The sequence below is a fragment of the Bubalus kerabau genome, chromosome 3, assembly GCF_029407905.1.
Source record: "Bubalus kerabau isolate K-KA32 ecotype Philippines breed swamp buffalo chromosome 3, PCC_UOA_SB_1v2, whole genome shotgun sequence".
NCBI classification, from domain to species: domain Eukaryota; kingdom Metazoa; phylum Chordata; class Mammalia; order Artiodactyla; family Bovidae; genus Bubalus; species Bubalus kerabau.
In genome coordinates, this window is record NC_073626.1 from 158014759 (window position 1) to 158068465 (window position 53707).

General features: G+C 42.5%; 1 long non-coding RNA gene and 1 pseudogene across 1 annotated transcript; one reads left to right on the forward strand and one right to left on the reverse strand.

Annotated features, from left to right (window-relative positions):
- Window positions 1-14196: 14196 nt before the first annotated feature.
- Window positions 14197-40082, reverse strand: LOC129647830 (40S ribosomal protein S20-like; annotated as a pseudogene).
- On the forward strand, window positions 39365-43122 carry LOC129647832 (uncharacterized). The gene is made up of 3 exons (XR_008712530.1): window positions 39365-39887; window positions 39978-40133; window positions 42447-43122. It is a non-coding gene; the product is annotated as an uncharacterized LOC129647832 (long non-coding RNA).
- Window positions 43123-53707: the final 10585 nt, after the last annotated feature.

Here is a 53707-nt window from a genome sequence, read left to right on the forward strand (position 1 = left end):
CACTTCTCAAGAAAATAAAACCACACAGAAGTACAAAGAGGCATCAGCCAAAACCATCCCCATTTGCTTCTGGTGTGAAATAACCTTTCCCAGTTCAGACAGACAGCAAATATTTAACAAGGAAAGAAGAGGAGCAGGTGCAGAATTTGGGCCATCACTAAGGATTCCTTGCACCATTTTTAGTCATTTAGTGCGACATTTAGGTCAATGACCTTCAGACACAGATAGTGCTTTTGATGATTATAAAAAGTAGAAGGTATTTGGAGAAGAGATCCATCCCTGGCCCCTGGCCCCTGGCCCCAGAGTTCCAACCAAATACAAAATCCACATGCCATGGTAAGTCAGTGGTGAGAAACCTCGGCCATCAGCCAAGGTAAGCAATTCAAGTAAACCTTCAAAGTGACCTGAGGCAGACTTAGGTGAGAATCCACAAGGTGTTGACTTTTGGAGCTCCCGACTGGTGTTCTGAAAGCTTCAAGTCACGAAAGGAGCAGTTTTCTGAGTGACTCCAAGCCAGTGTCCCTGCAGATATGTTTAGTGGGCATCAGAATCACCTTGAAGTGATGCTGAATACACACCCCCTAAATCAGAATGGCAAGCATGACTAAGGAAACTCCACTTTTAACAAGCCCTCTGTGTGGCTTTTCATGACCATTAAAATTTGAGAGCCATTACATTAGACCAGGTTTGATCAGTGAATGTTATTCCAGAGAGCAAAATGCCCAAGAGCAGAAGCAAAGTCTCATCACTTTTTCTTTATGAAAAGTATGTGTGATGCCATTTTTAATAACGTATCTCAAAGCCATAAAATTTGGTGAGAGGATGGGAGTAAGGTTTGGGGGTTATTCAGGGACGGAGATTCTCCCTGATTCCCTGACTAGAAGAATGACTTCTTGTCATTCTACTCTTTGAGTCATCCAGGTTAAGAGTTCGTTTTCATTGCAGCACATCCTGACCAATCAGTTGTATTAATTATCTATGGTAGAGAGTATATTCAAACAAGGATTCAAACATCCAAGAGGGCTTTCATGTTGCCTAGTATGGACAGACTTGAACCCTAGCTCAGATTAGTGAGACCTAGCAAGAATCTAGAGCAGGACACAAGTTCCACTCCTCAGATGTGTGGCTTTAGATGGGTCACCTAACCTTACTGATTATGTTCTTTATGTTTAAATTGAGAACAAGGAAAATGTTTACCAAGATGTTATGAGGATTAAGTGAGCACTGTGTGGAAAGCCTTTTGAAATCTCCTGAACATCAATTGGGGTTTCCCAGGTGGCGCTGGTGATAAATAACCTGCCTTCCAGTGCAGGAAGCATAAAAGACACAAGTTCGATCTCTAGGTTGGGAAGATCCCCTGCAGGAGGGCATGGCAACCCCCTCCAGTATTCTTTCCTGGAGAATCCCTTGGACAGAGGAGCCTGATGGGCTATGATCCATAGGGTTGCACAGAGTCAGACACGACTGAAGCAACTTAACATGCACACACAAGTATCAACTGAGCATAAACTGTTATAATTATGCATTCATCTGACAGGATTCATCCATGTAACTAATACAAACCATCTCCTACCTGCAGACTCTGCTGGTAGACAATGGGCTAGTGTCATTCAAATAAATCAAACGTAGTACTTATGTGACTGTGATAGGCAGGGAGGGATCCTCCCTCCAAAGGGGGTTTTTGAAAAGGACAATAGAAAGAATTATTGAGCTGGGAGAGGGACAAATTGAATGTTACATTTGCTCAGTACATCCCATGGGGAGGACAGTCAATACAGAATAATCAGCCCCCCAAAATTACTTATCCTCAGGATGCAGAATCCTGTGGAAAACTCTGGGTTAAGATCTCTACTTGTAGAGACTGTAGGGATCCAACTTTTAACTCAGCAAGTAACCAGAAGAAGAGAGGGTATTTTTCTCCTTAGCTCAGGTATTGAAAAGAAGCCACTCTCTCCTCATCAGTTCTCAATCAGCAGGCTTTTCTTGACTTTTCAAAAACTGCCTTATACAGTTGACCCTTAAACAGTGCAGGAGTTGGTGTGCTGCTCCTTCGCAAAGTCAAAAGTCTGAACTTACGGTCATCTCTACACTTGCTTCCTCTATATCCCCTGTCTGCATCAGTGGCTTCAAACAACCTGAGAATTGTCCATACTGTGGTACATATTTGTGGGAAAAAATCCATGTATAAGTGGACCAAGCAATCCAAACCCTTGTTCTTCAAATGTCAACTCTATTTCAATCAGGGACCCATCTGTGTCGGTGAAGCGACTTCCCTCCATTGGGAAGTGGATATAACTGAGCAGGGTAGACTCAGACAGGTCTGCTTGGTTCGCTGCAGTGCCTGGACCTCCCCTTTCCCCAAATCCTTTCCCACCTCTCCTTCTCCCTTTTCTCAAAGTCCTATATTCCTAGTTTCTTTGTGCAGAGAGCAAAAACTGATAAATCGCTAATATGATGTTGATTTAGTTTAGTGTGTTACTCCTCTTGGCTCTGTGTATGATTTAAAAGAGGAAACCAAAATAATGTACAGATCTTCTTTGACTTACAATGGGTTCGTGTGAGATAAACCCTTCATAAATGGAAAAGATTATAAGTTGAAAACACCTTCAATACACCTAACCTACCAAACCTCCTAGTTTAGCCTGCTGCTGCTGCTAAGTCGCTTCAGTCATGTCTGACTCTGTGCGACCTCATAGACGGCAGCCCACCAGGCTCCGCCGTCCCTGGGATTCTCCAGGCAAGAACACTGGAGTGGGTTGCCATTTCCTTCTCCAGTGCATGAAAGTGAAAAGTGAAAGTGAAGTCACTCAGTCGTGTCCGACTCTGTGCGACCCCATGGACTGTAGCCCACCAGGCTCCTCCATCCGTGGGATTTTCCAGGCAAGAGTACTGGAGTGGGGTGCCATTGCCTTCTCCGAGCTTAGCCTAGCCTAGCTTAAACATGCTCAGAACAATTACACTTGCCTACAGTTGGACAGGATCATTGAACAAAAAGCCAACTTTATAATAAAGTGCTGAATATCTCTTGTAATTTATTGAATACTGTACTTAAAGTGAAAACCAGAATGCCTGAGCAGATGCAGGATGGTTGTAAGTGTATTGGTTGTTTACCCTGATGATCACAGGGCTGATTGGGAGCTGACTGGTAGCTGCAGCAGCCCTGCTCAGCATCACAAGGTGGTACCACATAGCCAAGGTGGCTAACCCTGGAAAATGTCAAAACTCAAAATTTGAAGTCTGGTCTTTACAGAATGAGAAGTGCTTTTACACCACTGTAAAATAGAAAACGTCAAACTATCATAAGTCGAGGACCATCTGTATTCCCCATAATGGGATTTAAGGAGGGAATGTCCAGGGATGGGGGAAGGGGAGAGATGGTCCCCAATCACATCAGTGAGTTAGTATTCTCAGACCCCAGAACTCAGAACCATGCTGTTCCAGTCTCACTCCATGGCCGTGCATGGCACTCAGCATCCCCACCATTCTATCCAGCCAGGCAGGGCTCTGTCATTGTTGACCTCTGGTCATTTCTTCTTTCAGAAAGAGCCCACTCTCACCATCTACTCTGGAGCCTTCCCATCTCTGCCCCGCCCCTCAACTGTTTCCTGTTGAAGAATTCACTTTTGGCTTCCTAAAATTATTAAGAGTGACATAAATATATTTGGCTTGGTGCAGGGAAGGGAAGCACTGAGAACGTAAGTCCTTATTCAGGGACTATGGCCAAATTTTCTTACTCCCTAAGAAGGAATGATGCTAAAGCTGAAGCTCCTGTACTTTGGCCACCTCATGCGAAGAGTTGACTCATTGGAAAAGACTCTGATGCTGGGAGGGATTGGGGGCAGGAGGAGAAGGGGACGACAGAGGATGAGGTGGCTGGATGGCATCACCAACTCGATGGACATGAGTTTGAGTGAACTCCGGGAGTTGGTGATGGACAGGGAGGCCTGGCTTGCTGTGGTTCATGGGGTCATAAAGAGTTGGACATGACTGAGCAACTGAACTGAACTGAAGAATTTCTCTAATTCCCATATCTTTTTTAAGACTGACTCAAATCTTATCTTGACTCAAATCTTATCTTCTCATGGGGTCTACCCAGAGCAATCTTAATGAAAACCACACCTGTTTTTCACCCCTTGCCCACACTCCCAATTTCTCTTTCCTTTCTGCCATAACATTTACCAGTATTCAAAACACAGCAAAATCTACTTGCACATTCTGTATATTGTTCACATCTTTCTTTTCCCAACGGTTGTAAGCTTTATGTGGTTTAGTCACTAAGTTGTGTTCAATTCTTGTAGACCCAATGGAAAGTAGCCTACCAGGCCCATGGGATTTCCTGGGAAAGAATATTGGGGTGGGTTGCCATTTCCTTCTGCAGGAAATCTTCCCAACCAAGGGATCGAACCCAGGTCTCCTACATTGCAGTCAGTCTCCTGTATTTTCAGCTGGACTCTTTACTGACTGAGCCACCAGGGAAGCCCATAAGCTTTATGAAGGCAGGAATATTTCTTTTGTCCATCAGTGTATGCCAAGTGTGCCTAACACACAGGAGGTATGCTTGCAGTTAATACTAATAATCTAATAATATGCATGTGTGCTCAATTGTGTCCAACTCTTTGCAGCTCCACAGACTATAGCCAACCAGGCTGTCTGCTGATAGGGTTTTTCAGGCAAGAATGCTGGAGCGGGTTGCCATTTCCTCTTCCAGGGAATCTTCCAAACTCAGGGATCAAACCCCTATCTCCTGCATCTCTTGCATCGTCAGGACGATTCTTTATCACTGAATTACAGTTGACCCATGAAAAGCACAGGTTTGAAATGTGTGGGTTTACATATACACAGATTTTACTTAATAGTAAATACTATAGTACCACACCATCTGTGGTGTATGGATGTGAGAGTTGGACTGTGAAGAAGGCTGAGTGCCGAAGAGTTGATGCTTTTGAACTGTGGTGTTGGAGAAGGCTCTTAAGAGTCCCTTGGACTGCAAGGAGATCCAACCAGTCCATTCTGAAGGAGATCAGCCCTGGGTGTTCTTTGGAAGGACTTATGCTGAAGCTGAAACTCCAATACTTTGGCCATCTGATACGAAGAGCTGAGTCATTTGAAAAGACCCTGATGCTGGGAAAGATTGAGGGCAAGAGGAGAGGGGGGTGACAGAGGATGAGATGGCTGGATGGTATCACCGAATCAATGGACATGGGTTTGGGTAGACTTTGGGAGTCGGTGATGCCCAGGGAGGCCTGGCATGCTGCAGTTCATGGGGTCGCAAAGAGTCAGACACGACTGAGCGACTGAATTGAACTGAACACCATCTATGGTTGGATGAATCTATAGATATGGAACCTAGGACATGAAGGGGTGACTACAAGTTATACATGGATCTTTGACTATGTGTAGTGTTGGTGACCCAAACTTGGTGTTGTTTAAGTGTCAACTGTAATGATATAATTTAGGTTGCTAATAATAATAATGGTTGTATGTTATTGATGGGGCTTCCCCGGTGGCTCAGATTGTAAAGAATCTGCCTGCAATGCAGGAGTCCTGGGTTTGATCCTTGAGTTGGGAAGATCCTCTGAAGAATGGATTGGCTCCCCACTAGACTATTCTTTCCTGGAGAATTCCATGGAGAGAGAAGCCTAGCACAGTCCATGGGGTCCCAATGGATAATAAGTAATCTTAAAAGCACAGGTGTAAACTGGAGAGCCGAAGGGGCAGGGACGACCACCCTGTGCTGGGCACTGCACAAATTTTCTTGTTACTGCTCAGTCACTATATTGTGTCTGACTCTTTGTGGCTTCCTTGTCTTTCACTATCTTCCGGGGTTCGCTCAAACTCATGTCCATTCAGTCAGTGATGCCATCCAAGCATCTCATCCTTAGTCACCCCTCTCACCTTCTGCCATCAGTCTTTCCCAGCATCAGGGTCTTTTCCAGTGAGTTGGTTCTTGCATCAGGTGGCCAAAGTATTGGAGCTTTAGCTTCAGCATCAGTGTTTTCAATAAATATTGAGGGTTGATTTCTTTTAGGACTGCATGGATACCCATGTTTACTAATACAGAGCTCCCCATCCCCACAGAACTTCTAGAACAAAGACCTTTAACTGACAAGACATAACCTAACAGTTAGTCTTAAAGTTTGGTCTGAGTGGTAGCAAACTAACACACCTCCTCCCTAAGACCCCTGGAAATCTCTACAGGAATAAAGACATACTTCTCCAGTGGACTTACACCCCATAGGCTCTCCTCCACCACTGCACTCCGTTCACTAAGAAAACCTTCAAGGTGTTCAGAAACTCAAGCAGCTCTTGGTCGGGAAGCCTTGGGGAGCTGCTGTCTCCTCACCGAGGGCCCTGCAGCAGTCCTGGACGCCACTAACAAGTCCATCACCACCTGCCATAAAGTAAATAAATCCACTGTGGTCTGGACAGTTAAAACTGCATTAAAAACAATATATATGGGCAAATGGAGCCCATGAGACAAGAGCAGGGTTGCTGGAAAAGTCATTGACTCAGAACAAGGGACTGGGTTTGGCCGGTGCATCTTACCAGGCCTTCGTCAGCCCCAATCATTCAAATCCTACTTGTCTCCTAAAATCTAAAATGGTAGCCTCAGCACTTAGGATCCTCCCTTCTTCTGAGATAGAAGGCAGCCTCTCCTGGAAAAAACTCTGGAAGAGCATACACTCAATCATTAACAACAGTTGCCCCTGAGACAAGAGCTCCCAGGAGAAGCTTAGGGGCTGACTTTTTTATTTTTAACTTTTTATTTTGTACTGGGGAAGGGAAAGGCTACCCACTCCAGCATTCTGACCTGGAGAATTCCATGAACTGTATAATCCATGGGGACGCAAAGAGTTGGACACGGCTGAGCAACTTTCCCTTTCACTTTCTTTTCATAGCTGATTAACAAACAATGTTGTCACAGTTTCCAGTGAACAGCTAAGAGACTCAGCCATACATACACATGGATCCATTCTCCCCCAAAACCCGTTCCCATCCAGGCTGCCACATAACACTAAACAGAGTTCCCTGTGCTGTAGAGTAGGTCCATATGGGTTATCCATTTTAAATACAGCAGTGTGTACCTGTCCATCCCAAACCCCCTAACTATCCCTCCCCCCTCACCCAACCATAAGCTTGTTCTCAAGTCTGTGAGTCTATTTCTGTTTTTTAAGTTCATTTGTATCATTTCTTTTTAGGTTCCACATATAAGGGATGTCATATAATATTCCACAGAAGGACTGCTTTTAAACTCATGCATTTCTGAATTTTACAAAGGTGTCAAAATAAGTAAATATTAGGGTGGAGGTAGTGAGTATGAGGATTAATGGAGCAAGTCTGTATTACTTCTGTAATTTAAAAAAATCCATCACAAGTCTCTTTTTTTAGGGGTTCTATATGGGAGGATAAAAGTAGACAGAAGTGCCATGACCGTATGGAAATTCTCAGTGAGAGGCGGCTCCAGCCTGCTCCGGTGGGTAGCATGGAAAATACAAATCTCATCCACTGGGGGACCCCGGAGCCACATCATCCCAGGAACCAGTGTCTCACCTCTCAGATGGAGCTGCACACCTGGGATTCTTCTGTGTGTCTTAAGCCTCAACGAACCCTTTCCCTATCCACTCCTCAAACAATTCTACCCCAGAAGGCAGCCTACTGTGTCCTCTGCCAGTCGGCCTGCCCAGGAGCGGGGCTACTCCCAGTCTATCTCAAATGATCCCTTGTTTGCAGGACACCCAGATCTGCTGAACAAACTGGTTTAAGCCCTCAAGTCTCATTCCAATGGGATATAGCAAAGCAATTTATGAGAAGTCGTGTCTGGAGGCAACAGGAAAATGTGGGTCATAGAAGCAGCCTCCTCCAGGGGCTGGCTGTGGCGTGGAACTAGACGTCTGCCCCGGGGCCAGGCGGGGGACGGGGCTGGGCTACCTGGGCTCCACAGAACCACAGCGGGCCCCATTCACAAAGCCACACCCCACGGCCCAAAGCCTCCGTGCTGAGGGCACCTTTTCCAAAGTGTGGCAACTCAGACATGTAACCAGAAGGAGTCTGCATTTCCCTGTGGTCAGTGTCTGTGACTGAGAAGGAGGCAAGACTGGCATTGCACAATGACTTCCAGAACTGGAGGCGACTATGAGGTGGAGTCAAAGGGGGATTTCAAACTGGGCTCCACAGAGGCCCAGGGGTCAGAGCAGGTATCTCAGGGGACAAGGGTGAAGCCAAGGGGTGCTCTGGGCTGCCTGTTTTGGCTTCATCGAAGGCCGATCACTATTTTACCTGTTTTCTATCTGACTTCTCCCCTGTAAATGCCAGCCTGCCTTGCAGTCCAGCCTCACATGGAGTCGTGTTCAAAGAAACAACTGTCCATCAAAAAAATACATATAATCCAAAGCAATCCAAAATCTCTACTCAGCCTCTAAAGAAAAAGCCAAAGGGGCAAAGTGCATTCTTAACAAACACCAAGTGAAGTCGCTCAGTCGTGTCCGACTCTTTGCGACCCCAAGGACTGTAGCCTATCAGGCTTCTCCGTCCATGGGATTTTCCAGGCAAGAGTGCTGGAGTGGGTTGCCATTTCCTTCTCCAACGAACACCAGGATGCCTTTAAAATCCATTATTCCTTATCTCTGCCATGTTCAATATCCTCAACATCCTCAACACAGATAGCAGCTGCTTTCTGAAATCTTACTGTCCTTCCTAGTCCTAAAGCCAGGCCAAAAACTTTCCACGACACGCAGCCTGCATGGTTCACCCCCCTCTCCCCTCGCTCTTGCAGCTCAGTTCACCACTCCGCATCTCAGCTTAGTCTCCAGCTCCACTGGCTGGCACTTGGGGTTTTTCCCCTTGCACTATACAGGAAAGCCCAGACACTAGTGCAATAAGTATGAATCCTTCTTCCTTAAAAGGCAGGGGAAATGGACACAGACTACGAATTACAATACAGTGTGTTTTTTTGTTTTTGTTTTCTTTTTTGTTTCAAGGCCCCACAGAAAAATTCATTTTTAAAAGGATGCCACTGATCTTGTCCATTCTAAATGGAGCCTCTGGGACAAAACTCTAACAGGTAAGCACTCCCCTCTATACATTCAGTGACAAGGAGTTTATTACTTCACAAAGCAATATGCATAATTTGGGGCCAGTTTTTATTTATGGAAGGCTTTCCTTAGCCAGATTTTTGGCAGGGTTTGAGGTCTGGCCAAAGCTCTTTCTGCTTCAAAATATTTCTCCCCATCAACCAGCAGAAATGTCACCAGTCTAATGTTCCCGCACTGACTTCCCAAAGACTGGGTAAATATAAATATATTCCCTAAAACAGGTAAAACCTTCAGTCGCTGACACCAACCTCATTCTCTGAACTCAGTTCTTAATTTAGCTAACCAGGCAAGCAGCCATGCCCCGAGGCATTATGTGAAGCGTGAAGAAGGCAAAGATTCCAAAGTGTGAGGTGACCAGGAGGCAAAGCCCAGAGAGAACGCACAGCAAAGTGGAGGGCCTGGAGCAGTGGGAAAGGAGTGATCCAGAGATGGGCCACGTGAGAGACCCCAGCCTGAGCCCCAGCCCCCAGAGCAAAGGCCTGACCCACCAGACACGACCACCCGAGAAGCCTTGAGCTCTCATTATTAGGCGACACTACAGATCCAGGTGTGCTTTTTTTTCTTTAATTTTTTATACAATTTTGAGAGGTTATTTTCTAGCTATAGCTATTATATTGGGTATATTCCTCATGTTGTACAACATATCTTTGAGCCTATTTTACATGCAATAGTTTTTACCTCCCCCAACCCTTTATTGCCCGCCCCCACCACTGGTAACTACCAGTTGGTTCTCCATATCTGAGTCTACTTCATTTCTGTTATATTCACTAGTTTGTTGTATTTTCTTAGACTCCATATGTAAATGGTATCATATCATATTTGCCTTTCTCTGTCTGACTTATTTCACTAAGGTTAATACCCTCCATTTTGCTGCAAGAGGGAATGTTTCATTCCTCTCTTGGACTGAGTATTACATTGTGTAATAATGTACCACATCTTCCTTATTAATTTATCTGTTGACTGATACTTAGGATGCTCCCATATCTTGGTAATTGTAAATCATACTGCTATGAACACTGGGGTGTGTAGATCTTTAGGAATTAATGTTTTGGATTTTTTTTTTGGCGGAGGGTATATACCCAGGAGTGGAATTACTGGGTCATATGGTCGCTCTGGACTTCCCAGGGGGCACTAGTGGTAAAGAACACACTTGCTAATGCAGGAGATGTAAGAGATGCAGGTTCGATCCCTGGGTCAGGAAGGTCCCCTGGAGGAGGGCGTGGCAATCCTCTCCAGTATACTAACCTGGATAATCCCGTGGACAGAGGAGCCTGGCGGGCTACAGTGCATGGGGTCACGAAGAGTCAGACATGACTGAAGCGACTTAGTACACACATACACGCATGGTAGTTTTAGCTTTACTTTTTTGAGAAACCTCCATCATGGTCTCCACAATGGCTGCACCAGGTATACTTTAGAGTGAAGAACTTCCTGTGGGCATGTCCTCAGCAAATGCTTCAGCGAACACACCAACTCTTCTCTCTTCTCCTCTAACAACCCCGCCTGCCCCCTCCTCACCTGCTTCCAAACACCGCCCCACCCTGTTATCCCTGGTCTGTCTCCCGCTCCCACCTGCTGCACCCCCTGGTGGGCTTCAGGGCCTTGTCCTGACCCAGGCAGACTACATCCATGCCCAGTACTCTGGCTCTCCTGAGACTTTCCCCTCGACCAGCCTTCATCCTCTCCCACCGGTCTCTAATTGTCCCTCATCACTAGACCTCTTGTCCTCAGCCTCCGACGAACTTTAGCTACTGAGTAGTTTGCCCAGGGATACCTTCTCTGCCGAACATCACCAAACCCCATTGCTGCATCCTTTCATCCCCAGGGTTCTCTAAATGTGTTCACTGAGTGAGTGAGTAAATGAATTATGAATAAATGAGAAAAAATATGAGAATAAATGAGTGCATGAATAAATGAATGAATCATTGAATGCTTTACAAAATCGGGCAGGGGATGTTGTAAAAACTACCAAATAGAGGTTCCCTTGAGTGACACAAGTGTTCAACAGTAGCAACAACAACAACAGAAAATATCTAATGAGGTTAATGCCTATTATGTAGCCATCCTTGGAGCCCTATCTGACTCAAGAACTATGGACATTCATTATTTTTGTCCAGTTGGCATCCATTCTCTTTCTTCTGATTTTCCTCAGGGATGGGCAATCAAGGCAAGGGCTTCTCTGTGGCACCATGACCAAGAGATGAGCTGATGGTCCAGTTTGGCTGTCCAGGTTCTCCCCACTTGCACTGACCCAAGACTGGAAATAATTGGAGCAAATTCCTCCAGAAGTCTGTACCCTGTAGAGACTGGCCAGTTGTTTAAGAGACCAGGTGGCATCACGTGCCCTGGATCAAACAAGGATCTACCACTTATTATCCATGTGTCTTTGGTTTAGAGTTACTTAACTCCTCACTGCCTCAGTTTCCTCTTCTGTATAAAAGCAATATGCAATGCCCATAGTGAAAATATAGATTCAAACTCACAAGACAGCCATAGGCTCTATAGTTTGCATCGGTTTACTCAGAACCATATCAGATGTTTTTCTTCAGCCCAGAAGCCCGACAATAATCCACACAGAGAGTTTCAAATACAAGGAGCCAACAACTACTCCAGGCAGGAATTTCTCTGGCTTGAAAATATCATGACCTCCCCTTTGGAAGCTAGTAGTTTCTGTAACAATTCCTTAGGCATAGCTTACAAGTCTCCACAGAGAGACATGCCAGTTGTGAGAATTCAGAGAAACCCAAAACGAGAGCTTCCTAACAGGTACACACAGTTCTCCCAGTCTGGGGGCCATTTACCAATCAGGGGTCATTTTTACCTGAAGTGATGCTGCCTGGCATTAGGCTTGACACAAATCATTGTATCTGGTCTTCAGAGTGGCAGTTAAGCAAAGGTCAGATTGTCACATTGTGTGGGAATTTGGTTTTCTGAAAACTTTCACCCAAACAATAATAACAGTACCCACCTTACAGCATTGTAGGGAGGGTCAGATGAATTAGTACATGCCTGGGGCTTAATAAGGGCTGGAACATAATAAGCTCTCAAAACAAACAAAAAAAGCTTCTATTACTGTAGATTTGGGTATCTGCTTGAGTTTCTCTCTTTTCCAAAACATGATTATTCCATTTTTTTGTTCTTTTAGACAGCAGTAATCCTTCCAGTAAGCTAACATTTTGCCTCAGTTGATCAGCATAACTTTCTACTGTAATCAACTCTGGTTACCCCAGAGGAACCAGACAAAAATGAGCCTGTCTGAACCAGGTGGTCTAGTGTGACCTGACTCTCAGGCCCTCTCCTAAGTGCCAGATTTCTAAAATGACCTCATGAGGGACTTCCCTGGTCATCCCGTGGCTACGACTCCACGCTCCCAATGCAGGGGGCCCAGTTTCTATTTCTGATCAGGGAAGTAGATCCCACATCCTGCAACTAAGAGTTTACACGGCGCAGCTAAAGATCCTGCATGTGACAACAAAGATCGAAGATCCTGCATGTCACAACCAAGAGCCGGTGCAGCCGTGTGTGTGCGTGTGTGTGTGTATATGTATGTATATATACATGCAGTTTGAAAAAATAAAAAACACCGCATGAGAGCCTGAAACATCCAATGTCGTGCTGGTCCAAAGAGACAGAACCAGAGCATAAGGCGCCTTTGTCATCGAGGATGAGAAAGGTAGAAGCGCCTTACTGGGCTTCCCTCCCTCTGAGGTTTCAGGCCATTGTGTTTCTTAGTGACTTGGAGGCAGGATGTTATCAGAGAGCACAAGTCTCAGGAGAGAGTCACTCTGGGTGGGTGAGTTGTTGGAGCAGCTCACTAAGGAGCAGAAAGTGAAAACTCAGGCAAAGGAGCCCAAGATGCTCCCCCTGGTGTCCTTTAGGCAGAGCAAAAACCGCAGTCCAGGGAGAGGTCCGTTACAGTAAACCTGTCCCTAGAGGAGACACAACACACAGGCCAGGTCCATTTCTTTCTCCTGCCACTCAGAGGACAGGAATGAACGAATCAACAGACCTGTGACCCCTCCATTTCAATGAAGTAACCGAAGCAGCATGACTCACTTGAAAGCATTTCTCCTCTGTCTCCTTTTCACAGTCATGGTGTCTGGGTTTGGAACTGATAATTCCTCCCCTGGCCCCAGCATCCCCATGTCCCTTACCTGACACCCGGCGTCAGGTCTGGCTTCCATCTTCCTGCCTCTGCCCCTCAGACTCAAACAAACAGGGCGAGAAACCACTGCAGCTTTCCTCTCCTGTCAGGTTGGGTGACAGAAGGGTATTTCTTATTAAAGCAAGTTTTCATGCCTGCTCTCTGAGTCTAAGGAACATTGCCTGACGACCTATTTAGAAAAGGTGAGAGGACAAAACGATGTAGAAAACTAGCATGTGTTTTAATACAGGCTGAGTCTCCATCACCACCTTTCCCTTCAGAAAGTCAACCAGAGGCAGCCCACCTGTGCAGCCCACCTATTGGGCTCAGACTTCTTCATTGTCACACTGTCCTTCCTGGTAGACACTGGTGCTTCATAAGTGCCACACATTTTCTTCACACAGATCTCTTTCAGTATCCACAGGGGATTGGTTTCTGGACCCCCGGGCACGTACCAAAATCCATGGATGCTCAAGTTTCTTATATAAAATGACATAGAATTCGCATATAATCTCCACTCTACTTTAAATCAGCTCTAGATTACTTATAATACCTAACACAATATAAATGTTATTTAAATAGTTCTGGTAAATACAATGTAAATGCTATGTAAACAGTTGCAAGTACACAGCAAATTCAAGTTTTGCTTTTGGCAACTTTCTGGAATTTTTTCCCAGATATGTATATATATGGATCACTTTGGCCCAGATGGTAAAGAATTTGCCTGCAACACTGGAGACCCAGGCTCCATCCCTGGGTCAAGAAAATCCCCTGGAAAAGGGAATGGCAACCAACTTCAGTATTCTTGTCTGAAGAACCCAATGGACAGAGGAGCCTGATGGGCTACAGTCAGTCCACGGGGTCGAAAAGAGTCAGACATGACTGAGTGACTAGCACTTTCACGTTCACATTTAATAAACACAATGTATTTATTGTATTTGTATTTATTTCACATGTAATAATACAATGCAAATGCTAAGTAAACAGTTGCAAGTACACAACAAATTTGAGTTTTACTTTGGGGAACTTTCTGGAATGTTTTCCCAGAGAGAGAGAGAGATATAACAGCTGGTTCTCAACTTATTAAAAAGGTTGATTTAGGCATCAGCAATGGTGACTTCAACCTCCTCCTGGCTCAGTACTGATGGAAGTGATCTGCTTGACAATCTCAGAAGGACTGTGCAGGCCCATGGGTCACTTGTGGATCCTCACCTGACCAAGTCTTAGAACCTTCATCACACGGAGTTTTCCTTGTAGTTATTCTCAGTCTTGGTAGGCATCAGAACAGGTCCTTTCACTTGGAGATCCCTTTCTTTTGCGCCTCTGATCAGGTCAGCACATACCTTCTCCAGAGATTTCACGTTGCAGCTGGTGATGGTGATCTAATCTGGTGAATGGCCACCTCTGGCTCCATGGGAGTCTTGCTCTTGTCTTTAATGGCCATGGATGCTCTGGTTTCCTGACCAACTCGTTCTTCTGCAAGAGTGAACAGCGGTGAGTCAGGAGCAGGAGTGGGTGGCCCAGCGTTCCACTGCAGCGGAAACCGTGTTTTCCTCAAAGAGCTCCCAGATACTTTTGATCTGAGGTTGGTTGAATCTGTGGATACAGAACCCCCAGATACAGATTGCTATCTGTTCTATTAGTTACCTATTAATATTGTATTAATATTGTATTATAATATTGTATTATAATATTAATATTAATTAATAATATTAATTGTGTTAATATTGTAATATAATACTAATATTGTATTCCAAAATTATCATCTATCCTTTTAAAACATATATTCTTCCTTACTGTCTCCAAATTCAAAAGATTCATGCAGTCATGAGTTTAATGTACTATTTTTATTATTTCCCTAACTAACACTTGAAGATTTCTCACTGTATATCAGGTCCCTCTCTAAATACTTTATCAATATTAGCTTATTGAATTTTCACAACAACCCTCTGAGGTAGAAGCTACTATTACTCCCATTTTACAGATGAGGAAATTGAGGCTTAGACTGATGAGCAGGAAATCACAGTAGTTAGTAGGACTGGGATTGGACTCCAGGTAGAAGGGCTCTAGAACTTGAGTTTCACCTGAGTTTAAGTTAATTCCTATGCTATTCTGCTATATCCTTTTTTAATACAAAGATTTTAAGCTATTAGAAAGTTTTCATTTTAATTCATATACTGTCTCAAATCATCTCATAGACCACTCAATTTTACATCAACACTTGGAGAAATACCAGCTGAGTGTAAAAGAATTCTGGATTCAGAGAAGACTTGATTTCAATTCCCTTTTCACTCCTTACTTGCTTTGTAGCCCTGAGCAAACTTCCTGACCAGTGTAAGCCTCAGTATCCCCCCATGGGGACCTTAGATAGGAATTCCTACTTCTCTCACTGGTGGTTGTAGAGACTGAAGAAATCATGCCACTGCAAATGCTTTGGGAAACATTATGGCTGCAAGTCAACATCATCCCCTCTAATGATGAAGAAATGTTTAAAATTAAGGAAATGGTGCCCCTACTTTTTCACTACAAGCAGCCCCTGCTGGTTGAAAAATCTTTCAAATAAAAAAGTAGATCCTTACGTTTCCTTTGTGCTGTAGAGGCTGTTGCTGCTGCTGCAGATCCAAAATAAATTACTTCATGAAGTAAGGTCTGTTTATATTATCCCACTACCTGATGACTTCCTGTGTATAACATTCAAATACGAGCATCTCAGCCAAAGGTCCATAAAGCCACTTCCCCCACACTTTACACTTCACCGTGCTAAACATCTGCTTTTCTTGGCCACCTGAGTTGATGAGTTTCACTTTGCACCATGGTGAGGTCCAGGTGTCAGGCGAGGACCCAGACATTTTCTTCCCTCGTTGCCTCAAGCGGGGTATGGTTTATAGTCCCATTTCCCCCACAAGAGCTGGTGATGAGGGAGACACTGCAGCTGGGCGTCATTACCCTCAATCAACGGCCGTGACATTTTTTTGAAGGTAGCAGGCAGGGCTGAAGAAGGTTGCATTCTCACATTTTCAGCCAGGTTGGAGCTGTGGCCATCTGGAAAGATGGATATGAGTATAAACTTCAGTGAGGGAACTTCAGTTTTTCCTTCTTTGGGAGCTCCTACAACTTAAAAATTCCTGGTGTCCTCATCCTGGGTGGAATGTGTTTCCTAGATGCAACCTGCAAGAGTAGACGGGGTCTCATCTCTGTTCCTTCTGCTCCTCCTCATGATCCATACGAAGTGAGATAAGGAAGGTGATGCTCATGGGGTGTTTTGATATCTTGGCAGGAACAGTTATATGCGATGAATCAACGAAACCTGACATTATGGATGTCTTTGGGGTGTCCACGGGGGTCTCCTACCTGATTGCAACAACCCTTCAGTATCAAAGGATTTGAGTCCTGTGTCCATTCTCACTATGGGGAGCACGTCTCTGTATAACAGAGAGCTTCACCTGATAACTGATCACCGTGAATGAGAGGCAAGATACACACAGAGGAAACATCTCCTAAATTCCACCTGGCTTGTCCCTGTGCGTCCATCTGTCAAACCGGAGCCTCCCAACATGCAAAGACAGCGATTCTCTTACTGAAACAATCTGGATCGTACTAGAGCTTATTTAAAAAATGATTCAAAATGTGTTGCAGCTATACCAACACACTGATACCCCAGGCACAGCCCTTCACAGCATTTTATTTAATAACACAGGGACCTTCATGGTTTGATAACATCTCAAAGGATGGTGGTACAAATGGAAAATGGACCAAGAGTGCAAGCTTACATTCTCTCCCGAAAGAGATTCGTGTACAGGGTACTGCCTGTCTGATGCAGCTGTGTCCTGCATTCAGTCAGGTCCTGTAAAGAACTGTCCTCAAACTCCTCCATTGTCATGAGAACAGATCATTTTTTTAATGGTCCTGGTTGACTATTAATAACTCTATTCATTTAACTGCATGGGATTTCTTCTTCAATTGTCCCTTTATTGCTGAGATAAATTAAAACTGGATTTTTAAAATTGGCTTCAAAAATGTGACCTGTCCAGGAAGTTCTCCAGTGGTGTCCAGTGGCTAAAACCCCATGATCCCAGTATAGGGGTCCCAGATTCAATCCCTGGTCAGCAAACTAGATCCCACATGCTACAACTAAGACCTGGCACAGCCAAATAATTTTTTTAAAAAAACGAGTCTTGTAAAGCAATTATACTCCAATAAAAAATGATTACTCTGAAAAAAAAAAAAAAACAGGTCTGTCTTTATATAGATACAGTGGAATACTACTCAGCCATTAAAAAGAATGAGATACTGCAGGAACATGGATGCAGCTAGAGATTGACATACTAAGTGAAGCAAATCAGAAAGAGAAAGACGAATACCTTATGATACAGCACTTACATGGGGAATCTAAAACATGGCACAGATGAACCTAATATCTATGAAACAGAAATAGACCCACAGACATAGAGAATAGACTGTGGTTACTAAGTGGGAGGGAAGAGGGGAAGTGGGAGAGGGATGGACGGGGAGTTTGGAGCTAGGAGATGCAAACTATAATTTACATACAGAATGGATAAACAACAAGGTCCTACTGTATAGCACAGGGAACTATATCCAATCTCCTGGGATAAATCATAATGGAAAAGAATATTTTACAGAAGAATGTGTATAACTGAGTCACTTTGCTGTACAGCAGAACTTAACATTGCAAATCAACTATACTTCAATTAAAAAATCTTTTTAAAATGTGAACTATCCTTCATATCACCCAATATCACTCATTTTTTCACTCCCCCCACACACCCCCTTTTTGCTACTGTGGTTTATATTCCCAGGCTATGGCCCTAGAGAGCATCCTGTCCCTAAAACCTTCAGGCTTTAGATTCAGTCCACCTTTATTTACAAGGGATTCTGCTTCCGGTGCTGTGTTAGATGTCTCCACATGCACTCCCTCATTTGATCCCCAAAGTTTTAAGATAAGCAGAATGTCCCCATTGCACAAGCAGGAAAACCCAGGCAGGTGGGGGAAACCGACCTTGCAGTGGCTGAGCCAGGACATACTTCCAGGTCTTCTCCAAGTCCCACACACTCTGTGTTAAATAGAGAACTTCAGCTCCTCTTCCCTCTGCTCTGAGCTACCTCAACCAACATCACGAGGTACTTACTCTCCTCTCTGTAGGAAGGGTTCTCTCTTTTTTCCATCCATGCTTAGAAGTCCAACCTCACCGGGCTCCTGCAGGACCTGTCTTCCCTGTAGCTCATGTTTCCTCCTTTCCACTGACTCCTCCATCTCCTTTTCTATTGCAGTCAGATTCCTAAAAAAACCACATTGTTCGATTCCTACCTGCTACTCTCTCCCTTAAAATTGCCCACCAGAAAGACAGTTTCAATTCACTGCTGGTCTTTTCCTTTATTTTTACCATGTTCTGATTCCATCCAGATTTGAGCCAGACAAGCATATGCTGATCTGTGTGCCAAGAGGCAATATATCCAGATATACACTCTTATCCTCAAATTATTTAAAGCAGCTTACTAAATATTTTTCCAGGTCTTTTGTTTCCCTTTTAATTGTTAAACTATTCAAGCTACCTCTAAGTAAGAATTATGTCCTCTTGCTTCCAGTAGTGAGCACAGGACATGCAGGCAATCAAATCAGAATTAAACAAGAACTAGAATTCAAACCACTTTTACAAAACAAAATCAAATGCACTTGCTCTCCAAATACCAAAGCTCCCATAACATCAGAGAACAGAAGAAGAGTGATGTTATTTAGGAAACAAAAAATTATTTTGCAAGTTGGCTAAGGTTACATGTGAAATTGAAAGTGTTAGTTGCTCAGCCACATCCAACTCTGCGACCCTATGGACTATAGCCCACCAGGCTCCTCTGTCCATGGAATTCTCCAGGCAAGAATACTGGAGTGGGTAGTCATTTCCTCCTCCTCCAGGGGATCTTTCCAACCCAGGGATTGAACCTGGGTCTCCTGTATTGCAGGCAGATTGTTTACTGCCTGAGCCATAGAAGCCCCACTTTCCACAGATAGAGGAGAGATGAAAAGAAGAAATTTCAAATTTTAAACTCTGTTAAAAACTTGAGGTAACTGTGTTAGCAGGAATATAGAGGGCAAAACACTCAGGTGCATTGCTGGCATGAGTGTAAATTACTAACACATTTTCAGGGGAAAAAATGTATTAATCTATATGTTAAAATAAAAAATGCATATATTCTTTGACCTAGCAGTTCTACTCATTTAAAACTAATTCCACAGGTTTACTCATATCTTTTCACACAGAAAGGCATGCTGTAATATTGCAGCATTTAAAAAATGAGGCAGCTTAATATCATATGAAATAATCTCCAAGATAAGGTGTGCAAAAAAGGAATATGCAGAACGTGTGTATAAGGTGCTAATGATGGTGAAGGTAAGACACACACACACACACACACACACACTCACAGAGCTGCATTTGAAAAAACTGTAAACCCATGAACACACACATACACATTTGGACTTGAAAAGACTGTCTCTGGCAGCTTATACCAGAATATTCTCTTAGTGTTTGCCCTTGGAGAGAGGAATCAGGAACTGGAGACCTGGGGTGGGAAGAAACTTTGTTTCCTTCTACATTTTTATGTGGTGACTTAAAATATTTCTTTGCTCCGGAATTAAAGTGTTGTTTTTTTTTTTTAAGCGAAAAGAATTGTTTTAAAAAAATTTTTAAAGCTTGAGTTAACATGACTTGTTTTAATCTCCAATTTGGTGTTAAGAATGGCTGTAATTTAAACATTTGCAGTTAAGTGTGAAGAGTTGCTGTAAAATTTGAAAGGCACGCTTGGGCCAGCTCTGAGTTGAGGTGCGCCAGCCACGAATCTAAGATGAAAGAGAATTTCCTGTTGCCTCCCGTTGGTTTTGAGCTTCACTGTTTACAGAACTTTTCGATGAAGTGTTACTATAAGAAGGCAAAAATTACTTAATCCAGAGGCAAAAGCCAGTCTCACTAGTTCACATTCATGTCACTTTGGTCATAACAATGATCATCGGCTATACTTGAGAGATGTTTCTAGAGACAATCTCACTGTTCCATGAAACACATTTCTGTCTTACAGGTTCTGGTTCTCAGGATTTAAGCAATAACATCAACCAGCCACAGGCCAACCTGTCTTTAGAGCAGGTGGAAGGAGGCATCTTAAGGTCAATAAGGCTCAAGTCAGTATCACTCCATCATTTCAGCTATGTCTTCAAGCTCTCTCTATTCCCAACACTCAATCGCAAGTTTATGGCACCAGGACAAGTCCAGACCTTCCGTTTCTGGCTCAGAATAACTTTGCTATCCTCCCTCAGGGTCCCCCTAATACAACATCTTCTCAGCAATCAACCTCACACCCCAGGAAAGAAGGGGGAATTCCGGAGGCCAGGACCCCCTGAGCCACCCAGGAGGCACCAGAAGACGGCCATCCGCAGACATCCTGGGACCTCGGGTAGTTCCGGTCCTCCATCCGCAGACATCCTGGGACCTCGGGTAGTTCCGGTCCTCGTCACGGGAGTGACCGGGAGGCAAGTTTACCGCAGCCACTGTAGTCAAGTGGAAATAAATTTTTAATAATAAGAACAGCAGCAGTGGATTGATACTTCGGCTCTTCCAGAACAGCCGTCCAGGGATACTCCAGCCTTAAAGTGTTCTCTGTTAAAGCCAGAATTGATATTTCCACCCCACCGGGGAACAGTTCAGCCCTTAATCTCTTGCAAGGAGCAATCAACTTGAGAACCAACAGCAGCTGAGGGCCTGGCCAAGGCCAGGTAACCTGTGAGTGAGTGACCACTGAGGAATTGAGAGGTTTCTTAGTGTCTCTGTCTTTCTCACTAGTCTTTCTTTCCAACTTCCCTGTAGGTATGGTAAATCCAAATGCATAGGTCTCAGAAACAGTAACACATTTTCTCCGGGCACCAAGCAGTCTTAGCATGCTAAGATGCTTTTAACCACCCACTGTTGCTTCTTCACCAGAGCTTCTGGCACCCATCAAGAAAAGAGACCACCTCATATGCCCTCCTCAATCTTGTTATGTGCCGTCCAAACACACCTATGGGAGGAGAAATACTCGCAGGCACACGATGTGAATTATGTCTTTACATACCTGATCTACTGACTATTCCTGAGCCCTCGTGCAGTATGAAAGAGAACACAATGCAAGTCAAACCTGAATTGATTTTAGCCAGATTTTTCCATGAACATGGGCTTATAAATCACTATATGTGTCAAACTCTGCCCTTTTCCCCTGATTGGTAATCACTCTCTTAGTAACTTGGGAGATCTAAACTAGACATGTATAGCTACCATGGGCTTGACTGGGTTATTTATTTAATTCAGCTGAGAATCGGTGATGTTAGGTTCTATTAATTCACTGACAAACTATTTTCAAGTTAATGCTTCAGAGCCAACTTCTTTTTGAGATGTGCAGTAAGAAGTAGTTCTCCATTTCTGGTTTCACTTTGTTGTTGTCCTAACTATTCACATAAGAAAACAAAACCCCTCAAATGCGCTCAAGTTTCACAGACATATTTTTCTTCGTATGTTTACTCAGAAAAGAGTCCAAGCCTACAGTTTCATTTTCATATTTTACATTAATAGCCAGAGGATGATTCCAAGCCAATCCAAAAATCCTAGTTATTCTGAATTGAAGCTAAAATTATGAAAACTTGTTATAACCATAAATTATGTCTGGCTTTTAAACTATCTCCATTGCACAGATATAATTTAGCCACACTTTGTGTTAAAAGAATTTTAATGATTTTTAAAAGAGGGTTTGTGTCTTTTCTTTCCTTTTATTCCGACTGACTTGTTCAAGTTCTGTGGTGCTGAGACCTGGAGTTAAGTGAAATATTGATACTATATTATTCATAATGGACTTTGAAAAATTCAAGTGCAAGAAGAGAATAAAAGCTCTCCAGTGTTTGCCTATTGAAGGAAGAGGAGAAACAAATAAGCAGTCAGAGCTTTATGATTCAAAACAATGGCATGTACTAAATTCCTCATAAACAGGTAAATTCTCAAGGATCACCTTTTAACCCCACAACTAGAAGTTCGTGATCCCATGACTCAGAAATACCAGCCTGCTTCAGTCACATTGCTTTCCCGCATCCATATCTACGTCTCCATCTTTTAAAAAGCATACATTTCTTTCTTATTTTTACCACTCAACTTCAAATGCCCTCTTTTGGTCTGAGCTACAAGATCAACAAAAACTGGTCAGAACAGACTTTTCAGATGTTTTAATTTTTTTTTCTTCTTATCTTTGTGAGGATGCTCTGATAAAAAGGAAAAACACATGGCCTCTGAAAATCATTCAAAAATTTTGTGGTCCTCCTCCCAGAATGCTCCTTTTACCTTAGATGGTGCTCCCTCCACATGTCCAAGTCCTTCCCACCCTCCAAATTACATTAAGGATGGTTCTAATGACATTTGTTCCCCTTATGTGTGTGCTCAGCCACAGTCATGTCTGACTCTTTGTGACCCCATGGACTGTAGCCTGCCAGGCTCCTCTGTCCATGGAATTTTCCAGGCAAGAATACTGGAGTGGGTTGCGATTTCCTACTCCAGGGGATCTTCCCCAACCAGGGATCGAACCTGCATCTCTTGCGTCTCCTGCATTGGCGAGCAGATTCTTTACCACTGTGCCACCTGGGAAGCCCCCTTTGTCCCCTAAGACCTAGCAAAGAAGCAACCCCACATGAGCACAAATAGGACTGTGAGGGGTGATGCTGTGCTTTTCTGCTCTGGAGGGAGCTCTAAATCACAGTCTCTCATGGCTTTCATGTCCCCACAGGATGAGCTCAAGGTGAGGCAGAGGCTAGATAAGATGACATCCAGAGTAAAAACACTTAGTCTAAAGCTTAGCTGTAACTCTTTTCTCTGAGGCAGTATGCCGCGCACACCTGTGGTTCAACAATGGCCTCTCTTCATTCCTTCCCACTCATCCTTAAGGCTCTCCATGGACGTTTCATTCTGACTTGTTGGAGTTGTCCAAAGAGGAAGCTACTCAACAGCTTCTTTTCCTGAAAGTATAGTCTATTTCCCAAAACAAAATATCACTTTAGATAATCAAACATATATAGGTGTAGGAAAAAATTGTAAAAGACATTGTAACGGTGCCAAACAACCCTTTGGACTGTAGCCCACCAGGCTCCACCGTCCATGGGATTTTTCAGGTAAGAATACTGGAGTAAGTAGGTTGCCATTTCTTCCTCCAGGGGATCTTCCCAACCCAGGGGTTGAGCCTGAGTTTACTGTATCTCCTGCATTGCAGGCGGATTCTTTACTTTCTGAGCCATAAGGCTGTCTTTAATTTTGAGCTATTTTGTAATTTTGTAAGTTGTGGATAATAGATGGTAATGCAAAGGATTCTTGTCCATAGACATTCAAATGAATTTTGTTCCCTGAAAATACAATTGGTTGTTCTTTCCTTCTGTGGAATGAGCTCCTTTTGCATCTACTTGTAAATTTATTGCTGCATTATTGCCTGGTCTTTGAATCTTCCTTTGAATCAGTTGTAATATCTTACTCATGCCCTCATTCATTAATGATTTAAATAACATCACTAACTCATGTTCATTTTGTATCTGAGGTTTATAATGATATTCTATTTTGAAAATTATTCTTTAACAGGAGGAATCCAGAGGACAATACAAAACTTTCCTTTATTTTTCTCATTGAGTGATAATCTATGGAGCTCACCTCAGGGAGGCAGCAATGGCCACCCCCCGACTCTGGTCTCTATGCTTGTTCTCTGCCACCCTCATCCCTAAAGACTTCTCCTTATTTTCAGTCATTTACCCCCACAATGGGCTCCCAGCCAGTAAGTTCCATTGAAGGCAGGAGAGAAGAATATTCTGATGCTTCAGTTTCCTCAACATATTACAGCTACAGAAAAAAACAAACTTTCCTATTGCTAGTGTTAATGAGACCTAAACTCCAGTGGATTATACTAATTCCAATTTTTAGAAATTCCCTCCAAGAAAGAGGGTAGGAAGGAAGGGCCTAAAACTCCACTGTATTACTCTGTATTACCTTTCTTTTCCTGTTAAAAAGGTATGTTGCTCTAATAACTCGTAAGGGAAAAGAATCTGAAACAAACATATCAGTTCAGTTCAGTTGCTCAGTTGTGTCCAAATCTTTGCAGCCCCATGGACTGCAGCATGCCAGGCTTCCCTGTCCATCACCAACTCCTGGAGCCTGCTCAAACTCATGTTCATTGAGTTGGTGATGCCATCCCAACCAACTCATTCTCTGTCATGCCCTTCTCCTCCTGCCTTCAATCTTTCCCAGCATCAGGATCTTTTCTAACGAGTCAGTTCTTCGCATCAGGTGGCCAAAGTATTGGAGCTTCAGTGTCAGTCCTTCCAATGAATACTCAGGACTGATCTCCTTTAGCATTGACTGGTTTGATCTTGCAGTCCAAGGGACTCTCAAGTCTTCTCCAGCACCACAGTTCAAAAGCATCAATTCTTCGGTGCTCAGCCTTCTTTATGGTCCAACTCTCACATCCATACATGACTACTAGAAATACTATAGCTTTGACTATATGGACCTTTGTCAGCAAAGTAATGTCTCTGCTTTTTAATACGCTGTCTAGGTTGGTCATAGCTCTTCTTTCAAGGAGCAATCATCTCTTAATTTCACGGCTGCAGTCACCATCTGCACCGTATGCATATACCGAATCATTTTCCTGAATACCTGAAACTAACACAACACTGCAAATCAACTAGACCACAATTTAAAAGTGGGGAAGAAAGGTCTGTTGCTAATTAGTCTTCCCATTAATGAAGAAGGTTTCTGCGGCTCCACTCTACGCTTTCATTCTGTTTCTTTCATGGATGTTAACCAGTTCTGTGAAACACTGAGTGTTTGCTGGATGGCAGGATTGTCCTATCTACTAGAAGTTCACAGATCTCAAAGGGGTCCCAATTTTGACAGAATCACCTCCACATGAACTAAGAGACATAACACAATAGAGACATGCAGCCACTAAGAAACCTGCACACTTTTAGGGTCTCTATCTTGAAGACAATGTCCAGCCTGTGGCAAAATCACACAACCAAAGGCTCAGCAGAGCACTCAAGCCTAAGGTTCTTGACTTCTTTGAGAAAGATTTGAATAAACCCAACAATTTCAGGCTTCCCTTGTGGCTCAGACTGGTAAAGAATCTGCCCACAATGCAGGAGACCTAGGTTCAATCCCTAGGTCAGGAAGATCCCCTAGAGAAGGGGACAGCAACCCACTCCAGTATTCTTGCCTAGAAAGGCTGCTGAGTTACAGCTCATAGAGTTGCAAAGAGTCAAACATGATTGAGTAACTAAAATGAGACGACTGACAATCTCAGACCAGATCCAATCTGAACACAGGACAGTAGAGATCAGGTACTTCTGATGGCTAATTATCAAGTTACTACTAACAATCCTTTTATTGTGCCCATCTTTGTATGAAATGTTCCTTTGGTATCTCTAATTTTCTTGAACAGATCTCTAGTCTTTCCCATTCTATTGTTTTCCTCTATTTCTTTGCATTGATCACTGAGGAAATCTTTCTTATCTCTCCTTGCTATTCTTTGGAACTCTGCATTCAAATGGGTATAGCTTTACTTTTCTCCTTTGCCTTTTGCTTCTCTTCTCAGCTATTTGTAAGGACTCCTCAGACAACCATTTTGCCTCTTTGTGTTTGTTTTTCCTGGGGATGGTCTTGGTCACTGCCTCCTGTACAATGTCACGAACTTCCATCCATAGTTTTTCAGGCACTCTGTCTATCAGATCTAATCCCTTGAATCTATTTCTCACTTCCACTGTAAAATTGTAAGGGATTTGATTTAGGTCATACCTGAATGTTCTAGTGGTTTTCCCCACTTTCTTCAATTTAAGTCCATTGGCAATAAGGAGTTCATGATCTAAGCCACAGTCAGCTCCTGGTCTTGTTTTTGCTGACAAAGAGTTTCTCCATCTTTGGCTGCAAAGAATATAATCAATCTGATTTCGGTATTGACTGTCTGGTGATGTCCATGTGTAGAGTCTTCTCTTGTGTTGTTGGAAGACGGTGTTTGCTATGACCAGTGCATTTTCTTGTCAAAACTCTGTTAGCCTTTGACCTTTGAAGCATCACTACAAACAAAGCTAGAGGAGGTAATGGAATTCCAGTTGAGCTATTTCAAATCCTAAAAGATGATGTTTTTAAAGTATTGCACTCAAAATGCCAGCAAATTTGGAAAAACTCAGCAGTGGCCACAGGACTGGAAAAAGTCAGTTTTCATTACAATCTCAAAGAAAGGCAATGCCAAAGAATGCTCAGACTACCACACAATTGCACTCTTCTCACAATGCTCAAAATCCTCCAAGCCAGGCTTCAACAGTATGTGAACTGTGAACTTCCAGATGTTGAAGTTGGATTTAGAAAAAGCATAGGAACCAGAAATCAAATTGCCAACATCCTTTGGATCATCGAAAAAGCAAGAGAGTTCCAGAAAAATATCTACTTCTACTTTATTGACTACGCTTTATTGACTACTTCTGCTTTATTGACTACTATTGACTGCGTGGATCACAACAAACTGTGGAAAATTCTTAAAGAAATGGGAATACCAGACCACCTGACTTGCCTCCTGTGAAATCTATATGCAGGTCAAGAAGCAACAGTTAGAACTGAACATGGAACATCAGTTTGGTTCCAAATTGGGAAAGGAGTACATACATACAAGGCTGTATATTGTCACCCTACTTATTTAACTTATATGCAGAGTACATCTTGTGAAATGCCACATTGGATGAAGCACAAGCTGGAATCAAGATTGCTGAGAGAAATATAAATAACCTCAGATATGCAGATGACCCCACACATATGGCAGAGATCAAAGAAGAACTAAAGAGCCTCTTGATGAAAGTGAAAAAGGAGAGTGAAAAAGTTGGCTTAAAACTCAACATTCAGAAAACTAAGATCATGGCATCTGGTCCCATCACTTCATGGCAAATAGATGGGGAAGCAGTGGAAACAGTGACAGACTATTTTGGGGGGCTCCAAAATCACTGCAGATGGTGACTGCAGCCATGAAATTAAAAGACGCTTGCTTCTTGGAAGAAAAACTATGACCAATCTAGACAGCATATTAAAAAGCAGAGATATTACTTTGCCATGTAGTCAAAGCTATGGTTTTACCAGTAGTCATTTATGGATGTGAAAGATGGACTGTAAAGAAAGCTGAGCTCCAAAGAATTGATGCTTTTCAACTGTGGTATTGGAGAAGACACTTGAGAGTTCCTTGGACTGCAAGGAGAACCAACCAGTCCATCCTAAAGAACATCAGTCCTGAATATTCATTGGAAGGACTGATGCTGAAGCTGAAACTCCAATACTTTGGCCACCCGATGTGAAGAAATGACTCATTGGAAAGGACTCTGATGCTGGGAAAGATTGAAGGCAGAAGGAGAAGGGGACGACAGAGAATGAGACGGTTGAATGACATCACCAACTCAATGGCCATGAGTTTGAGCAAGCTCCAGGAGTTGGTGATGGACAGGGAAGCCTGGCGTGCTGCAGTCCATGGGGTCGCAAAGAGTCGGACACAACTGAGTAACTGAACTGACTAACAATCCAAAAAATGTCACTGCTTAGCTTGCCTTTCAGGATGACAGTTTGTGAAATACAGGGTTAAGAACGCTATCTCACAGGGCCTGTGAGTGAAAGGGACACTCTGCATTGAGACTCTACATTTGGTGGGGCGGCGGGGGAGGGGGCAGTTCTGGTTGGGGATCCCCTCCTAAAGTAAGCGGGCAATATATTCTGCTGACCTCCAAGAGGCTTCCAGAGTTTGTCATGTTTTATGAGTCCGTTTTAGAGTACATTCTAGACCTCCCTCCCTTTCCAAGGTCTCAGGCTTCACAGGGCTTTTAAACTTTCTATTTCGTTACAGTACAAACAACACTACTAGCCGGCCTCCTGCTTCTCCCCTCAGGCTATGCGGAATTATTCATACTCAAGGTCTAAAGTGGAAAGGGAGCATGAAGGGAAAACAGACCAGGGAGTGAAAACAAATTAGCAATCCAAACAGCCCTCTCCCTGCCTGTCACAGAGAAGGCCTTTGGTGTCTCCTCCTAGAGTCAAGGGGTTTTCTGAGTCGAAGATTAAAGGATACATTTTCAGGATTCAGAGAACAGATTCTGAAATGTATATCCACCCAAGGCGACCAAGACAAATCGCACATCTACAGAACCAGGGTGTGCCTTCAGCTCTGCAGGAGTCTCCACGCTGGATTAGCCTGGCGTGAAAGTTTAGTATTCTGCACCTACCAGCAACAAGCCAAAAAGCACAGTTCATAGTTTCCTTCATGCTTAGATAGGAAGAAAGGAAATGAAAGGAAAGACCAGAAAAAAGAAGAAAGACAAGCCATTAAGCTCTCTTTGGGTGAGTTGTAAAACCTTATCTTAAAGCAGTGATTCTCAATGGGGGTGATCTTGCCTCCCCAAAAGAAACCCTTGGCAATGTCTCAAGATATTTTGGATTGTGAAAACAGGGGGGCAGGAGGTGCTTTGGCATCTAGAGGGTAGACAACAAAGAGGATGCAGCCAAGCACCCTTTAACGTCCAGGGCGGCCCCCACAGTCAAGAATGATCCAGTCCACGTGTCAATAGTGATGAGGTTTAGAACTCTGCCTTAAAAAGACTAAGCAGTGAAAATAGAATTTTTAAAAAGCTTCTCTCCCACTTCCTCTCTCTCTCTCTCTCACACACACACACACACACTCTTCACCCATGTGAAGATGCACAGGCCCCCACACTCAGAAGAGCCACTATGCTTGTTAGAATCCAATGCTGCTGCCAGGGCTTCTCAGGTGGCACTAGAAGTAAAGAACCCGCCTGCCAATGCAGGAGACATAAGTGATGCGGGTTCGATCCCTGGGTCAGGAAGATCCCCTGGAGGAGGAAATGGCAACCCACTCCAAAATTCTTGCCTGGAGTATCCCATGGACAAATGAGCCTGATGGGCTGCAGTCCATGGGGTCGCAAAGAATCAGACACAACTAAAGAAGGCAATGGCACCCCACTCCAGTACTCTTGCCTGGAAAATCCCATGGATTGAAGAGCCTGGTAGGCTGCAGTCCATGGGGTCGCAAAGAGTCGAACACGACTGAGCGACTTCACTTTCACTTTTCACTCTCATGCATTGGAGAAGGAAATGGCACCCCACTCCAGTGTTCTTGCCTGGAGAATCCCAGGGATGGGGGAGCCTGGTGGGCTGCCATCTCTGGGGTCGCACAAAGTCGGACATGACTAAAGCAACTTAGCAGCAGCAGCAAAGCTCAACTGAACACACACGCACCCTGCTGCCATCTTGAAATTCTTAATAATTTTGAGTAAGTCCCACATTTTCATTTTACCCTGAGCGATGCTTTACTGCAGCAGAACCATGTGTTCTCCACAGCACCCCTTTTGCACCCCCAACATTCTTCTTCAACATTGCAGTATGTGTTATTCTGTTTTTAAGACCTCTTTTTGGATTATGGTGGAGCTGAAGCTGGAAAATATCCCTGTGCCATGGATTTCAAAATGCCTGCAGATTGCCCTCTCTCACATCAAACTGTCTAGGAAATGCACACAAGGCATCCAGGGCCAGGCAGCGAATTGTGTGACATAAACAGACATTTTCTCAAGGAAGAGAAGCTGTAGGAACTAGAGAGGATGTTCTTTCCTGCAAGAGCCAGAGGGCTCTGCTCCAATAACCCTTGTAGAGATGACAAAAACCATCCATCCTGGGCAGGCATCTCAATACCTGTAATCAAAATCAGCTTTCACATCTATCGTCCTCCTGTGGGTCCTGTATGTATGAATATATGTGTGTGTTAGTCGCTTCAGTCATGTCCGACTCTTTGCAACCCCACAGGCTGTAGCCCACCAGGCTTCTCTGCCCATGGAATTCTCCAGGCAAGAATATTGGAATGGGTTGCCATTCCCTTCTTCAAAGGATCTGCCCAATCCAGGGATCAAACCCAGATCCCCTGGGAGATTCATTACCATCTGAGCTATCTGGGAAACCCCGTGAGTCATAGAACATATCATGGTCTCCATTGTTAACAAACCTTTGAATGTGCTTAAAACACACTATGAAAAACCCCAGTGAGATAAGAAACATCTCTTTGTTTCTCGTTAATCGCGTTTATCCTACTCCCATAGGTCCACCAGCAACAATTTACAGAGCAGCTGTGAAGGGGGCAGAAGATCCTGTCCACAAGTAGTCTTGTTCACTTTTCCAAATGGATCCTTTACAAGGTCCTGTTTGTGGGATTATCTGTGATGCTTACATGGAAAAAACCAAGAACAACAAGAGCAGCAAGGAATTCAGTGTTTGTCGCCGGGCCAGGCTGAGGAAGCCCGCCTCAGGGTCCGGGTCCCTTCGCGGGGACCCGCGCAGTGTGCCTCTGCTGCCATCGTCTGGTCACACATCCAGTGTCCATTAGGAACTGCCACTCGGGGACTCCACCTGAGCACTTAAGAGCTGCACTTACAGAGCAAATGGGCTTTGAAAAAATATTAAAGCACAAATCACAGTCGCTGCCACATTAGTAAACAGTTGAGAACATCAATAACAATGTCCAGATTCGCAGGCAATCTGACTTAAAACCGCACAAACAGAGCAGAGCTCAACCCTGTGGTCTGTGAGCAGGCAGCCTGGACTCCAGAGGACCCACACCAGGACAGAGGGGAAAGCCCAGGGAGAGTCCACAGGCTCTGATCATAGCAGCTCAAGGTCTTCAGAGGTTTTTGTTTGTCTGCTGCTATGAAGCAGAAAAGATGAAAAGCCATGAGCCCACTTTTCCAGGCAAAGTAGAAATATGGTCCATCGCCTAAGACATACCTCACTCTCCTTTCCCTTTGTACACAGCAACCCAGACCAGATTTGCAGTAATAGTAATAGTGACAATGATGTAGATTCCACACGGATATGGACTTGATTCCACCCACTGCAGTATTTCTAGGACTGGAACAACGGTTCATAGAAGGTGCTTAAAACACGTATCTACATGTAAATTAAAAAAAAATGGTCATAGCTATCATTTATTGAATGCCATATTTTATGCCCAGTCCTTTACCATTCTTATTTCATCTTCATAATAACCTATGAGATATGTATTACTATCCTTTCATTATTGATGCAGAAAGCAATATTAAGCAGATTTGGTAATAGCCAGACAGAACAGAGGGAAAATTCATATTATATTACCAGTAGCCCACAAAGAGATGACTGCATAAGAATAATAAAATTGTAGCATTATCTTCAATAGCCAGGACATGGAAGCAACCTATATGCTCATCAATAGATGAATGGGTTAAGAAGATGTACATATAGACAAAGGAATATTACCTGGCCATTAAAAACGAACAAAACTGGGTCATTCGTAGAGATGCAAATGGACCTGTAGTCTGGCATAGAGAGTGAAGTAAAGTCACAAAGAAAAACAGATGTCATCTATTAATGCATATATATGGAAACTAGAGAGATGGTACAGATGAACGTACTTGCAGGGCAGGAATAGAGACACAGATGTAGAAAATGGATGTGTGGACACACGATGAGGGCAGAGGAGGGTGGGATGAATTAGGAGATTGAGATCAATATATACATGCTTCCATGTGTAAAATCATCATGGGAACCTGCTGTATAGCACAGAAAGCTCACCTCGGTGCTCTGTGGTGACCTAGATGGGTGGGATGGAGGGTAGGGTGGGATGGGGATGGGGTGGGAGAGAGGTCCAAGAGAGAGGAGATACATGTATGCTGTTGTTGCTGTTTAGTCGCTAAGTCATGTCTGACTCTTCAAGACCCCATGAACTGTAGCCCGCCAGTCTCCTCTGTGCATGGAATTTTCCAGGCAAGCACATAGGAGTGGGATGCCATTTCCTTCTCCAGGGGATCTTCCCAACTCAGGGATCAAACTCTAATCTCCTGAATTGGCAGGCACGTTCTTTACCACTGAGCCACCTGGGAAGCCCTGGATATATGCATACATATAGCTGATACACTTGCTGTACAGCAGAAACTAACACCACATTGTAAAGCATGCCAGGATGGTGCTCAGCATTACTCTTATTTACTCCTAAGAACCACTCAGTGAGCTAAATATATCTGGATGGCGCCATTTAGAGAAGAGGATCAGAAAGTTGAGCACTTTGTCGGGACTCAACCCAGGACTGCCTCACCAACATATCCTGACTCTCAGGATACACACTGGGCTGCACACCTTCCTCCAGGATGTCACCCATGAAAGTAACAAAAACATGAGCCATCTCCTACATGGAATTCTCACCAGCTGACTCACTGTAAGATACTACTTCCCCCCAACTTTAGAAGCCAGGATAAAGAATAGAAAGAGTCCTGAGAGGTGGCAGTTCTGAGGACTCAGGTTGGTTGGTTTACTGGGGAATGGAATCTCCTTAGTACAATGATGAAGGTCAAAAGGCTAGAGGAAGAAAGCACAGACCATGGCAGCAACTGGACTTCTGCAGTCTGGGAACACTGCAAATTTCATAAATTTAAACAAAACTCATGGATACCCACACTAAAACTTGTATGCAAATATTTATAGCAGAATTATTCATAGTCATCAAAAAGTAGAAATGATCCAAGTGCCCAACAGTTCATGAGTGGTTAAATACTATACAGTATATTGATACAGTAGCATCTTCAGTTCAGTTCAATCAGTTCAATCAGTTCAATTGCTCAGTCGTGTCCGACTCTTTGCGACCCCATGAATCGCAGCACGCCAGGCCTCCCTGTCCATCACCAACTCCCAGAGTTCACTCAGACTCACGTCCATCGAGTCAGTGATGCCATCCAGACATCTCATCCTCTGTCGTCCCCTTCTCCTCCTGCCCCCAGTCCCTCCCAGCATCAGAGTCTTTTCCAATGAGTCAACTCTTCGCATGAGGTGGCCAAAGTACTGGAGTTTCATCATTCCTTCCAAAGAAATCCCAGGGCTGATCTCCTTTAGAATGGACTGGTTGGATCTCCCTGTAGTCCAAGGGACTCTCAAGAGTCTTCTCCAACACCACAGTTCAAAAGCATCAATTCTTCAGCACTCGGCTTTCTTCACAGTCCAACTCTCACATCCATACATGACCACAGGAAAAACCATAGCCTTGACTAGATGGACCTTTGTTGGCAAAGTAATGTCTCTGCTTTTCAATATGCTATCTAGGTTGGTCATAACTTTCCTTCCAAGGAGTAAGCGTCTTTTAATTTCATGGCTGCAGTCACCATCTTCAGTGATTTTGGAGCCCAGAAAAATAAAGTCTGACACTGTTTCCACTGTTTCCCCATCTATTTCCCATGAAGTGATGGGACCGGATGCCATAATCTTTGTTTTCTGAATGTTGAGCTTTAAGCCAACTTTTTCACTCTCCACTTTCACTTTCATCAAGAGGATCTTTAGTTCCTCTTCACTTTCTGCCATAAGGGTGCTGTCATCTGCATATCTGAGGTTATTGATATTTCTCCCAGTAATCTGGATTCCAGCCTGTGCTTCTTCCAGTCCAGCATTTCTCATGATGTACTCTGCATATAAGTTAAATAAGCAGGGTGACAATATACAGCCTTGACGTACTCCTTTTCCTATTTGGAACCACTCTGTTGTTCCATGTCCAGTTCTAACTATTGCTTCCTGACCTGCATACAGATTTCTCAAGAGGCAGGCCAGGTGATCTGGTATTCCCATCTCTTTCAGAATTTTCCACAGTTTATTGTGATCCACACAGTCAAAGGCTTTGGCATAGTCAATAAAGCAGAAATAGATGTTTTTCTGGAACTCTCTTAGAATCTTAGTCAACAATAAAAAGGAGTGAAATACTGGTACACTGTACAACATGAATGAACCCTGAAAACATTATCCTAAGTGAAAAAAGTCAGACACAAAGGCTACATATTAAATTACTCTACTTACACCAAATGTCCCAGAGGCATAAATCTATAGAGACAGAAACTACATTAGTGGTTGCCAAATTGGTAAAGAATCAGTGGTAAAGATTCCATCTGCCATTGCAGGAGACACAGGAGATGTGGGTTTGATCCCCGTGTTGGGAAGATCGCCTAAAGGAGGAAATGGCAACCCACTCCAGTATCCTTACCTGGAGAATCCTCTGCACAGAGGAGCCTGCCAGGCTAGAGTTGGACATGATTAAGCACACATGCACAGTGTTTGGGGTGGGAGAGGAGGTTCTGACGTGAAGAACTAGGAGGGAGTGACTGCTAAAGGGAACAGGTTTTCCTACGGAGGAAAGAGAATATCCTAAAATGATGCTAGTGATAGTTGGACAAGTCTGTGGATATACTATTAAGAAAAACCATTGAATTATACACTTTCAATGGGTGGATTGCATGGAATGTGAATTATGTCTCAATAAAGCTATTACCAAAAAACAATATTCTATATGCACTTCAAAACAAAATGATCTATTTAATTATTGAGGGAAAAAAACTTCTGGTGCTCCATGAGACCTAAGCTAGTGCCTTCCTCCAGTCTTCCTTATCTCAGAAATGGCAGCACACTCATGCATAGCCAGAAAGCTATGAGTAATCCTGGACATCTCCTTTTCCTGTACCATTTCCAAAATCCAAGTTCATCATGAATTATTGTTCGTTATATTATCTCTAAATTATATCTTAAATCTGGCCCATTTATCCCCATCCTTACAACCTCCACTCTAATCCAAATCATCAGTCTCCTTGCTTTCAACTGATCTTGCTTCCATTCTTGCCATCCTCCAATCCATTCCCTACAAATTGCCAGAGTGATTGTCTTAGAGTGGAAATCAGATTGTGGCTGTCCCTCCTGCAGACTCCTTCAGCAATTTCCCTATTGCTAGGACACAACATCCACCTGCACCGTGGTCTCAGCACTCCACCCCTTAGGATGCTCTGGGCATGCTTCCTCATAAGCAGTGAGATGCTGAGGCCACAGTGCAGGTGGCTCTTGTGTCCGCCTTAACAACAACATTGTGTCCTTAACACAACATTGTGAGTCAACTGTATTTCAATTTTAAAAATTAAGTCAAGACCAAATTTCAAGAATCCTCCTATGCAGGATTGCAGGATTGCACAACTAACAGAGAAAAGAGAATCTTCCTCTTTAATTGGGTGATACTTGTTGGATATATTTCTGTGTGTCCTTGAGAAAAGATTGTGGCCAGTGTGTATTCTACAATGGCTTGTACCATTGGGATGTATCACTTTTTTGGTAACGATTCAAGTACTGGTTAGTCAGCGATGCTCTCTCAGAAACATGACATTTTAATATTTAAAACTTTCATTACTGAAAAGGTGAACATATAAAACTGCTTAAATTATCTCCTTTGATTTTACATAAAATCTCTGTATCTGTCTCTCTATATCCTCATAGATACACAGATTCTTGTCCAAATAAAACTTTTTAAATTCAGTATTCATAAAAAAATGCAATCATAACAAAAAGTGCATTATTTTTCTAGCTTGTCTTCCCCTCTGTCCTTCAATTATACCAAACCCTTTATTAACTTCAGGACCCTACAATTGCTGTTCCCTCTGACGGGACCAGTTGTCCTTCAAATTTTTGCATGGCTGGCTGCCACTCATCCTTCAGGTCTCAAATGTCCTTGCTCGGAGATGTTGCTGATTAACTTACAGAGGACAGTCTCACCGGCTTCCAAGTTATCTTACCCATGTTCAGTTTCACAGTCTTATCGTCATTTGTAGTTACTTTGTCTACTCTTCTCTTCTCTCTTAGAGACTAAGTTTAATGTTTTCTTTACAGTATATTTATAATTAATTGAACATTTGTTTGTAATGAAGGAGTTCGAATGAAGCCCATAGAAATCCCTACATTTTGAGGTTTATTAGAAAGGGATCCAGCAAAGGAGACTGAGAAAGAGCTATATTCCTGAAAACACCATCAGCAAAATAAAAATTTAATGGGAAAATCAGGATTATTGGATGCCTGTGAAACTAAAAAATCTTACAATGATTTTTTTAAATATTTACTGAACTAAAACAATAACAATAGCATACAAAAGATTATCAGTAACATTTTGCAGAACTGAAATTCATAATATTGGGTATAATATTGGCACAATTAATTTCCCCACTTACTATCCTAGTTTGGATTCAACATTTTGGGATTTCCCTCACATAATTCTAAAGAGAATCTTATACAGTTCTTCTGTTTGGTGTTAATATAATATGGATTAAAGAAGCACTTTTCTTCTGGGTGTGGTTCTCCATGCAAAAGTTGGATGGTTTTCTAATATTGAATATCTCAGAGTCAATGAGTCTCTGTTCCCAAGTTATGACTCAAAGACGCTAGCCACTCATGCATATTCTTCCAAAGTTCTTACTTTTGCAGAAAAAGGATAGAGTTTTGTAGCAGCATCAATTGTTTAAGGATGAGAAAGGGTGTCCATACTTCAATTAAAAGAGAGGCAAAAAAAAAAAAAAAAAAAAAAGAGAGGCAAAGAACCAACATTGGAGGACCAGAAGTAGTTGGTAGATGTCCTGGAAGATTCAGATCCATGACTGCCCATGTCCCTGTTTTTTATCCTTCCACCATGCCAAACCATGCGGAACCATACTGTTTCACACTGTCTTAAGATTCTGACTCGAGAGGTATGCAGGGAGCTTTAGAGAGCTCTATATTTGTAACTCCGAAGACATTCTGACACGGAGTCAGGGTTGGAAAATACCATTGTAAGCCAGGCACTGTGAAAAATTTGGGTCACAGAAGCACAAAAATGACCAGATGCTATCCTAGAGGAATTCTCTTTTGGGAGCAAGTTATGCAAACAAGTATTCCAATGCAATATGATAAACATTCTGAGCACATTGTTCTGAAAGTACAGAGCGGGAGCTGTCTCGGAGTCATATTTGTGCTGAAGAATGAGGGAATTCTGAGCATTAATATGAAGCAAGCGCTCTCCAATATTATGTGCAATGTTCTATGTTTCCAAATAACTTTTAGTGATCTGCCTTTGAGAGAGACACCTCTTTACCATCCATCAACAGATCATGGAGAATTCAAAACTGGTCTTAAGAGGCCCATGTACCTTTAGTGCTCAGTTTGCTAAATTACTTCCCCGGTGGCTCAGATGGTAAAGCGTCTGCCTACAGTGCGGGAGACCTGGGTTCAATCCCTGGGTCAGGAAGATCTCCTGGAGAAGGAAGTGGCAACCCACTCCAGTACTCTTGCCTGGAAAAGCCTATGGACAGAGGAGGCTGGTAGGCTACAGTCCATGGGGTCACAAAAAGTCGGACACGACTGAGTGATTTCACTCACTTTTGCTAAAATTATAGTGATAATGAAAGGAAGCTGTAAAAACTTCATAAGTTTTGTCAAATGGCATCCCAGACTTTACGCTATGTGAAGGAAGAGAAACAAACTTGCCAGGGTTTGGCATGTGAGTGTTGCCTGGGGTTGCTACAGGAGGGGTCAGAGACTTTATTAAAAGTAGGGAGTGATGAGTAGTTTTGAAGATGGATGATGACCAATGATAGACAATAAGAGTTAGCATAGATTTTATTTTAAAATATTTGGGCTCTGTGAATATAGTGAGATGTATAAGGAAATTCTTATAGGGGTATTTTCAAGTTGGAAATGCAAGCTGGAAAGGATTTTGTACTGTCCTTGACATGGGCAACCTACAGTTGTATGCCCATGAGATCACAAGTATATCTTGATAGTTTTGAATTTTTTATAGAATAAAATGCCTAAATATATATACACATTTACAAAACACACAGCTATTGTAAATCTGTCTTCTGAATTTAATGGTAAATTTTTCTCTCTTTAGATGATTCCTGAAAATACATTTCAAAAGTTTTGAAAATGTATACGCAGGGGTGGTCTTCAAAAGAGATATGCAAGCCGAACTGGCAGAAATCGAATTGAAGAGTCCCATCCTAAAAATACTTTTTGGAAAGAGAACTGGGTTTGAATGGGACTGTACCATGAATTAGCTGCATCAATTTGGGCAGTTCCCTAGCCTCTCTGATCCTCAATTTCACTATCTATAAAATGTACCTGGGGACTTCCCTGGTGGTCCAGTACTTAAGAATCCACCTTCCATTGCAGAGGATGCAAGTTGGGAATTAAGATCCCACAGGTTACAGGGCAACTAAGCCCATGAACCACAACAAAGACCCAATGCAGTGAAAATAGAAATTAATTAATTAATTAAAATTTTAAAAGGCAAGGAGTCACAACATTTGCCAAAAAAAGTAGAATTGTAAAACCTACCTAAGAGGAAGATGAAGTAGATAATTATGTAAAGTTTGGTGGTTTTTAAAGTGATGAGATAGTTGGTGGGGTTCGCTCTACTAGTCTTTCTACTTTTGTGATAAAACTTTTTTTAAAGTGAAAAGTTTGGAGGGTTATAGTGAAAAACCAGTAATGGAGATAACAATCTGGACTGCTGAGTAATAAATGCAACCATTAAGCAGATATTCTATTATAATATTCAAATAAATTCCAAAGGGGGAAACAATCTAGTGCATCAGAGAACTAGATAAAGAAACAAGGAGGATTGGGGCTTCCCTGGTGGCTCAGTTGTAAAGAATCCTCCTGCCAATGCAGGAGACTCAGGTTCGATCCCTGATCCAGGAAGATCCCACATAACGTGGAACAGCTAAGCCTATGTGCCACAACTACTGAGTCTGTGCTCTCTGGGAACCGTGACTATTGAAGCACTGGTATCTTAGAACCTGTGCTCTGCAACAAGAGAAGCCAGCATAATGAGAAACCCTCATACTGCAACTAGAGAAAAGCCCGTGCAGCAACAAAGACCCAGCACAGCCAAAAAAAAGCCTAAATAATATTAAAGAAAAAAGAAACAAGTAGACTTTAGGAGAAGTGGAGTGTTTTCTTCATCAGAAGCTGTTAGATACACCCTGGAGAAGGAAATGGCAACCCACTCCAGTATTCTTGCCTGGAAAATCCTACAAACAGAGGAGCTTATAAGACCATGGCATGAAAAGAGTGAGATGCAACTGAGCACACACGCATGTATCTCAACATGATTTAAAAGACGTGTATAAAAAGCCTATAGAAAACATCATATTCAACTTTGAAAATCTGAAAACTTTTCTCCTAAGATCAGGAACAGAGCAAAGATGCCTACTCTCACCATTACTATTCAACATATTATTTCCATATCCCATATATTATGGGATTCCTAGTCAGATCAATCAGGCAGGAAAAAATTATACAGGCATTCAAATTGGAAATAAAGAAGTAAAATTAACTCTTAAAAGAAAGAAACTGATTCAAAAATGATCTTATTTACAAACCCCAAGCATGAGCTAATTGACATTCATGCATCTACGTCTCTCCATTTTCTGCCAATTGTCAAATGTTCTGTAGAAAAAGACCACCTCTGGAATTTATTAAGAGAAAAAAACCCTCTAAATCAGTCATTAAAAGAGAAGAAAATTAACAGAACTTTGCATATTTACTCAGGCTTTTTTTTTTTCTTTAATTGCATCTCCTGGCAGAGACCAGAGTAAAACTCGACGTTAACAGACAACAGAGTGAGTCAACAGCGGCATCTAGTGTTCACCCAGATTATTCCAGCAAAGCCTTTGAATAGCGACTGGAGGATCGGTGGAGGATCCGCATGTTACTGTAAGATGCAAATTTGTTACTTTTAACCAACCAACCAACAGAGACCATCCAGAGGCACTCACCTGAGTGTTTACCGTGCTGTTTCTACAGACGTTCACAGGGAAAGCAGGCTGGTTGTCCTAATTCCAGAGACACCCAGCACCTGGAAGCCTTGGCGCACACCTGGAGCTAAGGAGTTGGTTCATCCCTTCTGCCTCAGCCTTCTCTGTTTGTATTCAAAGACAGGATGATGAGAGAGTCCCAGGGGTAAGAGCCCAGGGCCATTGCTTAACAGACTTGTCTTGGAGTAAATGGAATAGATCTTGTTTAACTTTGGGAAATAATCTTGGTTTTCCATTAACTTTTTCTTGACATCTTGAACTTCTCAATAAATAGCAAATTCTGAGGGGACTCATTTAACCTATTGCATTCTATAAATAAGGGGTTATTTTTTATCTATGCATGGAGTGGTTTTCCTCTTTTTCCACGTTTTTTGAAATATAATTGACATCCAGCACTGCATAAGTTTAAGGTGTACAACATAATGATTGACTTACATACCTTATGAAATGATTACCACCATAGGTTTAGTGCACATCTCATATAGATACAACATTAAAGAAATAGAAAAACTATTTTTCCTTGTGACAAGGCCAGTGATTTTCAATATTTTTTTAACTCACAGTGGAACCATTTCTGAGAAAAATAAAATATTTGGAAAGGCAATTTACAAAGAATAGATAAATTAGGTAAAATAACCCTTAACCCTTAAAATAATCTTAACCCTTAAGATGTGGTGCTCCCTTTGACCACCTAGGGTATCACCAATCTTTGTGGTGAAATTACAGTTCTCTCCCACCCCTTCTGCCTCTGCAAAGCCACAGCCAACACGCTAAAGCTATGACCATTGCTGTAGAAGGCACCGACCTTGCACACAGAGCTCATGCTTATGAGCCATCCATGCCACTGGTACCAATGCTGCAGACACCGCCCAGTGACCCATGGGGAACACAGAAACTAGCTTGTGTAGCTTCTTCTCTATTTTTTGCATCTTCTCGCTTTAACCTTCAGAGATGAGGCCAGAGTGAGGAAGGAGAAGGCACATGTCAGTGGCAAACCTAGCGGGGCTCAGAGTGCCTCTCCTCTATCATTAATCCTTTGTTCTTGAAGCAAACTCTGCCTCTCGACTCTCTCATCCCTCAGAATGCAAGCTTCCCTCCTTCATTCTCTCCACTGACATTAACTTAATATCTTCCATATGCCAGCCATCCTACTAGGCACAAGGAACATATCAATGAGTAAAGATAGATGTGGTGCCCACCAGCGTTGTGGGGCTAGCATTTTATGGAGTAGGCAACCACCGATTTAATAATCACATAGCCAAATTCAAGATGATGACTGGGCTAAGAACCATGAAAAAAAGTGCATGTTATCCGAAGAGGACATTTACAGTGGGGTCTAAGTTAATCTCTAAGGTCAGGGAAGGTTGTGTTGATGAACTTGGATTGAACTGAAATATGAAGATCTAAAGATCTAAAGAATGAATGGAAGTTAGGAGCAGTTAACAAGCTGAGAGGGAGATGCCTGCAGGGAGCTGGAGAGTGTTTAAAGAACACTTAAAAACTCATCTCTGAATTTTAAAGTGTTCTTTCCAAAGAAAGAACACTAGATGCTCAAGCTAAGAGGGAAGAGAGAGCAAAGGAGTCTCTGCCATTAGAAGGAGGCCACTGTAGCCAGCTTGCAGAGTGGAGCTGAAAAGCAAGCAAGCTCCAAAACCGCAGAACCTCAAGGACATGTTTAGGAGTTTGAACTTTTTCCAAAGGACGTTGCTTTAAGCAGGAGAGGACATGAATCTCTTTGCATTTTTCAGAAAATCACTTTGCTATGGACAATGGAAAGAAAGGGTATGAACAATTTGCAGAATATAAATACATTGTTGGTGGCAGCTCTGGGAAGCAGGTACTGCTGATTGCCCACCTACCAGCCACACTCCCCTTCTTGCTCACTCACAGAATTATAGTTTTTTTCAAGGTGCCCAGTTAAAATTACTCACCTTCTCAGTTTCCCCTGTATTCATGGCTGGCCCAATGACCCAGTTCTGGACAATCCCATTTTATAAGCAAACTCTTTTAGAGTAACAGGTACAGATAACATGCCCTTTATTCCTTTGCTCTTGTACCTTCTGCTTCCCTGGATGTAGACACTAACTCTTGAGGTAGCAGCCCTCTTGGAGCCATGAGGATTAAAGTCATAGTTAAGGATGAAGAGCTGGAAGTAAGCTATAGATGACTCAGTTGGTCCATGGACTGCCCCACCCCAGACTTTCCTGTTGCATAATACAAATATGACTTTCTGTTAGGGGTCTCTGTAACTCACAGTTGGGGAATTAGGTTAAAAAAAATGGGGAAATATGAATAAAGTATGGACTTTAGTAGATAATAATGTATCAGTATTAGTTCACTGGATGTGATAAATGTACCATGTGTCAGATGTTAATAAAATAGCAAAAATGGGAGTTGGGTATATGAAAACTTTCTGGACTATCTTTACAATTTTCCTATAAATCTAAAATTATTCTAGGGCTTCCCTGGTGGCTCAGTGGTAAAGAATCTGCCTGCCAACGTAGGAGACACAGGTTCGATTCCCCGATCCAGGAAGATTCCACAAGCTACAAAGCACCTAAGCCCGTCCACCACATCTACTGAGCCTGTTAGAGCCTGTGTGCCACAACTACTGAAGCCCACATGGCCTAGAGCCTGCGTCCCACAACAAGAGAAGCCACTGCAATGAGAAACCCGCATACTGCAACTAGAGAGTGGCCCCCACTCGGTGCAACTAGAGAAACGCCCTTATGGCAGTGAACACCCAACACAGTCAAAAATAAATATTAAAAATAAATAAATAAAACTATTCTAAAGTTAAAAGTATATTAATATTCCCAGTCTCCATGCTAATCCTACAGAATCACACTATCATGAGTGGAATTCAACCGCCTTTGTACTTAACAAGACCCTTAAGTTTGAAAAGTACTAATTTAGGCCTAATCTGAGATCCCTGCTACATTTGAGAGGCAAGACCCTATAGGCCACCTCCTTGGCTGCCACAAAGAAAGTTGCAGACCTTTCCACGCACAGGAATAGTCTCGATACCCAAAGTAAACGTTCAGCTTCTAGAACAATGCTGGCAATTCCTTTTTTGTGTGTATTTTATTAACATCAAATGCCTTTGGATAGAAATCACAAGTGCAGTGTTTTGCCCCCAGATTGAATTTGAACCTCTGCCATAATGATGCTAATAGAGTTACCCCTAATAAAATATCTAGGCTGCAGTTTTGTGCTTCTATGATTAGTAAAGCAAGCATTTGGAGATTTAATTTTTCTTACTTCTTGGCTCCTACTCTTACCTGCATAATCTCTTGGAATAAAAGAGTAATAGAACCAATATTTATAAAGGTTTTCCATGACTCTGTGAAAATTTTTCAACAGGCTTGAAAGAGCGAAATAATTACTTTCTGTAATGGATTGCTGACGTGAGCATACAGGTATGCAGTCATTCATTAGTTGAATTCAGATATATCAGGATCAAATTATATTGCAAACTGTAGCAACACAAGCAACAACAGAAGAGGAAGGCGGCGTGGTGAAATGGAAAGGAAATTAAACCAGGGGTCAGAGGCCTAAGTAGTAGACAGTGGTGCTGTTCTGGCCAGTTGTGTGGTTTTGGAGAAGCAATCTGGACTCAATTTCACATCAACAAAGTGAGCAGTTTAGAATGGATGACTTTTAAGACCCTTCTGAACTCTGAAATTTTGAGTATGGACTCTCAAAACCAAGAGTTAGTCTAATGCCTAATAACACAGTATTAAAACCTGCATTTATAAACTCAAAACAATTCATAACTAATAATTCAGAAACCAATCCCAAAATATAGGTGTCAAACTTCAGCAGTCTTAATCCTTGAGATTTATATCCCACACAAGAAAGAGATACAGCCAATATCAAAGCCGATTTAAAGATGCCTTTCAGTTCATTTTGCCACTGTTACGGATGCTGCCATGTGAGACAATGAAAACGCCCAGGATGAAAGCTGACAACAAGGAAAGAAAAGAAAAGCCCTGTAAAACAGATGTTTTAAACATGAGCCAGGTGTTGATGTTTATTTATACCTTGCTTTATAGCTTGACATTGTTACAATTTCAAAATAGGAGTTCACCCTGTAGACAAAGGGCAACAGAAGCAAATAGACCAATCACAAAAGAAATAAAAGTGGTAAAGAAGCATATGGAATAATGCTCATTCTAACAAACAGACATTCAAATTAAATTAACAAGGAGGTGCTGTTATTTTCCTTTGCCATTTTTTTCTTGGTACATCCCTGAATGATGACGATATGCTGAAACTATATTCTCATACATCATTGCTGGAAAAAGCATAAACTGGTACAAACTTTGTGGAAAATATTTAATGATGTATATAAAATAGAATTTAGGTATTCCTGTTCTGATTCTGTAATTCCACTAAGAACACAGGAGAAAGCAATGCATATGAAGACGTTTATTGTAGAGAAAAATTGCAAAAAACCACTACATATCCAAAAATAGATGAAAGATTGCAAAATTGCTTTAGTCAGTGTCCGACTCTGTGACCCCATGAACCACAGCATGCCAGGCCTCTCTATCCATCACCAACTCCCAGAGTTCACCCAAACTCATGTTCATTGAGTCAGTGATACCATCCAACCATCTCATCCTCTATCATCCCCTTCTCCTCCTGCCCTCAATCTTTCCCAGAATCAGGGTCTTTTCCAATGAGTCAGCTCTTCACATGAGGTAGCTCCAAAGAATTGGAGTTTCAGCTTCAACATCACTCCTTCCAATGAACACCCAGGATTGATCTCATTTAGAATGGACTGGTTGGATCTCCTTGCAGTCCAAGGGACTCTCAAGAGTCTTCTCCAACATCACAGTTCAAAAGCATCAATTCTTCAGCACTCAGCCTTCTTCAGAGTCCAACTCTCACATCCATACATGACCACTGGAAAAACCATAGCCTTGACTAGATGGACCTTTGTTGACAAAGTAATGTCTCTGTTTTTTAATATGCTGTCTAGGTTGGTCATAACTTTCCTTCCAAGGAGCAAACGTCTTTTAATTTCATGGCTGCAATCACCATCTGCAGTGATTTTGGAGCACAAAAAAATAAAGTCAGCAACTGTTTCCACTGTTTCCCCATCTATTTGTCGTGAAGAGATGGGACCGGATGCCATGATCTTAGTTTTCTGAATGTTGAGCTTTAAGCCAGCTTTTTCACTCTCCTCTTTCACTTTCATCAAAAGGCTCTTTAGTTCCTCTTCGCTTTCTGCCATAAGGGTGGTGTCATCTGCATATCTGAGGTGATTGAGATTTCTCCCAGCAGTCTTGATTCCAGCTTGTGCTTCTTCCAGCCCAGCGTTTCTCATGATGTACTCTGCATATAAGCTAAATAAGCAGGGTGACAATATACAGCCTTGACATACTCCTTTTCCTATTTGGAACCAGTCTGTTGTTCCATGTCCAGTTCTAACGGTTGCTTCCTGACCTGCATATAGGTTTCTCAAGAAGCAGGTCAGGTGGTCTGGTATTCCCATCTCTTTCAGAACTTTCCAGTTTATTGTGATCCACACAGTCAAAGGCTTTGGCATAGTCAATAAAGCAGCAATAGATGTTTTCCTGGAACTCTCTTGCTTTTTTGATGATCCAGCAGATGTTGGCAATTTGATCTCTGGTTCCTCTGCCTTTTCTAAAACCAGCTTGAATATCTGGAAGTTCATGGTTCATGTATTCCTGAAGCCTGGCTTGGAGAATCAGGAGCAGCAGCTGTGCTTTGCTGGAGCAGCCATGAAGAGATACCCCACGTCCAAGGTAAGAGAAACCCAAGTAAGTTGGTAGGCGCTGACAGCAGGCATCAGAGGGCAGACAGACTGAAACCACAATCATAGACAACTAGCCAATCTGATCACATGGACCACAGCCTTGTCTAACTCAATGAAACTAAGCCATGCCATGTGGGGCCACCCAAGGCGGACGGGTCATGGTGGAGAGGTCTGACAGAACGTGGTCCACTGGAGAAGGGAATGGCAAACCACTTCAGTATTCTTGCCTTGAGAACCCCATGAACAGTAAAATTGCTTACATCTACTCAATATGCAGCTTTGTAAATATGATGCTTTCAGAAGGTACTTAGTAACAGAAAATATTTACGATCTGTGAAATGTGGTAAGCTGTCCATTCATATATGCATATATATATATATATATATATATCTTTGGCTTACATGATGTTTTTAAATTTTAAACTTAGTAACCTTATTTTAAGATGGATAAAATTTACATAAAAATCATGCTTATTTGGATCTTGCCAAAAAATCAGAATTACAAACAGAACTGAGTTCTTATTCAATGACAACAATCATTTTAAGCTAAGTAGTAGCTGTTTCTTTTTCTTTTTTTAGGCAAGAAGTTAATTTATTTAGAGAGAAACACTCTACAGAGTGTATGTGGGCTGTCTTAGGAGACTAAAGACTGTAAGTATTTCCTTTAAAGTGAAAAGTGAAAATCACTTAGTCGTGTGTGACTCTTTGTGACCCCATGGACTGTAGCCCACCAGGCTCCTCTGTTCATGGAATTCTTCAGGCAAGAATACTGGAGTGGATTGCCACTCCCTGACCCAGGGATCGAACCCAGGTCTCCTGCATTGCAGGCAGATTCTTCAGTGTCTGAGCCACCAGGGAAGTGCTGCTTTAGAGTTAGGAACACATAACTCTCCTTGACCCACAGTTCCTACGCAGTTACCCTTGGAAGCATTTGCGCTCATTACCCTTGACCTAAATTTAATAATCAGGACAGAAAATAAGTATATACAAATTTCAAATATGCCCATAAAAAATGAACCAGGGCTTCCCTGGTGGTCTAATGGTTGGGAATCTGCCTTGCAATGCAAGGGACACTGGTTTGATCCCTAGTCCAGGAAAATCCCAAACGTCTCAGAGCAACTAAGCCCTAGCCCCACAACTACCGAGCCCATGTGCAGCAACCATTGAAACCCAAGAACCTAAGAGAGTGCTCTGCAGCAAGAGAAGCCACCACGATGAGAAGCCTCCACACCACAGTGAAGAGTAACCCCAGCTTGCAGCAAAGACCCACCACAGTCAAAAAATAAAATAAATAAATCTTTTTTTTTTTAAGTGAACCCTCCCAAAATGTTTTGAATAGTCACATTAGAATTTTGAGTATCATGGTTTTGTTTTTTACTATTTACCTTTATATTTTTTATATAAAAAGTATCGTACTATTACTTTTATATTTTTAAAAGACAGTAGAAGTTGAGTTAAATCACTGTAACCTTTCAGCAGATGTCCAGTCTTTGAGTAAAATACCAATGATCTCCAGCAATTACAAGAAAATGAAGGCTGTAGGTCAACTGAGTGAAAGCAGATCTTAGCCCAAACTCTTCTAAAGATACAACACACATTAACCAGGAATTATGATCGGCTTCCTGTAATCCCAAAGAAGTCTCCCTTTTTTCTTTTCTTAACACCCACAATATTGAAATAAACGTTTGAAAGACACTTGAGTGAAAGTTTCGATCTTGGGCAGACACAACAATATTCCAGTAACAAAGTGGAACAACTTGGTGTGAAGATTTTGAAGTAGACAGACAAAGGACAAAAAGGTGCTCTACTCCTCAGCACTGTTGGTTATAATGGATTCTTTTTTCACTATTATTAATTAATTTTAATTGCAGTATAGTTTGGAGAAGGCAATGGCACTCCACTCTAGTACTCCTGCCTGGAAAATCCTATGCACAGAGGAGCCTGGTAGGCTGCAGTCCATGGGGTCGCTGAGAGTCAGACACGACTGAGCGACTTCACTTTGACTTTTCATTTTCCTGCATTGGAGAAGGAAATGGCAACCCACTCCAGTGTTCTTGCCTGGAGAATCCCAGGCCCATGGGAGCCTGGTGGGCTGCCGTCCATGGGGTTGCACAGAGTCGGCCACGACTGAAGTGACTTAGCGGCAGCAGCAGTATAGTTGCTTTACAATGTCATGTTAGCTGCTACCGCACAACAAAATGAATCAGCCATGTGTATACATACATCCCCTCCCTTTGGGACTTTCCTCCCATTTAACAGGACACCACATTAGGTAGAGTTCCCTGTGCTGCACAGTCTGCTCTCATCAGCTGTCTACTTTATACACACTGTCAGTAGTGTGTATGAGTATCTATGTCTTCATCCTGCAAAGAGGATAGAGGTCAGTCAGTCTTTCTAGCTAACCACTTGAGTGGTTTCATAATTCATAAGTGGAAAATCAGTTTTTAAATGGGAAATCATGCCTAACACTCTTTATGCAACTTGATGAACTTTCTGGTGTAAATTTTGATAAAGATGATTGAAATGAGTAAACAACCCTATTGAAAAGTAGTTTCCTGATTAGGATACTTCAAATGCTTAATACATATATCTAGGATATATGATGAAAAGTTTACTTACACATTTCACACTATTAACGTGGAAGAATTTTTTAAAGTAAATTGCTACCTAAAAACTACTGCTGTTGGTTTTTGAAAGAGTACTGATCTATATGTACATATAGTACTATATGTCTGTGCTTTATTTAGTTCTTATAAATCTCACAATTTTATTTTTGTTCTTTTTGTAATATATAACATATAAATATATTAATATGTACACATACATACGTACAAAAGACTGCTCTTTCTAAATTTAACATCACTAAATACTTAGAATAGAGATGAGTAGCAAAATTAGATAAACCTTATTTACTTACTAAATGATTAAATGATGAAAATCAGGTTAAGACTACAAGAAAACCATACAGGGTTCTAAACACATCTGATAAGGAAATTGAAAATTGAAATCCCATATGTCCAGTTGTTTCCTGTCAAAAGAAAAATATAGAATAATACTCTGCAAGCTAATAATAACACTCTTTGAAACATTGTAAAAGAAAGTTCAAAGTGGCTGGCCATTTTCACTCTATACACAGTAATGATTTAGAAATTATGAGTATGCTCCTTTCAATGCAACTTAAACAGATTTTCTGTGTAAGAAATCATATAAACTGGTTTCTGAGGCTGTCAATGCAGTCCTTTCCCAGAAGTTACTGGCTTTAATGTCTTAGGTAAAGAAAAGTTAACTTTTATGATGATCTTTAAAAATGATTCAACTGGGCTTCCCTGGTGGTCCAGTGGTTAAGAATCCATCCACCTTGCAATGCAGGATACACTGGTTACATCCCTAGTCTGGGAAGATCCCACATGCAGCTAAGCCCATGCAACACTACTGAGCCCCTGCGCTAAGCCTGAGAGCTGCAGCTACTGAGTCCATGCACCTAGAGCCGGTGCTCCACAAGAGAACCACTGCAGTGAGAAGCCCCCACAGTGCAACTAGAGAAAAGCCCAGGCGCAGCAACGAAGACTCAGCACAGCCAAAATAAATAAATAATTTAACCATTTAAGTGAATTTACAAATAACTACCTAATTAACCTTTTAAAAAACAATGCCTTAATATCAAGGATAGATACCTGTTTAATACATTTTAATGACTCATAATGAAATAGTATGTGTTTCAATAGATAAATGCTCCAGTATAATTCCACTAAAATTAATGTAGAATCACTATGAATGTTTTAGCTACAATTGCAGACTTGCATATTGTATTGTTGACTCAGATACTGTCAGGATATGGTTTCCTGAGAAAAAGATTCTGAAATGGAGATTGGCCTGCAAGAAGTTTGCAAGCAAATACGTACAGCAGGGTTGGCAAAACTGCTACTGAGATGTTGTCACAACAAAAGTCTCTGTCAATCTATTGGGGAGCTCCAGAGCTAGGATAACCCTTCCCACCCCTGCACCAGCTAACTCATCCGTAGAGGCAGGATGGGCCAAATGGGGGGACAACCTTGGACAAGGCAGCTCTCACTGGTTGATGGCAATTCCTACAGAGAAACCAGGCTGAGATCTCAGACACTGCCAGCAGCAGAGGGGATGGATATTTCTGTCCCAAAGCGGGCAGATTACAGCATCTCTGTGCTGCCTGAAGTGCTTGCTTTTCATGGCACGTCCTGGGAGAGGCTCCTCCTGGAATCTGGTGTATTTCTTTTCCTGAAGAAAGGCTAATTGGATGACTTACAGCCCCATTGCCACAGTTGGTCTCAAAACCACACCAATACTTATCATCTCTCCTCTCCTAGATTCCTGAACTGCTGCTACTGCTGCTAAGTCACTTCAGTTGTGTCCGACTCTGTGTGACCCCATAGACGACAGCCCAACAGGCTCCCCCATCCCTGTGATTCTCCAGGCAAGAACATTGGAGTGGGTTGCTATTTCCTTCTCCAACGCATGAACAGCACTTCTCAAAACCATCAAGATCACCAAAAGCAAGGAAGGTCTGAGAAACTATCACAGGCTTCCCTGGTGGCTCAGACGGTAAAGAATCTGCCTGCCGTGCAAGAGACCAAGGTTCAATCCCTGGTTTGGGAAGATTCCCTGGAGAAGGAAATGGTTATCCACTCCAGTATTCTTGCCTAGGAAATCCCATGGACAGAGGAAACTGGCTTGCTAAGTCTATGGGATCTCAAAGAGTTGGACACGACTGAGCGACTAACACTTTCACTTTCTTTCAAATGCAATACCACGTCCTGGATGGGATCCTGAAAGAGAGACATTAGGTAAAAACTAAGGTATCTGAGTAAACTTGGACTTTAGTTAATGATGCACTGATAATGGTTCATTAGATATAACAAATGTACCATTCTTAGGTACTATAGTTATTGTTAGTTGGTTATTCATGCCTGACTCTTTGAGACCCCATGGACTGTAGCTTGCCAGGCTCCTCTGTCCATTGGATTCTCCAGACAAGAATATTGGAGTGGGTTGCCATTCCCTACTTCAGATCTTCCTGACCCAGGGATCAAACCTGCATCTTTTGTGTATTCTGCACTGCAGGTGGATTCTTTACTGTCACCACGGAAGCCCCAGGTACTATACTATGTTAATAATAGAAACTTGACATGAAGCATATGGGGATGCTCTGTACTACCTTTGCAACTTTTCTGTAAATCTAAAACTATTCTAAAATTGAATAGCTTATATTGAAAAACAGAAAAAACTGATTGCTGTTAGATTTGACCTTACACTTTCATGGGTCTGACAAAAATCCAATTCATGATGAGCAGTTTTTCAAGTAATGTGTAATCATCCCTTGAAAACGGCATGGCCTTACTCCAGGACTTTTGGAGTCTGTATTGTCATTTTCCTATTGAGCTGTCCATAAATTCCACATGGCATCGTTTTTTTGTTGTTTTTTTTTTTTTTTTTTTTTTTATCACCAACTTTCAATACCAACGGGTCTGTAGGGTCCTAAGCTACAAGTGTCAGGCCACTTAGCCACAGCCTTGGACCTGCTTGGGAGCCCTTTCCTGCCCTGGACCTCATTCAGAGCTGGCAGCTTTTCACATCATCCAGTTAAATGGGAGGAATGGTAGTTCCAGGTGGCAACATAGAGATGGCCATCTAGCATTCTGGTGGCACCTTAGAGGTGTACAATGAAGTAACTCAACCTTCCTTTTGAGGGGATGTTTCAGCACACCGCAGACCACTGGAACCCCTAAGAACTGCAATGAATTGACAGGCTCCTGAGACTTTGTAGAATTTCTCTCTCATCCTCTGAACTGTCTTTCTTCAAGGCCTCCGGTGCATTTTCCACTTTGCATTTATCAGATCTAATGTTACCAATTTATCTAATGTTACCATGTAATAACCGAAGTGATACTCTGCAGAATCCAGAGGGTCCAGATCCTTTTTATTATAACAAAGGGTAGGAGAGTCTTAGCTCTGGAGCAATACCAAAAATGTGTACTGTTGTCCGTCTCAAGTGAATGCAGTTTCTGACCTTCCTTTCTGATGGGTATGGAGAGAATGCATTTGCCAGATCAATACCCACATTATAGCTGAGACTTGTTAATTTACTCTCACCAAGATCCCACATCTAGCTCAGCAGCTGCAATTAAGGCTTCTAATTAGTTGAATTTTCAATAATTCACTTTCATTCTCCAATATCCATCTAGTTTCGGGGTCAGAGTGGTGAATTGAACGGAATTATAATTAGGACCCACACTCCTGCATCCTTTAGGTCTTTAAGGGTGCTAATCTCTGTTGTCTTTCTGGAATCCAATGTTAATTTGGGTTTACTATCTTGGCCAAGGAGTGAAGCAGTTTCAGAGTCTTCTACTTAGCTTTCTCAGTAGGTTGGTTTTTAACCCATCAGCCAAAAAACAAATGTTGGTTCTGCCAAGTCCCAAGTATGTTCCATCCCGGAATTTAATCTGGAACTGGGGAGATGACCACTGGGTAGACCCATGAACTCACTTAACTGACTGTGAGTTAGATGTGGGGTAGGACTCCATTTATTATCTGCATTCCATGTGCCCCACTCTAAACAGCACACCATAATGATACTCTTGTCCCTGGGTATCTATGTCCACTTGGACCTAGTGTCCCCTGTCTGGAGTGTGTCTGTGTAGACTCCTTTCTCTAGTGTAGTTATCCCAGTAAATAACCTCCTTTTGAGGGAGGAATAGAGGAAGCATTGCCATGTCCCCTTGCAGTGGTGTTTCAAAGTTTTCCTTCTTAGGGATCCAGTCTTTCCTTCAGTCTGTAGTTTCTGGGTCTGGAAAATATCAAAATCTGGAAAGCTAGCAAGAGATCATAACTTTTTATTAAACTGGCTGTGTCTGTGCCCTACTTATCTCTTGATCATCCATCCTTGAGATTTTTTTTAAATCTTTTTCTTAATATTCATACATTTTTGGCTGTGCTGGGTCTTCGTTGCTATGCAAGGGCTTTATCTAGTCGTGATGAGCGGAGGCTACCCCCTAGCTGGTAGCACAAGGATTCTCACCGCAGTGGCTTCTCTTGTTGAGGAGCTCGGGCTCCAGGGTGCATGACCTTCAGTAGTTATGGCTCTCAGGCTCAACTGTCCCATGGCATGTGGGGATCTTCCGGGACTGGGGATCAAACTGGTGTCCTTTGCACTGCAAGCTGGATTCTTAACCACTTGATCACCAGGGAAGCCTTGTCCTTGAGATCTTTTGATGGTAAAGTGTGAGGAGTATTCTTATTGGCTGCCCATCTATTTTGCCCCTAGAGAGGCCATGTTTCATCAACCATCTCCAAATCTCTCTACAGGTACTCTTCAGATCTGATCACTCATTATAATTGTGCCACTTGGCTTCTGACGGTGAAGCCTTGCCACTGAGCACCTCTTCTTCCATCCCCATTGCTACCAGTGAGTGCATTTCTGGAACAGCCCCTGCCCTACAGGGATACACCAAACTTTCAGTGATGTTAGTGACTCCTCACCAAAGCATTCTTTATCACTGTGGTCAGTGTGCCCGCTCTGCCTTCCTGGGGACCCCTTTAAGGAAACATAAATATTTTTATTTATGGTTGTAATATTTTTATTGTTGGTTGTAATTATATTCATGGAATAGGAAATCTCATGTTTTATCTGCTAAATTACAGCCCCCCACCCCCCTTGCTGCTGCTGCTGCTTAGTCACTTCAGTCGTGTCCAACTCTGCAACCATATGGGGTGCAGCCTGTCAGGCTCTTCTGTCCATAGGATTCTCCAGGCAAGAGTACTAGAGTGGGTTACCATGCCCTCCTCCAGGGGATCTTCCCGACCCAGGGATCAAACCCTGGTCTCCTGCATTGAAGGCAGATTCTTTATCACTGAGCTCCCAGGGAAGTCCCCACCCCCTTGCTTCCTTGGTGCATGTTA